Source organism: Schistocerca piceifrons, chromosome 5 (genome assembly GCF_021461385.2).
Source record: "Schistocerca piceifrons isolate TAMUIC-IGC-003096 chromosome 5, iqSchPice1.1, whole genome shotgun sequence".
Lineage (NCBI taxonomy): Eukaryota > Metazoa > Arthropoda > Insecta > Orthoptera > Acrididae > Schistocerca > Schistocerca piceifrons.
This window is the reverse complement of record NC_060142.1, coordinates 192,732,174-192,804,262: the sequence shown is the minus strand read 5'-3', so window position 1 is coordinate 192,804,262 and position 72,089 is coordinate 192,732,174. Positions and strand designations below refer to the sequence as shown.

The 72,089-nt window shown below is 41.4% G+C and overlaps 2 protein-coding genes across 2 annotated transcripts; both read right to left on the bottom strand.

The window, feature by feature from the left end:
* Positions 1-39,442: 39,442 nt before the first annotated feature.
* LOC124798598 (ejaculatory bulb-specific protein 3-like) lies at positions 39,443-43,000 on the bottom strand. The gene is made up of 2 exons (XM_047262066.1): positions 42,749-43,000; positions 39,443-39,802 (listed from the first exon to the last, which is right to left on the bottom strand). The coding sequence occupies exons 1-2, from the start codon at positions 42,939-42,941 to the stop codon at positions 39,606-39,608; spliced, it is 390 nt and encodes a 129-aa protein (XP_047118022.1). The 5' UTR covers positions 42,942-43,000; the 3' UTR covers positions 39,443-39,605.
* A 19,464-nt stretch (positions 43,001-62,464) lies between these two features.
* Positions 62,465-67,355, bottom strand: LOC124798597 (ejaculatory bulb-specific protein 3-like). The gene is made up of 2 exons (XM_047262065.1): positions 67,113-67,355; positions 62,465-62,737 (listed from the first exon to the last, which is right to left on the bottom strand). The coding sequence occupies exons 1-2, from the start codon at positions 67,303-67,305 to the stop codon at positions 62,541-62,543; spliced, it is 390 nt and encodes a 129-aa protein (XP_047118021.1). The 5' UTR covers positions 67,306-67,355; the 3' UTR covers positions 62,465-62,540.
* Positions 67,356-72,089: the final 4,734 nt, after the last annotated feature.

The window sequence follows — 72,089 nt, the reverse complement described above, 5'->3', positions numbered from 1 at the left end:
CTGTTGGTGTCTCGTACACCAAACGCTCCGTCTCACCCAATAAAAAGAAATCCATAGGGTAGCAACGTCCCTAAAACAATACTTATCACACACCAGTTTGAACACCAACTCTGAACGTGACTGACGTCAGAATCCTCAAGGACCCCTAACAGCGAGTCGGTGCACATGGGACGTTTCAACATTTTGATCACACAGAAAAGTGTTTCTTTTTATCTTTAAACAATCTAAAATTTGCGTGTGCGTCGTATTTTACATCATGTGCACTAGCTAATGCAATATAAATCTTTTCTTGTCAGTTTTAACCTGTACTATACGTATGGGTACAGAATCTGTAGGTTCAGAATGGTGAAGATATGTCTTGTTTATATTTCTATAACTTCCATGTTCAAATGACCGTATTGGCTCGATCTTTTCCTTATATCACCACTCACTTTTCTTACATACAGTTTTGAACATCGCTAAGTGGTTAGCGACCGTTTACGAAGTAAAATTAAAGCAATAGTAACCCTCGGTTGCAAAATGGAGTCTTTTGACATAGATTTCGGCATTGCTAAGAGTGCCTTCATCAGAAGTAAAACTCTCAAATTGGCCTATAACATAATTACAAAATTATAGGAAAGAAAAATTTTTAAGTGTAACTACAGACTAGCAGTAAAAAACAAGAAACAGTACTTACATGTCACGTATAAAACTAAATATCAGGGGATAAGGCTATAGTAACAAAAATTTTTTAAAAATTGTTCATAAAAGGCAAGCCACTACGGGCTGCTGACGCCTGTGAAAGTACGGTAGCACAGATTGAAGCGCCCGCGTTAGAAATTGCGGGCAAGTGAACATTACACTAAGAGTAATTTTCCATTTCTTTCTTGGGGCCCATCTCCTAACAGATTCAACGCCTTCTTCGTAATAAATAGAACCGTAATGTCGCCTTTTCAACCAACAAGAGTTTGAAAAACAAAAATATTCATAATTTAATGTCGGCATGTTCCTCTTTGAAAAAAATCTGGTGTCTGTAAGATTTTTTGCGATACTTGCTCTTCTTACTACGTAAGACAAACAAGACTTGCCTTTACATTCAGATACAAAGAGCTTATTTTAAGCAAAGATGGCACTAACACCCAAAATTCGTCTTTTGCCGGCCACGTTCTGATTACAAGTAACGCACCCGGAGCTGTTGAGGATACCAACATTTTGTACACTAAGAATAATGGCCGTGGATTGGATGTTCTTGAAGAGTTAAAAATTTTTAAACATCTTTCTTGTAATGATGGCACCATTCTTAAGGAGGAGCTACAATTAGGTAATAGAAGCTTCTTAAGTGGTAAAAGCCGTTACGTTTATTTCGTGTTCCCTCGTGTAGTTACCGAAGTATCATTTCTAAGTCGGCTCATAATTTTTTTGTTTAATAAATGATTTATATTAACTGCATTTCATGTTATACCATTCTCTTTTGCTCAGCTGCCTTTGAATTTCTAAAATGGCGTTTTCAGCCTTTAAATTGTGTTTATAAGCCCTTATGTAGACAAGTTGCCACCGTGTCTGCTACAGTCAGATAAAATTATTGCCTTTTACATCATGTACAAAATAATGTTCATCGTAACATTCGTCTGTCTACATATTGAATGTTAAGTAGCCTGTTTGTATTAGGCAGTACTAGATGGCACCCCTGGGGCAGTGTTCACCAACCCACAGTTGGTAACGCTGGCGCCTCACTCTGATGCTGCCGTAGCTCGACATGTGTGGGCACCACACTGCGGCTTGCCTTTTATGTATCCTGTTATAAAAATTTTGTGAGTAAAGCTTTATCGCTTGTATTTAGTTTTTCTTTTTTTGTACTACTAGTTAGTACTTACAAAAAATGGTTCAATTGGCTCTAAGCACTATGGGACTTAACATTTGAGGTCATCAGTCCCTAGACTTAGAACTACTTAAACCTAACTAACCTCAGGACATTACACACATCAATGCCCGAGGCAGGATTCGAACCTGCGACCGTAGCAACAGTCCGGTTCCAGACTGAAGCGCCTAGAACCGCTCGGCCACAAAGACCGGCTAGTACTTCCACTTAATTTTTTTTCTTTCCTATAATTTTCTATTTATGTTATAGGCCAATTTGAGAGATTTACTTCTGATTAATGCACTCATAGCAGTGCCAAAATCTAGGTCGAAAGACTCCTTTTTTTTGCGACCGAGGGCTGTTATTTCTTTAATTTTCTCTTACGTATATTATATTTTTCAAGTAAATACTTCAACAATTTTCCCCACTTTGTAAGGTATTTCAGTTAATAATAATTACTGTAACGAGTTTCCCACACGTGAAGATTAGATCCGAGCTTACAAATGAAAGTACAGCGCGTCCTATAACGGACCATTGATGATTTCGACGTCAGAGCTGTATTCTGTCTCGCATTTCACTTCGCTAACACAGAGTACTGCTAACGTTACTATATTCATCTCTTTCTTTACACCAGTAGCTCAATTGTAGATTTCTTAAATGCATTCATGTTTAATTTATTTGTTATAGTACGGACAAACATCTGCTTGTCATAAATCTGAAAAAGTATATAACAGCTGTTGGCAGTCGCCATTATAAGTACAATACTGTCCATTAAAATTGCTACACCAAGAAGAGATGCAGATGATAAACGGGTATTCATTGGACAAATATATTATACTAGAACTGACATGTAATTAAATTTTCACGCAATTTGGGTACATAGATCCTGAGAAATCAATACCCAGAACAACCACCTCTGGCCGTAATAACGGCCTTGATACGCCTCGGCATTGAGTCAAACAGAGCTTGGATGGCGTGTACAAGTAGAGCTGCCCACGCAGCTTCAACACGACACCACAGTTCATCAAGAGTAGTGACTGGCGTATTGTGACGAGCCAGTTGCTCGACCACCATCGAACAGACGTTTTCAATTGGTGAGAGATCTGGAGAATGTGCTGGCCAGGGCAGCAGTCCAACATTTTCTGTATCCAGAAAGACTAGTACAGCACCTACAAGATGTGGTCGTGCATTATCCTGCTGAATTGTAGGGTTTCGCAGGGATCGAATGAAGGGTTGAGCCACGGGTCGTAACACATCTGAAATGTAACGTCCACTGTTCAAAGTGCCGTCAATGCGAACAAGAGGTGACCGAGACGTGTAACCAATGGCACCCCATACCATCACGCCGGATGATACGCCAGTATGGTAATGACAAATACACGCTTCCAATTTGCGTTCAGCGCGATGTCGCCAAACAGAACCTGAATTCATCCGAAAAAATGACGTTTTGTCATTCGTGCACCCAGGTTCGTCGTTGAATACACCATCGCAGGCGCTCCTGTCTGTGATGCAGCGTCAAGGGTAACCGCAGCCATAGTCTCCGAGCTGACAGTCCATGCTGCTGTAAATGTCGTTGAACGGTTCGTGCAGATGTTTGTTGTCTTGCAAACGTTCCCATCTGTTGACTCAGGGATAGAGACGTGGCTGCACGATCCTTTAGAGCCATGCGGATAAGATGCGTGTCTTCTCGGCTGCTAGTGATACGAGGTCGTTGGGATCCAGCACGGCGTTCCGTATTACCCTCCTGAACACACCGATTCCATATTCTGCTAACAGTCATTGGATCTGGACCAACGGGAGTAGCAATGTCGCGATACGATAAACCGCAATCGGGTTAGGCTATAATCCGACCTTAATTAAAGTCGGAAACGTGATGCTACGCATTTCTCCTCCTTACACGAGACATCACAACAACGTTTCGCCAGGAAACGCCGGTCAACTGCTGTTTGTGTATGAGAAATCGCTTGGAAACTTTCCTTATGTCAGCACGTTGTAGGTGTCGCCACTGGCGCCAACCTTGTGTGAATGCTCTGAAAAGCTGATCATTTGCATATCACAGCATCTTCTTCCTGATGGTTAAATTTCGCGTCTGTAGCATGTCATCTTCGTGGTGTAGCAATTTTAATGGTCAGTAGTGTTGTTTACTACTAATTATCGCCGTGCGGTTCTCGGCGCTACAGTCTGGAGCCGAGCGACCGCTACGCTCGCAGGTTCGAATCCTGCCTCGGGCATGGATGTGTGTGATGTCCTTAGGTTAGTTAGGTTTAATTAGTTCTAAGTTCTAGGCGACTGATGACCTCAGAAGTTAAGTCGCATAGTGCTCAGAACAATTTTACTAATTATCTACGGTATCCCTTCATACGACCAGCTGTATATCTTATAGTTCTACAGTGATTAAATCTATTTCCCATTGCGAAAGTAATTTAACTTTCCACATGTAATAATTGAATGTCAAGAAATGACAACAATCTCGTAAATATCTTGGTCGTTGTCTTGCAGGATACAATGTGTCTTCTGTTTTGGACAGGTTTCCTCTGCAAAAAGGTGATTTGCTGAAACAGTGGGTCATTGCCACTAAACGCAAAGGTTTCACGCCTACAAGGGCTAGTTTCTTGTGTGGAGATCACTTCTTGGAAGAAGATTATTTAGTAAGGCCTGGTACTTCGAGAAGGCATGTCAAGCCTGATGCAGTGCCAGCACAGTTTGTGTTTCCGACGCATTTAATGCCCGAGGAAAAGCAACTAAGGCGACAGATTAGAATAACAACTGAACAGCCTACTGTAGAAACTCGTGATTATATTGAACAGGTTAGTCACTTCACATAAATATTGTTTCTGTTTTCAAACAAACATGTTTTCTCATAAGTACTTGCCAAAGTTTGTTCCATGCCTGTACTACTTGTACCCTATTCTTGTTTCAGTTTTCTCAGAGTTGTAAAACATCTAAGGAATGTCGATCTCAAACACAAATAGAAATGATTGACAAGGCCACTGACACATGCAGTTTTTTACCAGATGTTGTGGAGACACTGAGAAGAAAAATCAAGAGCCTACAGGAAAAAATTAGGAGAAGAGAGAAGAAAAACTATTCAATGAAATACATCATAAGTGCTCTGAAAAAGAAGGATCATCGAACAGAGAAGCTGCATGAATTCCTGAATCAACAAACAAGGACTCAGGTGTAATTAGTGTGCAATTTGTTGAATAATAGTGTGACATCCAAGGGAAACAGGTACAAAACAGACATTAAAATGTTTGCAATGACAGTGTATTTTTACTTTCCTAAGGTGTATGAATATTTACAGACATTAAGCCCTCTGCCTCACAAATCACTGATTTCTCGTTGGGCAGGGACTGTGAATTGTGATCCTGGCTTTTTAAGTGATGTGTTCAGGTACTTTGAATTTAACCATCAAGTGAGGACTGAATTTAAAGATTCTAGCCTCATAATAGACAGTATGTCAATTAGAAAACAGGTAATGTGAGACCAGGAAACTAAGAGGTATACAGGTTTTGTAGATTTTTGGAGGAGAAGTTGAACAATCAAAAGAAGTGAAAGATGCTCCAGAGGCATTAGTTTTTATGCTTGTGTCCATAAAAGGTAAAATTAAGTGTCCTGTAGCGTATTTTTTAGTGAATGGCTTTGATGGCAGTGTGCAGGCGAAGTTAATAAACTCTGCTCTGGAGAGGCTAAGCAATTCAGGCATCAGAATTTGGGCAGTCACTTGTGATGGCACAAGGACAAATATAAGTACTCTTCGTTCATTGGTATGCAGTATTAATTTTCATCAAAACGTTTTTTCTTCTCAGTTCCTTCCCCCAGTTTCAAACCACAATGTTTACTCTGTTTTGGATATGTGTCATTTAGTGAAACTTGCTCGAAATGCATTTGCAGAAGTAGGTTTTATAGAGTCTACAAATGGCCGTATTAAGTGGCAGAACTTAAAAGAACTAAATGAGTTGCAAATTGAGGAAGGCATGACATTTGCTAACAAGTTGTCAGGACGACATAATAATTACGTTAATAAAAAGGTGAATGTCAGCTTAGCAGTTCAAACACTCAGTTCTAGTGTTGCAGATACTATAGATTTTTTTGAGAAGAGCTGGCAATCCCAGATTCCATGGTAGTGAGGCAATAGTGGAGTTTTTGAGATTTATAGACAGAATTTTTTGTCTTTAACTCCAGAAATCCTCTAGTTTCAGGATATAATGCCAGCCTGAAACTCAGTAATCAGGCATATTGGCTTGATATTTTTCAACAGACAGAATCTTATATAAGAAGTTTAAAAGTAAATGGTGTTTCTCTTCTGCAGCACCCAAGAAATACTTTTGCCTTTGGTATAATTTTGAACATGCATTCGATTAAAGCCATTGCACTGGAAATAGTGACTAGGAAAAATACTCCTCTGCAATATTTATTGACATATACGTTTTCCCAAGATCATATTGAACTCTTCTTCTCATGTGTGAGATCTAGAGGGGGTTGGAATAACAACCCAAATTCATACCAGTTGAAGTGTGCTACGCGCAAGTTGCTTTTAGGCGCTCACGTTAGCACCGTTGGGGGAAACTGTACAAATTTTAACATGTGTTCAATGGTACCTGTAGGACTGTACGATTTCCGATCACAAAAGTGTCCTCTTGTAGATGATTCTTGTATGTTTGTAGACGAAGTAGAAAAATGGTGCTCACTTTTTGAAGAGGGTACTCTGTTTTCTACATACAAGCAGAACATTTTGTACTACGTTGCAGGGTATGTTGCCCTCACAGTTTCAAAACAAGTTACATGTAACGACTGCCTCTACGTTCTTAGGCCAACCGTTGTTTGTAATGACGCAACATATTCACTTCTTAGTACTGCAGAAAAGAGCTCATTCACAAAATTTGTAAGCCGAGGCAAGCTTATTGAAAAAAGTAATGCTGTATACTCTGTGGTGGAGCACTCAGAAAAATTGTTTCAAATGTTTGTTGTCAATGGTGACATGAGGTAAAAGCATTTAATTAGTAAGATTGTCATGTGTGTTCTTAAAAAATTTGTGAATTATTCATTCCCTAAACTTGACCATGACTTCCAAAATTAATGCGGAATTGAAGATTTGCATGAGACACAGCTTGTACGTAAGATGGCATCCAGGTACATTCATGTGCGGCTGAAAACAATTGGGAAAAGGTTTTCACTTGAGAAAATAGGTCACAATACAACTAATGTAAGACAAAAACTCAGTAAGATTATTTTACTCAGTAATGTGTAGTGTTGCGCCTGTAACATCGCAGCAGTGGTTAAAAATGTATGGAAATAACAAAAATAAATTTCGTGTTTCAATGTGTTTTTGTGTTATCATTTCAATACCATTGCTCATTCTTAATGTTTACAGTATTCATCATTTTACAAATGATAAAAAAGTACATAGACATATGAAGGTGTTCCTTGGAACATTACAATCAGGGTAAATTTTAACTAATCATAGTATCTTTGTACCAGTTGCTATTCTTGTTTCAAATGGCTGGTGATCCACCTGTTTGTATTATTTTGTACCAAATGTAACGTTTTTTTACCTCTGTGATTCATTCAAATGTCTTTCCACCTGCCTAAAAGCTCTTAGGCTTGTGATTTTTCTTTAATTGCTTTGACTGTGAAGTGAGCTTCTGACAGTGATTTAAGTTGAACAAAGTCAGGTTGATACAAATACCTTGATATTTCAAAGTAAATCTGGAAACTGAATCAACACTGTTTTTACTTCTTATTGACACTTGATTTCCTTTTGTTGGGATGTAAATTTATTCAGAACATTAGATATGGGAAAAATACTATTTTTAAGACTAAAGTTACCCAGAATGACTGAGTAATTTTGTACCAGTATTAAAATTGAAATTTTACTCCAAGAGGGCGTCTCTACTACATATTTCCTCATTGCCAAGCACACCTTAGCAATACCTGTGAAATTTTGGTATCTGTTGTGATGTAGACTGTATGAGCAGTACTTTCAAAAAGACGGAAAAAGTGGTGCAAAGTTACCCAGATTGACAGAACTGTTTATATGCGTTAGCTCTGAGTTAAATACGCACTTTAAACTAACTGATTTCATCGCAATTTCCACGTTGGTACATGTGAATTAGTTCAGTAAAAGAAGAGACCAATTTTCGTGTCAGTGTCACACGTAATTTTGATTGTTTCATATGGTGCCTGACAATAATTAGCATATTGTTGTAGATATCAAAATTCACGTTTAAATAAACCCCATTACGTTTTTTGCCACTGATAAGTGCTTGACATACGTGAATAAAACCGTTCCTTACGCCTGGGAAAAATATTGTTTCGCTTTTAGGTACTTTATATTTACGATATTATAGTAGACTTCAGTGTTCATGAGCGTAAAACGAAATTGGTAGTTCGTTCCTTTAATGTTAATCTAGTTAGTTTTATTATAGTCAAGAATGTAGATACTTCCGAAAGAAAACGAGTGCCGCCTTTCTAACTAAAATATACACATACAATTTCTTGCCTAACTGCAATATGGCGCCGCTAACAGACGACGGCACGCTGTGGCAGCCGAAGTTCACCATCCAGTTAGTATAGAGATCACTGCACTTGCCGAATAACTGGCACTACGCGGGGAAGCCGTACCGTAGACTGCATGCAGACAAGCTCCATGCACCCCCCACACAGTGAGGTGATCTACGGCAGACCTCCCACTACTATACAACGATTTTGATTGTTCCAGGAATGCAGCGGCTGCAGCAAACTGGGATACATCGCCATTGCTTGCCACGGTAATGATGCATGATACCCATACTAACAAACCCAACCTTGCATGAACTATCGCAGCTAGTAAGCCACTACTGCTCTTACTACCCATCCCACTGTCGCAGAGGTTTTTTTTCCCACGGCACGAGCCTTGGCACTTTTTTCCCTCTGCTCTTCAAATTTCTACCCTCACTCGCAAGTGGCCCTTATGAAATCAACACTAGATTAGTCTATGCCTTACGATCCATTGACAAGGGCGTGGCTGCAGGGAGAACATTTTGTTCAGTGACGAACTTACATCAACCACTAAATAAACTTGAAAAACTGACTGCAATATTAGAGAAATCTGTATGTGAGATCAAGTGAGGAAAGCATGAAACTGGCGGCTAGGGATGCAGTGGAAGAAAATGATGGATGTTCGGATATTGCAGTTGTACTTGATGGAAGTTTGCAGAAAAGAGGACATACTTCTCTGAATGGAGTAGTGACTGCCACGAGAGTAGACACAGGTAAAGTGTTAGATGTGGAGATAATTTCTAAATATTGCAAATGCTGTAAAGTCAATGAACACAAAATTTCGGAGGAACAAGTGGTAGTATGGAAGTTCATGGAGTACAACAAATATTTCATCGTTCCGTAGAAACGAGGCGTACAGTACACCAAATATTTGGGCGATGGCGACAGTAATGCATACAACAATGTGGTGAACTCTAAGCCATATGGAGATGCCATTATTATCAAAATAGAATGTATAGGCTATGTTCGAAAACGTTTGGGAACAAGGCTGAGAAAACTAACTCTTGATATGAGAGGAAAATATTAGAAGATGGAAAATTGTTGAACGGACAGGGTCGGTTATCTGAAACTGAAATAGAAAACTTGCAGGTACACTATGGGCAGGCAATTAGGAGAAATAAAGAAAATCTGGAGGCAACTAAGAGAGATGTTGGGGCCATATTCCTCCATAGGTCCTCTACTGATGATAAGCCATGTCATGGATTTTGTCCATCAGGAAAAAATTTGTAGTGCAAATACAATAGGGCTCAGGCAACTGGAGAATCTTATTCTCACCAGCATTCTCTTCCTGATGCTGTTATTACAGCAATTAAACCTATTTTCAGAAACTTGGCTCATCCTGAGCTAAGGAAATGGCTGCATGGGCAGACACAGAATATAAATCAATGGTTCAACTGCATTATTTGGAACCGCCTTCCTAAAACTGTATTTGTAGGCATGTATACAACGAAACTAGGAGTTCGTAATGGTGTTATTACATTCAATTGTGGTAATATTGAAAAATGTTGGGTACTGAAAAAACTGGGAATTAATCCTGGTGAAAATATGATCAATGGGCTGCAACATTGCGATAAAATGAGGATAGCCGATGCAGACAGGTCTGCATCTAATATGGCCAAGAAATCAAGACAAACATGCAGGAAGGTGAAAAAGAAGCTGGAAGACCTGCTGGAGACCAAAGAAGGGCCATTATACGCAGCAGGACAGTTTTAATTAATTGTAACAAATTTCAAAAGTTTTTTCTTTAAAGTCAATTTCCCGCAAACTAAAATTTTCAATACATATACCCCATTATATCAGAAACTATCATAGATAAATGAATGAAATTTTCAGAGACTCTGCATAACATAAAACGCCACCTCTGGTACTACATTCACTAATATTACCCCATTAGGAAGATCACAAAAAATATTTTCTGCAGAAAAACTTAACATTTTTTGTTAATAAATATAAAAAAGTATTTCTTAAAAACTATAAAATGGATAAAGTAGATTTTAGTAAAGTTGACTCTATTAGCATCATGTAACATGCTGTAATAATATTGTGGTCCTGTATCAAATTGTTTTTCAGAAATGGGTCAAATACTTTCCTAAATCAACATGGGTTAGATAGGCAGGGTGTGGTCCCCTTAATACAAATCTCATGTTAAAAAAGAAGTTTGCACTATCAGACGTTACGCATACCTTATGCCGACAGAACATTGCTTGTCGAACACACTCGAATACACCGGGAGTCTCTTTCACCGAAGCAGTTGTGCAGAAGATTAGTGCGACGAGATGTTTTTCAGCCTCGACAGGATCCGATACCTGAGAGATGTCATGGCTCCCGACAGAAAGAAATCAAGGCTTGAAAGCGTGAGGGCCAGCGAACCGGTCCACTACGCACAATCCATCGATGCAGGAATGACCTTTTCAATTGCCTACGAACAACCAGTTCAAAACGGGGAGGCCTCCCATCGTGGTGGGACTACATGCTGAGCCTCACATTTGCTGGAACATCTTCAGGCGAGCAGGGAAGAACTCGTTCCAGTACTCACGTGTACAGCACCACCTAGCGGCGTACGACAACGTTTGCGGCCATTGGTTGCTATGCAACTCCCTGTCAATATGATTTGCCCAATATCCGCTGTAAGTTTGTCGCAACATTTATGGCACATCCTATCTTCTGCTAATTGACTTCCCTTACAATTTTTGTCCTGTATTGTTTCTTCTAGTGCGATGTAAGTTACTTCCTGATGTACTAAAATAGTGTTTTGTGTATTTAAATAATCAGAAACCACTTGCATAAAAGAAATTTAATATCTTAATCGGCCACCAAGGCACACAGCATCACATGTCATGTTTTGCTCACAGAGTTTTACCTGTTTGTTTTGTATCTTTCTCTCTATGATACCCATAATTGGTCTGCTGTAATTGCAGTGTTTATTATGCGTCCCTGCTATATAATCAATTCCTCTCTTATATGTAATTAGTTATAGGAACCTGTCAACTTTCATAATTAGAATTTAATTACTTAGCAAGGCACATTTAGCGGAACAATCATTCCACTACAGCCATAATCAGTATGCTGCACTCCACAAGATACAATTAGTATGTTATCCTCAATATTTTGCAGAATATTGGCATAATCATGGAACAAGTAATTGTCACGATTGCTAACCTAATCTCTTGTAAGAATTTAGCTGTTGTAAGCCAGTTTTGTACATATCCATAAAATTCCCATCTCTCACTCACATCCACATCACCTCAATCCACAAAGCTTTCACATCTGGTTTAGCACCATGCCACACGTCTCCATTCCCCAAACTCCCGCTTCAAGATGCCCTCACCCACATACATTCACACGTTATGTTATGCTCACACAGTTTTGCATATATGGTTTAGTTTCTCTCCCTTTTCTCCTCCCTTTCTGCGTATTTTAAACTAATTTCCCCCTCCACTCAATTTCCCCATTTTCCCCAAATTTCCTCAACTACCCCACTCTCATTTTCATTCTGTGTGTCTGAAAATATCCCCCCCTCCCCCCATTTTCCAACTCTCCTCAAATTTCCTCAACTCCCCCACTCACATTTTTCTTATTATTGGTCTGTTAAAACTGCAGTGCCCTAAAACCGGCTTCTGATACATAACTGGATTCCCTGGGTGTAGATAATTAATTATATGAACCTACACTATGTGATCAAAAGTATCTGGACACCCCCAAAAATATACTTTTTCATGCTAGGTCCATTATGCCACCTACTGCCAGGTACTCCATATCAGCGACCTCAGCAGCCATTAGACATCGTGTGAGAACAGAATCGAGTACTCTGCGGAACACATGGACTTTGAACGTGGTCAATGTGTCATACGTTTAGGACTGTGGAAGTCCTAAACTCCGCTGGGTCCACTGTTTTCGATGTGATAGTGAAGTGGAAACGTGGAGGGACAAGTACAGTACAAAAGTGTACAGGCCGACCTCGTCTGTTGACTGACAGAGGCCGCAAACAGTTGAAGAGCGTCGTATTGTGATAGGCAGACATCTATCCAGACCATCACACAGGAATTCCAAACTGCATCAGGATCCAATGCAAGTACTATGACAGTTAGGCTGGAGGTGAGAAAACTTGGATTTCATGGTCTATCGGCTGCTCATAAGCCACGCATCACGCCGGTAAATGCCAAACGACTCCTCGCTTTGTGTAAGGGGACGATTGAACAGTGGAAAAACATTGTGTGGAGTTCGAATGGTTCAAATGGCCCTAAGCACTGTGGGACGTAAAATCTGAGGTCATCAGTCCCCTAGACTTAGAACTACTTAAACCTAACTAACTTAAGGACATCACACACATCCATGCCCGAGGCAGGATTCGTAGCAGCCGCGTGGTTTCGGACTGAAGCGCCTAGAACCGCTTGGTTACAGCGTCCGGCTTGTATGGAGTGACGAATCACTTTACACAATGTGGTGATCCGATGACAGGGTGTGGGTATGATGAATGCCCGGTGAACGTCATCTGCCAGTGTGTGTGGTACCAACAGTAAAATTCGGAGGTGGTGTGCTATGTTGTGGTCGTGTTTTTCATGGAGGACGCTTGCAGCCCTTGTTGTTTTGCTTGGCACTGTCACAGCACAGGCCTACAATGATGTTTTAAGCACCTTCTTGCTTCCCACTGTTGAAGAGCAATTCGGGGATGTGCGATTCCATCTTTCAACACGATCGATCACCTGTTCATAATGTACGGTCTGTAGCGGAGTTGTTACAAGACAATAACATCCCTGTAATGGAGCGGCGTGCACAGAGTCCTGACCTGACTCCTATCGAACACTTTTGGGATGTTTTGGAGCGCTGACTTCGCGTCAGACCTCACCGACTGACATCGACACCTCTCCTCCGTGAAGAATGGGCTGCCATTCCCCAAGAAACCTTCCAGCACCCGACTGAACGTACGCCTGCTAGAATGGAAGCTGCCATCAAGGCTAAGGATGGCCCAACGACATACTGAATTCCAGCATTACCGATGGAGGGCGCCACGAACTTGTAAGTCATTTTCAGCCATTGTATCCGGATACTTTTGATCACATAGTGAATTAATTTTCATAGGTAGAATATTGTCATTTGGTAAGTTACAGTACCCACTACAACTCCTTGTTTGCTGTTATAGTCAGTAAGTTGCAGTCAGTAGGTTGCGATCAGTTCGCTAGTTTTAGTAATTTGCAGAAGTAGCTGTACCCAGATGGTCACTAATTTCTTGTTTGTAACGAGTAAATTTTTAGTAGTGTTTTTTACACTACAGCTCTGCCATACGCTGTTGCATTTAGTTGCTGTTAGTTTGTTGTATACAGTCATATTTCAACAGTTTCTCACAGCTACAACTAGCCACTTTTTACTATTGGTACATTTGTTACATGTAGTTCGTGTTTTAACTTTTTTACACAGAATTTTAGTAAGTTGACTGTCTATAGTTAAGGATTGTTAGGCATCTACTGTTCTATGTAGTGAAGCATCTGAAGTTCTAAGTGTTTAGCCACTTGCATTGCTAGGTAGTTAACCATTTATTACTGCAGATACCAAACCACCTACAACATACAGGTTGATCTATTTTTATTACACGTGGTTAGATCGACGTAAATAATGACCTACAGACATTCTATTCTTAAAGTTGTTGATGCTCTAGGCCATAAGGTCGACTAATGTTTGCCGTTAATAATCAGTTTTAGTCATTCACGGTCAAATAGTCAAACCTATTGCATTTATTTCATACATCTTACGTGAATGTCGCTGGTTATATTTACTTCACGAAACGTATTTAGGACTTTGTACACATTCATGAGTTGGTATTCTACTGTACGAAGTGTATACAACGATGCCAACGTTTCCTTTCTCCTATAGTTACTTTTGAGTCTTCGCTTCCGCTACTGAATAGGAATTGTTTCTCCATTTACTGCCACGCTGGGTAGGACTTACCACAAGTTTTTTTTTTCTTCATTTACTGCTTCTCGCCCCTTCCCTTAGTGTATAGCACTACTTGTCTTCGATATTAACTTATTTTACTTATCATCAAGTTTTTAAGTTACTTCATATGCTGCTTATGTGCACATATACTTTTGTTATGCCTTATGACAACTATACGCAACGGCATTGCCGCAATGGATACACAGGTTCGCGTCAGATTACCGAAGTTAAGCGCTGTCGGGCGTGGCCGGCACTTGGGTGGGTGACCATCCGTGCCGCCATGCGCTGTTGCCATTTTTCGGGGTGCACTCAGCCTCGTGATGCCAACTGAGGAGCTACATGACCGAATAGTAGCGACTCCGGTCAAAGAACACCATCATAAAGAGTGGGAGAATGGTGTGCTGATCACACAACCCTATTATCCGCATCCTCAGTGAGGATGACATGGCGGTTGGATGGTCCCGATGGGCCACTTGCGGCCTGAAGACGGAGAGTGCTATGACAGCTATAGTTGTGTATAGTTTTGTTTTATTATTTTATCATACTTTCATACTCTCGTTGAGACCAACTTCAAGATATGCATGTCATTAGATGAATAGCTCCAGTTTTGACATGATGTCTGCACTTCTTGTTTTGACTTCTGTATACGATTTTCGTACAGGCACTGTCAACTACAAGAAAGTATTAACGAGCTCTTATTGTATTTTTGGTTATTGTATTACTTCCTCTTCTTGTATTTTTAGGACCACACCAATAAGCTGCTGGTATCTTATTGTTGTCACTTGCAAATAATGCTATATAAATATGCACCAGTTTTTATCGATAAATTTTTTTAATTTTTAAAAATTTTTCGTCTTTAATTTTAGTATTCTTATCTAATTTCCACTTATTTGTGGCATATTTTCCTGGACAGCCTTCTGGAAAAGGGCCCTAAGTTCCTGAAACGGGTTCAGAATTAAATTTCTTTTGCGCAACTGGTTGCTGATTATTTCGAGACGTACATCTACAGTTGCTGAAGATGGTAAGTACTAAAAAATATTCTGTCTTTGAGTCTCTTCCTCAAGTTGTTTCCTTTCGTCGACAATTTCTTATGCGTCCACTTTATTTTCAACATTCCTTAAAACCACACCTCAAGCGCCTCGATTCTCTTCATTCGTGGTTTTCGGAAGGTCCGTGATGATCCATTCTCATAACTTTATTTCTCAAATTAAGAACGAAGTTTGATCTTATCAGATTTCTTCTAGCGAAGTATGCTCTATTTGTATTCCAGATGTCGAGGAGACCTTGTCCGCGATAGTCGAACGTACGGGGTGTAGTTGTCTGCAAGTGGTGGCTCACGTTGGTACCAACGACGCCTCTTCTGAGGCCATCCTCATTTCGTAAGGACGGCTGGGGGAGATGGTGAAGGCCGCTGGCCTTGCAAGCGGGGTACATCTACATCTAAACAATCATACTATCTCCCTGCCATTCCACTCCCGAACAGCGCGCGGGAAAAATGAACACCTAAACCTTTACAGCAGAGGTTGCAGTTCGCAGCACTGTTTCCAGGGTCGATCGGGATCCTTTAGTTTGGAACCGAGTGAAGGGTCCCAACCAAAAGCTTCGTTGACTTTGTGACGGTTGTGGCTGCAGATTTCTGCATCTGTGTTATCTAATGTTGAATTATAGGACTCCCCTTGGTAGGTCAGGACCGGAACATACAAAGGTGCCAGCTAGTTTGAGAGTAGAATACTTGTGGAGTGCACATGGGGGTTTTTTAGGTTAGGAGGTAGTTTGAGGTTCTCTGACGAATGCTCGCCAGGCGACTCGCAGGTAACGAAATCATACCGCATTCAGGGTAAAGACACTTCGACTACCAAAATTTTATTGCCTAAGTAAGCAATTTGCCGAAGTATTTTAGGTGAAATCAAGTTGATTGTTGGACGTTTTTACATGCCACCTGAATTCACTTTGACGGTTTTAGAGTCACTGAAAGGAAGTCGACATTCAGTAGTGCGGAAATACCTAGTTCATGCAATATTAGTTGGCAGCGATTTTAATTTACTTTGTATAGAATGGGACGTCTACAGATTCGTTCTGATAGCCCTGCGAAGCTGTTTTGAACACTTTTCCGAAAACTGTCATGTGTAGCTAGTTTGACAGACCACAAACTCTGGAAATATTTCAGATCTTGTAGCTACAAACAGGCCTCATGAAATCGAGGAAGTCAATAGAGAGACAGAGATTAGTGACCATTATGTCATCGTAGTAACTTTAGTTACTAAAGTTAATAAATAAATCGAAAAGGATAGGAGAGTACTTATGCTAAAAATAACAGATAGACAGTTATTAACAGCCCACTCAGACAATGAATCGAAATCATTTAGTTCCAGCACAATGGATGTAGAGGAATTATATGTAAAGTTTAAAGGGATTGTGAATCACACTCAGCAGACGCATGTGTCCAATAAGTGGATTAAGGACGGAGAAAATATCCCGCGGCTTAACCTGCCGCTATTCTCGCGGGTTCAAAAATGGTTCAAATGGCTCTGAGCACTATGGGACTTAACTTCTAAGGTCATCAGTCCCCTAGAACTTAGAACTACTTAAACCTAACTAACCTAAGGACATCACACACATCCATGCCCGAGACAGGATTCGAACCTGCGACCGCAACAGTCACGCGGTTCCAGACTGAAGTGCCTAGAACCGGTCGGCCAGTCCGGCCGGCACTCTCGCGGGTTTTGAGGACACAGATACTCGTGCGGAGTACAAATGTACTCCACCACTTTTTTTGTTAAAAATACGTTTCTTCTCTATTTAATTACTTTATTTATTTTCTACGTCCTTTACGATGCATGAGCAAATTCGTTACTAATACTTCTGAAACGAGGGAAGGAATTACACATTTAATTTTTTTAAAGGCAAAATGAGTTTTTGTCACTCCATCCATTTATTACTCACAACATGCTACATTACACAAGAAGTAATTAAACTATTCAAAATAACTTTAATGAAAAAGCTCATAATATACAAAAAAAGTAATCACAGTAGATATGCACAATAAGAAATCACGTACAATTCTTACAAACAACGCCAGTTGTCGAATGTTCAACGTACACCCATTCGTTACATTTTGCACACACTCTTGGTGTTCATTTATTTCTTGATCTGCCACATATTTTACAACATCCATCGCCCTCTTTTTTTAGTTTAGCTATTTTCGCTGTTTCTTCTGAGTCATCGCCTAACAACATCAGTCCTCGAATTTTTAGTTGTGTGGGTATCAAGGACTGTTTCATGAGTTCATGAACCTGCGGATTCAAAATTTGCTCACTAAATTCGTCAAATAAATCAGCTCGTTTCACTTTGACATAGTTTTTGTTTTCTGAATAAATGCGTAAAGCACCGAGAGCGGCTATATTTAAAACACTGTAAAAAATAGCTGTTGGCCATCTTTTAGTAGTTCTGGCTGTATCATAATTTGATCAAAGTTAATCGAGGACGTCAACTCCAACTTTTGTGCGATTGTAGAATGTAACAATCTCTGGTTTGTTTTTCGAACTGGTGGACTCATCAATCGCTGGATCATTGTGCATACTTGAAAGTAAAATTACTGCTTTCTTTTTCCTTTCGCAGTGGGATACCAGTGTTGCATCATGTCTAAAGTCGAAAACGGAGTGTTTATTTCTCGAGATTCGCTGGGTAAAAATTCCTGAGATATTTCTTTTTTGTAGTGTCTGGTTGTTCCAACATAAACTGCCTTTTTCTCAAGCAGTTCTTGAGGCAGAGGCTAGCTAGTAAACCAATTATCGCCCGTGTTGTTACGTCCTATTCCTAAAATTGGTGTCGCAATCTTCCAAACAAAGATGACATATGTAACGTATGACTGCGCAGCAAGGATATTTGTCTCTGGGCAGGTATGATGATGATGATGATGACGATGATGATGATGATGATGATGTTTCGTTTGTGGGGCTTTCAACTGCGCGGTGATCAGCGCCAATGTAGCCACTGTCACGAATGATGATGATGATGAAATGATGAGGTCAACATAAACACCCAGTCCCCGTGCAGACTGGGCAGGTATGATTGTGGGAGTCCAACAGCAACTCTATGTATTCCACCTCAAAATCTTCTGGCAACGGCTGGATGTTGTTGGTAAAAGGTGTCACATAAACACAAAAATTTTGATTATTTTTTGCGACAATCCTGAAATCCATCTTCATATTCTTGCATCAAATTGAAAAGTGTGGCTCCATATTTCACCCCATCCTTAGGATTATGTTTCAGTTTATCATCGCTTTACACAACCGGAATCTTTTGGAATTTTTTTCCGGTCGTGTAACAAATGTTCACTTCTTAGGCCAGACTGGTACTTGCTCAGAGCTACATGCGGCCCGTGGCATGGGTTGTACACTCCTGATCTAAGCAGAGAGGCTGCACCTTGAAGGGAATATAAGGTCCAACACTGGCATTTGCTGAAACTGTAAATGGCAAACCATAGACAATTACTTTCAACGCTACCGGTGGATCGATTAGAACCATCCCGCATTTCGAACCCAGGGACTGCCAGTCCAGCGCTTCAAGGTGCAGAACTACACCATTCGTTGGAGAATTTGGAAAAAACTGGTTTATGTACATTGTTTTCAAATAAAATAAAATGCATCACAATGAAAGATGGAATTCTGATATTGCACGTTTTGTCTTTAATTGTGCATGTTTCTTCATTTGATTGTATGCACGTTTTAAGATTTAATTGTGTGTCGAATTCATGGCTTCGTTCATTATAGTATTGCAAGAGCGTAAACAGATTTGGGCTTAAAAGAGAGGCAGCTGGATGCAGGACGTATTTGGTTCGGACGGATCCAAACAACCCACTGAAACAATTTTTTTAGAAACAAAAGAACTACAGAATGTTTCGTCTGCTCTCCGCAAACTGTCCGCAGCTCGTGGTCGTGCGGTAGCGTTCTCGCTTCCCGCGCCCGGGTTCCCGGGTTCGATTCGCGGCGGGGTCAGAGATTTTCTCTGCCTCGTGATGACTGGGTGTTGTATGATGTCCTTATGTTAGTTAGGTTTAAGTAGTTCTAAGTTCTAGGGGACTGATGACCATAGATGTTAAGTCCCATAGTGCTCAGAGCCATTTGAACCATTTTCTCCGCAAACTCCTCCCTATCGTCGGAACCTGTATTCGTAATCAAGTACCGCCTGGGTGACCAGATTGGGCAGTATTTTGCCATTTGGGCGAATTATTACAGAATTTTGAGCAATTTTTTTGAAAATACGCAACCAGTGCCGTTTGGGCGAAATTTTTGTAGATCGACGCGATTTTTGAGCGACACAGGCAAATCCAGGTATTCTTTTATCCTCTGATTTTAAATTAATGTTATTTGTAATGACGTTTGCCGGTCCACTCCCTTATAAAATACTGCAACCCCGAAGTTGTACCAGTCTTAAGATAACGACTCCAATGCTAAAAAACTATCATAGAAGGTTAATTAGGCTACTATAGTAGTGCATACATGTTTTTAACGTATCATAACGCTAGTGGACGAACAAAAATAGGGTTTTCTCTTCTTTCTTGTTACAAACTTACCCATAACTAGAAACTATCACAACAGCACGCAGTACAGAAATAATAAACGGCAGCACTTACATTAAATTCAACTGTAAGCAAGATTGAACTGATTAACGAAACAACTGCTGGACTCAAGTATTGCCAACAACGTACAGAAGCTGTCCTTGGCTACAGTAGGGATACGAGATAACCGATAGTGCTATTAATAAATCCATAGTTGAAATCTACCAATGGTCTTGTTGAATATTGATAGCGTGATTCCATTTTTCGTCCTGTGAAAATCTAAATATAGGGGGGATCAAAAATTTTCCGTCCGAAGAGCGTACAGTCCAGAAAGGTATGCCACTCAGGCAAGTCGCCGTGGGCTTTGAGGCAATTATCCCACCGATGCACCCATTTGCAAAGAGGGTGTCCTGCTGCGTGAAGGAGTCGGAAACTGCCTTCTACACATCATCGCGAGACAGGAATCGTCGACTGTGCAAGGTCTTTTTTTTAAGGGACCAAATGCGTGGTAATCGATGGAGAAATACTGGGGAGGGTGTTCGAGCGTCTCCACTTGAGTTGTCATAGCTTCTGCAATATGGGGACGTGTGTTATCAAGAAACAGCAGCCCTCTTTGTCACATCATTTCAAAACAATGGTTTTCGACAGACTTACTGCCACATATACATGCTTTATTATCCGATGGAAGACTACTTGTGTTTTTACTCCGGCAGCTAAAAAAAGAATAACAGTAAGTTCGACCGATTTGGACGCATTGATAATCACGTCGCTATAGTTCACGTTTCCGCATTTACTGCAGTCACGTTGGAAAGTCGCAAACGCCACACTAATCCCTCGTCCATACGACGCACTTACGCGCCCATATGAGTCACGCTACCTTCCACATACGTTGTACCAACGCCCTCAAGCGGAATGTTTTTGAGCGCCCCTTACATCTTACCATGTCTCTACATAGCAACTAGGTCGTGTGTAATTTTATTTGAGTGGTAAGGGCGGGGGCTCGGACCGCCTGGACCACTCGTTTGGCTACGTCCATGGTTAAAGATACGCTTCACGGTAGGACATATACAAGGAGATGGAGACCTATGGGCGAAACAGCCGGCTGGTATTGTCAAATTCATGAACATTTCGAACAAGACTTTTGGTGAAAATATTACTCTGACACTTATTATTCGTGAAAAGTGAATGTATTTTCAGGAAGACGACCTGGAACTCTGTCGGTTCCAGATTTAGCTGACCTTATACGCGAAGATCTGAAGCCCAGCAAGAACCTGTACCTTGATTAAGAACAGCAATAACGGCTATTACAGTGAGTCGTCTCCGAACCAGCCGCGAGTGCAACAACACGGGAACGGCCGATCGCATGGCTTTCGCGATTCGCATGTGCAATCACATTCGAAGTCATTCAGGTTTAATGGAGGCGATCTGACCAACGTCCGCAGAATATGAACAGAAATAATAATAGGAAATAACAACCAGTGTCATCTCGGTTATCAGGGAAACAAAAATGGACGAATTTACAGGAAAAGTAATAATGCAAAGCAGAGCCAGAGAAATGAAACCAGTGTTTACCCGCAGCTTAGTCAGGTACCACCCGGTACACTGACTGGCTGTCCCAATCATTGTCATTCTGTGCATATCACACAAGTCTAGAATGAAGCGCCACCCGTGTTCGTGTCGAAGGTTCAGCAAACTACATTAGACCTCAATATGCCCTCCAGCGTTGGTCGTATCAAAGTGTGGGAGCAATGTAGGCAGTCAATTGAACATGTTGCGCTATGATGAAAGTAATGATATTAGAGAGGAACTGCACAATGATCAGCATACGGATTCGAATGAAATGGAATAAATGATGCAAACAACTTTAAATTCTGCTGTAGGGACAATCCCTACCACAATAATCCTGGATACTAGCACCTCAGTGAATTTCATCAGACAACAATTATTTAACAGAATTAAGGAACTAAACAAAGTACCAATATAGCCTGAATATAATCGTCGGATAACAGGAGATTTTGGTGCAAGATAACAGCCACTCGAATGGCAAACTCAGGTAAAAGTTTTTATAGAAAATGGAGTGACCGTATGGTTGTTCATAATTGTAAAGAATCTTTTAGTTGACTGTTTGATAGATTTAGTATTTTATCCGTCCTCAGCAACTGTAGCTGCATGTAACGAAATAATAAGCAACCTGCTGTTTAAAAGAATTTTAATTTCATTACTGGTTTCGGGTATTTAGTGTCTTCTACAGAATGTTATACCTATCGCACTATTTGGGAGTGTCAACAATAAGATGCATACAGCAAAGTGTCGTGGTCATGACACTATCGAACACGTGACCACGGAATTTTGCTGTATGCCTGTTACTGTTGACACTCGCAAATAGTGCGAGAGATATAACCTTCAGAAGAAAAGCAGAAAGTGACTGAAACAGCAAAAAAATTAAATTTGTTGCATGCAACTGGTTGCTTTTTATTTCGTTGCATGTCTCATAGGTATATGTTATTGTGGAATATGATCGATCCTTCACACTCTCAGCATTGTGATCCTTTATTATCTGTAATGAAACCTAATAGAGGTATACATCTGTTCCTAGGCACACGAGCAATTAATAAAATTATAACTACAGCACGTACTAAACCGAGAATTTAGAGGAGCAGTTAGAAAATTTTCATAGTGTACACCATTTACCTAGCCTCGATCTGAGAGTTTCCTACTGGCAGATCCCATCAACCGTAGTGCTTTGTTTAACCCGCCAGGAACTATTAGTTTTGTGTTTTGCTGTCGGTCTAAATGTGAGCTGTGGTGTATTTATTACAGCGCTGGACGTAATGTTATATTTTGACAAGATTTTACTGCCACATGGAAAGAACACATGTATTTGTTAGGTAACACTATTATGAAATTGATAGTTGCTACTCACCATTTAGCGGAGATGCTGAGTCACAGATAGGCACAACAAAAAGACTCTCAGGAAGTGAGCTTTTGGCCAACAAGACCTTCGTCAGGAACAGACAAAACACACACACTCTCTCTCTCTCTCTCTCTCTCTCTCTCTCTCTCTCTCTCTCTGTCCCTCTCTCACACACACACACACACACTCACTCACACATACGTAACTCACACACATGTGACCACAGTCTCTGGCTGCTGAGACCAGATTGAGTCTGTTGCGTTTGCATGAGTGTGTGTGTGTGTGTTTGTGTGTGTGTGTGTGTGTGTGTGTGTGTGTGTGTTTTGCCTTGTTTGCCGAAAGCTCACTTTTTTGACAGTCTTTCTTTAGTGCCTATTACGACTCAGCATCGCTGTATGGTGAGTTGCAACTACCCTTTTCATAATATTGTTACGTTTCATATTGGATTTTACAGTGACTTGACAGTTTTTTGTGGAAATTTTCAGAGTGACAGTTAAAGTATACAGGTCGAAGTTTGGCAGCGAAACGCCCTGGTAAACCCGCAAAGGCCAAAATGCCAAAAGCTTTACGCAAAACAGTTCTCAAATTAGGCTGAAGGCTCAAACCATTTGACACCTTAAGGGCAAAACAACCTTAATCTAAAAATCGACTGGAAGCCATACAAGTACAAACAACAAGAACAAACAAGAAAAGGCAATACACCCACGTAGCTCAGAAGTTTCTGAGGGTCCTCATGGAATTCAAGCACTAACGCTCGCTAAGGTGAGACAGGCAGTCGGCCCAGCCATTCTCGATCCGACGACAACCCAACTGACAGTCAGTGGACCCACCGACAAAATAACCTCCGCTTCACCCGGCTAGCACCCAGTAGGGAGTTCAATGGAACAACGTAGAAGGTATTGACGCGAACAACCAATTATACATTGAGCTGTAAAACTTCACACCGTGCTGGACAGCGACAACACGGTGAGGAAAATACACTGCCTGAATTTACGTCAACGGCCAGGGCAGGTAATCGGAACATTAACGGCCACAAGGCAGGAGATTCCGCTGGTGCACTTCAATTCAAATAACCAAGTACAGTTAAACTCCACCGGAGGATGGTTAAAATTTGACAATTTGAAAACACAAGTTGTTGCTCGTGGAAATATCCCAACAGCCGACAACGAACTCCAAACGACACAGTGTGAACAGTAGTAACCTGCTGGTAGCTTAAGTGAAAACTCAACTCTCATGTGCAGGATCGGTGAACCACGAACCTCGTAGCAATGACAACAGCACCACACACCGCATAGAGGCCGCGATCGGGCCTGGCCAAACACGCGCCATGGAGATTTCCTCACTGCTCCGCTGCTGCCACACGCGGAAAGAGAGGATAACAGCATAATCGCTATAATCGTGCGAGACTAAACACAGAATAGCAACCAAGGTTTAATCCAACGCATAGCATGAGCCAGCCACGGCTCAGGCAGAGAGAAAACTATGTTTGTAGGTCATATTATTTCGCCATCATATATGGTATCTGATGCCACCTAAACAAGTGCAAACAAGAATTTGCCTACACTGTACACTAACCAACAGTTAAAAAGCATTCATTGGTTTATTTTCTTTCTTTCGTCGATATGTGTACAGTCAATTACCGAACAGCCGCCGGCCGCGGTGGTCTAGCGGTTCTGGCGCTGCAGTCCGGAACCGCGGGACTGCTACGGTCGCAGGTTCGAATCCTGCCTCGGGCATGGTTGTGTGTGATGTCCTTAGGTTAGTTAGGTTTAAGTAGTTCTAAGTTCTAGGGGACTTATGACCTAAGATGTTGAGTCCCATAGTGCTCAGAGCCATTTGAACCATTTTTGAACTGAACAGCCCGTCACCCTTAGGATTACTAAAGAAAAACTCAATCAGATAGTTGTGAAACAGACTCTGATACTTTTAAAGGTGCCCTTATGAATCACGATATCCTACGTCATCCTGACATGAAGTTACATTTTTTGTACTGCCATTGTCTTATCCTTTACAGGAATCATAGCTTGTATGCTTAAGATGCCAGAGAGAAATGGTGAAGCTGAGATTCAAATTATCGGATTTGCAAGTAGCTACCACGCCTGAAGCTGTAGTTGTCATTTTGAATTTTAACTAACGTATTATATTTATGGTAAACATATCAAGAAGTACTGTGTTCACCAGGGACTTGTCCGCCCCCAGTAGCTCAGTGGTCAGCGCGATAGAATGTCAATCCTAAGGGCCCAGGTTCTATTCCTGGCTGGTCGGAGATATTCTCCGCTCAGGGAATGGGTGTTGTGTTGGCCTAATCACCATCATTTCATCCCCATCGACGCGCAAGTCGCCGAAGTGGCGTCAAATCGCAAGACTTGCATCCGGCGAACGGTCTACCCGACGGGAGGCCCTCGTCACACGACATTTATTTACTAAGGGCTTAGGTTTCTATTAAAAAGTAAGTTACTGTACCCAAACTTGCTATATGGACAGCATTTCTTCACGAATATGACCTTGAAATAATACACATACAAAGTAAGGATAATGTAGTCGCTGACGCTTTATCGCGTTTGCGCTGGAGTATCTGAACTTTCTGATATCACTGAACAAACCAAAACGTACAGAAAACTTTTAATGCATTCTGGTACTATTTAGTTTATGTTTAATAATGTGGCAAAATCGCGGGATTCAAGTTAAGAACACTTCTATGAGACAAGCCGTCAGAGATAATTCAGCAACAGTACAAGGTTCGTGATGACGGATTGTTGTACCGACGCAACGTCAATAGTAATAACTGTTGGTATGTATCTCTGGTAAATGCAGAGAATCTCTGGTTTGGCATACTCTTTATGTCTGCGGTCACTATGGTGCTATTAAATACTTTAGGAACTACAATTTATACTGCTGTTTACCAAATATGCATTTATCATTGAAAAGTTTTTAAAAACCTGTCTCGTGTGCTAGAAGGTTAAGCCAACAAACAAATGCTGTAACAGTGAACTACGCTCAATACTACCAACACAATGAATGCGTTTCGTGTCTATCGATACAGCTGGGCCAGCGCCGACTACACGAGGGGGTGTCAGATATTTATAAGCTTTATATTACATTTTCTCTAAATACGTTAAGCTATAATCCTTGACGTCAACAGCAGGATGTTCTTTAACTAAAAGGATTCACAAACAGCACATACCCACAATTGGCAACTCTGTTGCATTCCTTAGACTCAGTGCATCCAACTTTACATGTAGAAAATGGAAACATTTTCTGAAAGACAATCACATTAAGCTCGTTTTGATATGCCGCTTTCAACCGCAAAGCAATCTCATTGAACATATTTTTGGGGAACTTAACCGATATGTAAGAACGTATGCAAATAAACAACACACACGCTGAGGCGAACTCATAGAACCAAATAGAAAGTAACATTCCAATTCACCCCACTTCCTACACACCTGCTGAATTACTGAGCAACAACAAAGAAGCAAATGAATGGCTAAATCTCTTGCTATATCTGAAGAAGTACACACTAATAGCACTGATAGAACACGCCATAATTCGGATGCAAACACCCGATGGAAAGTTGGACGAATCCAAACATACACCCTTAGAGAAACTAAACACCCTTAGAGAAACTAAAATTCCATTCATAATTTTCAGCTCTGCATAAACGCAATAGTAGATGGCAGTTGCTTTACACTGATCCATATAATATCATTAGCATACATAACACTGGCAGTTATCCTTTGGCTTTTCCGAGATCAGAGAAAATTAAACGTTTATCTGCCAACCAGGCTCTGAAGAGATATTTGCGTAGTTAGACAGCAAGTATTGAGGCTAAGAATCATCATAAAAATATTTGTTTTCTACCCGCAGATTATGAAATCTTTTGAAGGATTCAAGTTTCAGTACATGTAACTATATTCAACGAAAAGTCTTTAACGCTGGTACATCGGGTACACTCGATCGAAGTGTTATTCGTATAAAAAACTAAAGATTAATCTGATGTCTAAACATCCTCACTGTGTTTCCATTATTTTGTTTAGCGTGAGAAGATATGCATTAAGTTATGAGATAGCACTCTCATTTTAACGGTTTGTTTGCGTTATCAAATAACTAGCAGTAGCTAGAAACAAGAATTATAGGTGAAAATGATTTAATGTTCCCATGACACTAATGAATAACCAACGTGAACATTTTTAACAAACAATTTATCTTAAAATAACTGAATAATGTGCTCCATGGATAAAGAATACAGGCATGAATTATATTGCGATTTTATGTTGAAGAGTAGTATGAATTTATTTCTACATACTAGTATATAAGTTTTTTCTACGCTGTGTAATGCCGACGAAACTACTATATGCCCACGAATACATGTGACATACACCTTTACGGCGAGCGCCGAAAAGACATTTTTTTATGTAAACATTTTACTTTAAGCAGTATCTTAAATGCATTTGCGTGGTTCTTATCGTAATTCATGCAAGACTAGCTTTATGTAGAATAAGCAACTAGTAATATCCAGTGGACGAAGGTTTTGGTGAAGTTAACTGTATGTACACCGTCCTCTGATGCTCCATGTTCGAGTTTTTCTATGTTTTGACATGGCTCACGTGTGACTTAAACACGTTTTGGTTTTGCTTGTTGTGCCATGTGCAGATGTTTCTTACGTGATATGCCGTATGTCTGAATTCGAAATAGCGTAGCACCGCTATCGTAACAAGTATTCAGAAAACCAGATCGGCCTAGTTGCTATTTACTCGCCTTTACTTGATGTAATGAAATTAAAGTCTTTTGTAAAGGAAAGGGATAGACTCACAAATGCAAACTAAAACTGTTGATGTTCCTAAGTAGAACATGCAGAATCAGTAAATTTGTTTCCTTTTTTAGAGCAGGACAATAACCTGAACCGTTATTGTGACATGTAAAAAACTATGAATGGCTACAAAATGAAAGTACTACGTGGGAAATAAAGTGAAAATTATTGAAAACCATTTTACGAGTCTGTGTGTGTGTGTGTGTGTGTGTGTGTGTGTGTGTTTGTGTTGAACCTAGGCAGGCTCGAGTGTTTAGTGTAACTTGCTTGTGAGTGAGACACTCAAGGAAAGAACTTAATCTTTACTTGCCAGAGCTGTGTCTGGTGAGCAGCTGACTATTTGAGAACTATGGTGTGAGGTGCTGGGTACCAATGGACTTTCCGAAGCGTCATCACCTTTCCTCTCTCCCTTAGGAACACGTTACGCACTCCACAGCTACACTCAACTCATTACTTCGCCGAATATACACTCCCGGCGACAATACATACTATGTGCCCGGACTTGACTTTAGAGCTGACTGCAGATCAAGTAGCGCCGTTGCAGAATCATACAGGAAAAAAATTAACTCCATTATAAATGAACAGAAACGAAATGGCATCAGCTTGACGTCTGTGCGCTGTAAATGAAAAGCAAAAAAATAATATAAAGAAAAGCACTGTGCTGTAAAGGAAAGGAAAAAAGAGCATCAAATCGATCGCTGTACAGTATTAATGAATAGCAAAACAATCATATAAGAAAAAAAGTACTGCGCTATAAATGAACACAAACGAAATTACATCAACTCGGTAGCTCTGCACTATAACTAAATAGCAAAAATGTCGTATGGTAGGAAAAGCACTGCCCTATAAATGAACAGAGAAAAGAGCATAAATTTGGGGGACTGCCAGTCCCTCCCTTCAAATTCAGAGAAAATCACTATATCCATATGTGTGAAAAAACACTCCACTATACTTTCAACTACCCAGATTCAACTAATTTTGAAAACCACTAAACTTTTGTGAACTTCTCTGCTTCAAAAAGGGGACAGAAAAATCACCAACAAATGTACAGTAAAAAGACAACATCAGAAAAAAGAGCATCAAATGAACAACAGAAGAACGTAAAAAAGGCGCACTTAGGTGATACGTTTGTTTTTACGTTTAACATGCGATTGTTTTGCTGTTCATCTTTTTTGTTGTCCATTTGGTGCTCATTTGTTTTTTTTGTGTTCGTTTTTTGCTGTCCATTTGATGCTCATTTTTTTGCTGTTCATTTCTTGTTGTCCATATGATGTTCTTTTCTTGCTGTTCCTTTATTTCTACATTTCTTTGCTAATTTCTTGCTGAGCATTTCTTAAAATGTAGAAAAACTCGTTTCAATTTAATACACTCCTGGAAATGGAAAAAAGAACACATTGACACCGGTGTGTCAGACCCACCATACTTGCTCCGGACACTGCAAGAGGGCTGTACAAGCAATGATCACACGCACGGCACAGCGGACACACCAGGAACCGCGGTGTTGGCCGTCGAATGGCGCTAGCTGCGCAGCATTTGTGCACCGCCGCCGTCAGTGTCAGCCAGTTTGCCGTGGCATACGGAGCTCCATCGCAGTCTTTAACACTGGTAGCATGCCGCGACAGCGTGGACGTGAACCGTATGTGCAGTTGACGGACTTTGAGCGAGGGCGTATAGTGGGCATGCGGGAGGCCGGGTGGACGTACCGCCGAATTGCTCAACACGTGGGGCGTGAGGTCTCCACAGTACATCGATGTTGTCGCCAGTGGTCGGCGGAAGGTGCACGTGCCCGTCGACCTGGGACCGGACCGCAGCGACGCACGGATGCACGCCAAGACCGTAGGATCCTACGCAGTGCCGTAGGGGACCGCACCGCCACTTCCCAGCAAATTAGGGACACTGTTGCTCCTGGGGTATCGGCGAGGACCATTTGCAACCGTCTCCATGAAGCTGGGCTACGGTCCCGCACACCGTTAGGCCGTCTTCTGCTCACGCCCCAACATCGTGCAGCCCGCCTCCAGTGGTGTCGCGACAGGCGTGAATGGAGGGACGAATGGAGACGTGTCGTCTTCAGCGATGAGAGTCACTTCTGCCTTGGTGCCAATGATGGTCGTATGCGCGTTTGGCGCCGTGCAGGTGAGCGCCACAATCAGGACTGCATACGACCGAGGCACACAGGGCCAACACCCGGCATCATGGCATGGGGAGCGACCTCCTACACTGGCCGTACACCACTGGTGATCGTCGAGGGGACACTGAATAGTGCACGGTACATCCAAACCGTCATCGAACCCATCGTTCTACCATTCCTAGACCGGCAAGGGAACTTGCTGTTCCAACAGGACAATGCACGTCCGCATGTATCCCGTGCCACCCAACGTGCTCTAGAAAGTGTAAGTCAACTACCCTGTCCAGCAAGATCTCCGTATCTGTCCCCCATTGATCATGTTTGGGACTGGATGAAGCGTCGTCTCACGCGGTCTGCACGTCCAGCACGAACGCTGGTCCAACTGAGGCGCCAGGTGGAAATGGCATGGCAAGCCGTTCCACAGGACTACATCCAGCATCTCTAAGATCGTCTCCATGGGAGAATAGCAGCCTGCATTGCTGCGAAAGGTGGATATACACTGTACTAGTGCCGACATTGTGCATGCTCTGTTGCCTGTGTCTATGTGCCTGTGGTTCTGTCAGTGTGATCATGTGATGTATCTGACCCCAGGAATGTGTCAATAAAGTTTTCCCTTCCTGGGACAATGAATTCACGGTGTTCTTATTTCAATTTCCAGGAGTGTAGTTTTCAAAAGTAGTTGAAGCTAGGTAGTTGAAAGTATAGCGTAATACTTCGTATTTTTTTTCTATACGAAAGTAAGATGCAGTACGTTCTTACCTATTTGAATATTGTGTTTTTCTGTGAATTTGAGGGAAGTTGCTGGCTGTACTTCGATTTGATGTTCTTTTTCCTGTTCTCTTACAGCGCAGTGCTTTTTTCATATCTGATTTTTTTGCTGTTCGCTAAAGTGCAGATCGATTTCATGCTCATTTTGCCTACTCATTTATAGCACACTGCGTTTTCCCTATATAATTTTTTTCTATTCATTTATTGTGCAAACCTATTGATTTGAAGATCTTTTTCTGCATTCGTTTATAGCGCAACTTTTTCTTTCATGTACGATTTATTGCTGTTCATTTACAGTACAGAGCTATCGATTTGATGCTCTTTTCTATTCATTAACAACGCAGTGCTTTCTTTCCCTTATGATTTTTGTAACTTCATTTATAGTGTAGAGTTAGCAATTTGCTGCTCCATTCTTCTGTTCACTTATACTGGTGTTTTTTCCTATATGGCGCTGCAGTCTGGAACCGCGGGACCGCTACGGTCGCAGGTTCGAATCCTGCCTCGGGCATGGATGTTTGTGATGTCCTTAGGTTAGTTAGGTTTAACTAGTTCTAAGTTCTAGGGGACTAATGACCTCAGCAGTTGAGTCCCATAGTGCTCAGAGCCATTTGAACCATTTTTTTCCTATATGGTTTTCCTCACAATTCATTTATAGTCCACAGCTATCGATTTGACTCCCATTTTTATCTGACTTTTTGCTGCTCAGTTATTGTGCAGAGCTATCGATTTAATGCTCTTTTTCCTATTCATTTACAATGCAATCCTTTTTTTCCTGTATGATTTCCATTTATAGTGTAGAGCTATCTGTTTCACGCTTTTATTGTCCTTGATTTTTTTTTTTTTTTTTTTCCACCGGGACAGCTGCCGGAGCGTTTGCAAGTTGCGCTGCTCTTCTCTTACTACACTCCTGGAAATTGAAATAAGAAGACCGTGAATTCATTGTCCCAGGAAGGGGAAACTTAATTGACACATTCCTGGAGTCACATACATTACATGATCGCACTGACAGAATCACAGGCACATAGACACAGGCAACAGAGCATGCACAATGTCGGCACTAGTACAGTGTATATCCACCTTTCGCAGCAATGCAGGCTGCTATTCTCCCATGGAGACGATCGTAGAGATGCTGGATGTAGTCCTGTGGAACGGCTTGCCATGCCATTTCCACCTGGCGCCTCAGTTGGACCAGCGTTCGTGCTGGACGTGCAGACCGCGTGAGACGACGCTTCATCCAGTCCCAAACATGCTCAATGGGGGACAGATCCGGAGATCTTGGTGGCCAGGGTAGTTGACTTACAACTTCTAGAGCACGTTGGGTGGCACGGGATACATGCGGACGTGCATTGTCCTGTTGGAACAGCAAGTTCCCTTGCCGGTCTAGGAATGGTAGAACGATGGGTTCGATGACGGTTTGGATGTACCGTGCACTATTCAGTGTCCCCTCGACGATCACCAGTGGTGTACGGCCAGTGTAGGAGATCGCTCCCCACACCATGATGCCGGGTGTTGGCCCTGTGTGCCTCGGTCGTATGCAGTCCTGATTGTGGCGCTCACCTGCACGGCGCCAAACACGCATACGACCATCATTGGCACCAAGGCAGAAGCGACTCTCATCGCTGAAGACGACACGTCTCCATTCGTCCCTCCATTCACGCCTGTCGCGACATCACTGGAGGCGGGCTGCACGATGTTGGGGCGTGAGCGGAAGACGGCCTAACGGTGTGCGGGACCGTAGCCCAGCTTCATGGAGACGGTTGCGAATGGTCCTCGCCGATACCCCAGGAGCAACAGTGTCCCTAATTTGCTGGGAAGTGGCGGTGCGGTCCCCTACGGCACTGCGTAGGATCCTACGGTCTTGGCGTGCATCCGTGCGTCGCTGCGGTCCGGTCCCAGGTCGACGGGCACGTGCACCTTCCGCCGACCACTGGCGACAACATCGATGTACTGTGGAGACCTCACGCCCCACGTGTTGAGCAATTCGGCGGTACGTCCACCCGGCCTCCCGCATGCCCACTATACACCCTCGCTCAAAGTCCGTCAACTGCACATACGGTTCACGTTCACGCTGTCGCGGCATGCTACCAGTGTTAAAGACTGCGATGGAGCTCCGTATGCCACGGCAAACTGGCTGACACTGACGGCGGCGGTGCACAAATGCTGCGCAGCTAGCGCCATTCGACGGCCAACACCGCGGTTCCTGGTGTGTCCGCTGTGCCGTGCGTGTGATCATTGCTTGTACAGCCCTCTCGCAGTGTCCGGAGCAAGTATGGTGGGTCTGACACACCGGTGTCAATGTGTTCTTTTTTCCATTTCCAGGAGTGTATGTGTCTTCGGTAACCTAAACGCTAAACGCTATCACTTTTGCCTGGTTTCTGCTTTGTGTCTGACTTCCTACCTTGGAGTGCCCTTCATAGTTCCAAATAGCCTTAAGCGTAACAAAGTACAAGTCATTATATTGTCAGTATATGACAATTTATACCGCAACCCTTTTTTTCTATATGATTTTTTTCGCTCCTAGATCTTATAATTAAATTTTCCCCGAGACATTTAAGTCTCATCTTTATCTAATAATGATAGAAGTAGAAGTAGTAAGCAAAAAGACCCGGGTTCGAGTCCTGCCAGTGGCACAAATTTTAATTCATTTTTTCTGCCTTCATCACTACTGTAGATGTTTTCGCTGTTGGTTTATAGCACAGTGCTGTCGATTTGATGTCCATTTCTTTTCTGTTCATTTATAGCGCAGTGCTGTTTTTTCGTGTCTGCATTTTCCACTGGTTTTTTTTTTTTTTTTTTTTTTTTTTTTTTTTTTTTTTTTTTTTTTTTTTTTGTCTATGTGACAGTATCTAGAACTACGTACCTGAAACTGTAATGAAGTGATTCTCTTACCTATGTGAATAAACTTAATACTCACGATAATGAATTTCTTGTCATACAATTTCTAGTTTAATTAATATTATAGCTCTTATACGTCGTGAGGCGCTGCCACCGGTTTTTTTCTAATATTTACTTTCTTGAAATTTCAGCTACATCCTTAGTTTTAAACACTGAGTCCAAAAAAAGACTGATTTTTCTACCCCCAATTGCGTTCAAGTGTCCAAATTAGTGGTGAATATTAATGTTTACTTACAACTTCATTTTTCTTGTCCTAACTCATTTTTATTTGTTTCAGAATTTGTAGACGAAACGATGTGAAAGTCTCTAACAATACCCTGATTATGACTGACCACGGAAACCACTTGTGCCCATTATGTTATGTTCGTTATTTCAGTCTCGTCGTTATAATAATTTTTTCTCTCTCAAAAAAACTTAGAGAAATTTTTTATTATAAACCAGAAAAGAGAAAAGAAAATGTATTACGATACTCTTTTCTTGTTTCCCTTGTTTTCATACAGTCCATAATTTGCTTTCATACAATGGTGTGGTGTAAACTCACACACACACACACACACACACACACACACACACACACACACACACTGAGAAATTTTTTCCTTAAACTAAGACCTGTCTTTTATATTAGTAGATTTGTTTTAGCAAGGAATGCATACTTTGTTTCTGTTTTTCTTATAGCCTCCTAGTTTCGTCCATCATGCGCTTTTTTCTTCAGGATAGCAGATCTCCTTCACGTCGTCTACTAATTGTCTCCCCATTTTGACGACGTCAACCAGCTGAACACCTGAGAACATAAAAAAAAGCCACTACATGTGTTTGCGCCTGGAAACGAGTGAGCAACAATGTACACATGACTTCGAACGGTAAGCTACTTGTTTGCACGAGTGGCCATAATTTGCGAACCAGCAAGTAAGTGTGACTACCAGAAGAGAACAACGAAATATAAAGAAAATGAGTATGAGGAATGCAGGAGAAATCATTAAAAATACATATCCCAAGTTTCCAGCGATTTATTAAATCCTTGAAATGCAGGTGCTGAAACTGCTGGCATAGAAACAAATGGTGCTGATGCTGTTGGAGGAACTTTCTCCCATACTGCCACGCTCGTCACCAAGTGGCTCTACAATGTCTTTAGTATGTCGGACTCTCTCTAATTGGCTGTTGCCGCATTCACAGTATCAGCTACTGCTACCACAGTTCGTAAAACTGTGTCCAAGGTGGAAAAATAGCACGCAAGGATGTGATTTTCTGATCTCTTATGTTGTAGCATGACACCATCTAGGCAGGTCACTATCATACGCCACTTATCATGGGGGAAACAAATGGATTCCCAGGTGATATGTTCGCCGCGGCCTGTGTACTCGCGACAGTCGGAAGCGGAAGTAATGTGTGTGACAAAATATCGGTCGCACTCTCCGAGTCAATCTGCATATAGCTAGAGTAGCGGGAAACTACACTCCTGGAAATGGAAAAAAGAACACATTGACACCGGTGTGTCAGACCCACCATACTTGCTCCGGACACTGCGAGAGGGCTGTACAAGCAATGATCACACGCACGGCACAGCGGACACACCAGGAACCGCGGTGTTGGCCGTCGAATGGCGCTAGCTGCGCAGCATTTGTGCACCACCGCCGTCAGTGTCAGCCAGTTTGCCGTGGCGTACGGAGCTCCATCGCAGTCTTTAACACTGGTAGCATGCCGCGACAGCGTGGACGTGAACCGTATGTGCAGTTGACGGACTTTGAGCGAGGGCGTATAGTGGGCATGCGGGAGGCCGGGTGGACGTACCGCCGAATTGCTCAACACGTGGGGCGTGAGGTCTCCACAGTACATCGATGTTGTCGCCAGTGGTCGGCGGAAGGTGCACGTGCCCGTCGACCTGGGACCGGACCGCAGCGACGCACGGATGCACGCCAAGACCGTAGGATCCTACGCAGTGCCGTAGGGGACCGCACCGCCACTTCCCAGCAAATTAGGGACACTGTTGCTCCTGGGGTATCGGCGAGGACCATTCGCAACCGTCTCCATGAAGCTGGGCTACGGTCCCGCACACCGTTAGGCCGTCTTCCGCTCACGCCCCAACATCGTGCAGCCCGCCTCCAGTGGTGTCGCGACAGGCGTGAATGGAGGGACGAATGGAGACGTGTCGTCTTCAGCGATGAGAGTCGCTTCTGCCTTGGTGCCAATGATGGTCGTATGCGTGTTTGGCGCCGTGCAGGTGAGCGCCACAATCAGGACTGCATACGACCGAGGCACACAGGGCCAACACCCGGCATCATGGTGTGGGGAGCGATCTCCTACACTGGCCGTACACCACTGGTGATCGTCGAGGGGACACTGAATAGTGCACGGTACATCCAAACCGTCATCGAACCCATCGTTCTACCATTCCTAGACCGGCAAGGGAACTTGCTGTTCCAACAGGACAATGCACGTCCGCATGTATCCCGTGCCACCCAACGTGCTCTAGAAGGTGTAAGTCAACTACCCTGGCCACCAAGATCTTCGGATCTGTCCCCCATTGAGCATGTTTGGGACTGGATGAAGCGTCGTCTCACGCGGTCTGCACGTCCAGCACGAACGCTGGTCCAACTGAGGCGCCAGGTGGAAATGGCATGGCAAGCCGTTCCACAGGACTACATCCAGCATCTCTACGATCGTCTCCATGGGAGAATAGCAGCCTGCATTGCTGCGAAAGGTGGATATACACTGTACTAGTGCCGACATTGTGCATGCTCTGTTGCCTGTGTCTATGTGCCTGTGGTTCTGTCAGTGTGATCATGTGATGTATCTGACCCCAGGAATGTGTCAATTAAGTTTCCCCTTCCTGGGACAATGAATTCACGGTCTTCTTATTTCAATTTCCAGGAGTGTATATTAAACTTCCTCAAGAGCATTTCACGAAAATTAGTTCTTCCCTATAACAACGTTCACAGAGAATGTCCATCAAATTCTCGTGCTGATTGTATCTACCTGTAAAATATAAAGCAGCATGCCTCGCAATTGCTACCCTAGTGCAGGTCCTTCAGGTTTTTAAGTGAAACTGCAGTGCTTCAGTGTTTTATTAAAATACACTCCTGGAAATTGAAATAAGAACACCGTGAATTCATTGTCCCAGGAAAGGGAAACTTTATTGACACATTCCTGGGGTCAGATACATCACATGATCACACTGACAGAACCACAGGCACATAGACACAGGCAACAGAGCATGCACAATGTCGGCACTAGTACAGTGTATATCCACCTTTCGCAGCAATGCAGGCTGCTATTCTCCCATGGAGACGATCGTAGAGATGCTGGATGTAGTCCTGTGGAACGGCTTGCCATGCCATTTCCACCTGGCGCCTCAGTTGGACCAGCGTTCGTGCTGGACGTGCAGACCGCGTGAGACGACGCTTCATCCAGTCCCAAACATGCTCAATGGGGGACAGATCCGGAGATCTTGCTGGCCAGGGTAGTTGACTTACACCTTCTAGAGCACGTTGGGTGGCACGGGATACATGCGGACGTGCATTGTCCTGTTGGAACAGCAAGTTCCCTTCCCGGTCTAGGAATGGTCGAACGATGGGTTCGATGACGGTTTGGATGTACCGTGCACTATTCAGTGTCCCCTCGACGATCACCAGTGGTGTACGGCCAGTGTAGGAGATCGATCCCCACACCATGATGCCGGGTGTTGGCCCTGTGTGCCTCGGTCGTATGCAGTCCTGATTGTGGCGCTCACCTTCACGGCGCCAAACACGCATACGACCATCATTGGCACCAAGGCAGAAGCGACTCTCATCGCTGAAGACGACACGTCTCCATTCGTCCCTCCATTCACGCCTGTCGCGACACCACTGGAGGCGGGCTGCACGATGTTGGGGCGTGAGCGGAAGACGGCCTAACGGTGTGCGGGACCGTAGCCCAGCTTCATGGAGACGGTTGCGAATGGTCCTCGCCGATACCCCAGGAGCAACAGTGTCCCTAATTTGCTGGGAAGTGGCGGTGCGGTCCCCTACGGCACTGCGTACGATCCTACGGTCTTGGCGTGCATCCGTGCGTCGCTGCGGTCCGGTCCCAGGTCGACGGGCACGTGCACCTTCCGCCGACCACTGGCGACAACATCGATGTACTGTGGAGACCTCACGCCCCACGTGTTGAGCAATTCGGCGGTACGTCCACCCGGCCTCCCGCATGCCCACTATACACCCTCGCTCAAAGTCCGTCAACTGCACATACGGTTCACGTCCACGCTGTCGCGGCATGCTACCAGTGTTAAAGACTGCGATGGAGCTCCGTATGCCACGGCAAACTGGCTGACACTGACGGCGGCGGTGCACAAATGCTGCGCAGCTAGCGCCATTCGACGGCCAACACCGCGGTTCCTGGTGTGTCCGCTGTGCCGTGCGTGTGATCATTGCTTGTACAGCCCTCTCGCAGTGTTCGGAGCAAGTATGGTGGGTCTGACACACTGGTGTCAGTGTGTTCTTTTTTCCATTTCCAGGAGTGTAGCTTCAACTTCTTAGTATGTGTTTCTAAAACATACAAATTTTCCGTTTTTTTAACTGTCCATCTAAAATTTTTAATTTAAAATTAAATACCACAGCAAATTTTGTTTTTATTTGTCGCTGCAAATTGTTTCAATTTTCTTGGCTGAAGAACGGAGAAATGTACTGCTGACAGGTCACCCCCAGCCCATAGGGGGCGAAGGGTGTGAAATAACAATAAAGGAAAACAAAGAAAATGCTACAACATTTTTCTTTAATCCTATTTGATGAAGATCCCGAACACTTGATTAATACTCAGCTTCACGAAGTCTCGAAGGCAGAAAGGACACCACCTGCAATCCGGGTTGGCCGAGCGGTTCTAGGCGCTACAGTCTGAAACCGCGCGACCGCTACGGTTGCAGGTTCGAATCCTGCCTCGGGCATGGATGTGTGTGATATCGTTAGGTTAGTTAGGTTTAAGAAGTTCTAAGTTCTATTGGACTGATGACCTCAGAAGTTGAGTCCCATAGTCCTCAGAGCCACCTCGACGTGTCCCAGAGGACGTTTCAAAATAATTTCTTGCCCGCCATACGGAGCACCCTGGTCCCAGTTTCGCAACTGTAACATTGATTTTCAATACAATACCAGCACCATTTGCATTTTAATTTTTTCATTTACACATAGTCTGTAGTTATAGTGTCTGTATATACTACATTAGACTGTCCAAGTTTGCACACTTGTCTGAAGGGAAAGACAGTGTTTGACAGTTCACAGCTATTTTATTACGAAATTGGGTCGCAAATTGCTGAAACAGTTTCACGTCACCTGTACCTTTTATTAACGACACATGAAAATTAGTGCGGGGCTGGGACTCGACCCCGGATTTGCCGCTTACAGAAAGCGGTCGCCGTCATTTTAGTCCACCGAGGCGTGTATCCCAATGATTTGCTCAGTTTCTGTGTTCTTCGCTGTCTCTTAAAGTGGGCTGTGGGAAAACCAGAAAAGGAGAGAATCAAAGCGTTTGGGATGAAAATTGATACATAAACCTGTTATGAGAATGGTGAAACGCAACGGAAAAAGATTAGGGTTTAGCAATCCGTCGACTACAACAGCATTAGAGACTGAGCTCAAGTTCGAAGTGGTGAAGGATATGAAGAGACATCGCCGTGTCCTTTTCAAACGAACAATTTGGGTACTTGTCGTAAGAGATGTAGGGAACCAGCGGGAGACATATCTCAATGGTCGGATGGGAATATGACCCGACATCCTCCCAGATGCGAGTGTTGTATGTCTCTACTCTCGTTAATCGCAAATTGCTGTCGACTGAGGCTTGTTTTGTGATGATTACTGTCAAACGTGTAGGCTGGTTTTCCCCGTGGCGATTGTGATGGTGAAAGTTACAATACACAAATACGAATGTCACTGTTAGGACATTTTTCATCGGCAGAGGCATGCAGAGACAATAATTGCTCTTTTCTTAGGTAAACTAAAATAGTAACAGGTATACCTTATACTCAGCAGTAATGGGCTTAAAGGTGTGACTGAACGTAGTACAGCTAATCAACTTGTAGAGCAATGGCCTGAAAGTTTACCAAACACTGTTTTCGAATTTATTGACCACAGGTACGGTTACAGCAGAAAGGGTTTACAATCATAATGTAGAATTTCGTTTTATTTAACATACAACGATTCACAGAAAGTAAAGAGTAATGAGTGTTCTCTCCTACGGTGTGGGTGAGAGACGTCTTCATCACACGCTGATGCCCTTCTGCCTCCAGCTGTCGCCGTACTTGGCGAGAGCCTCACCGTTGGGGTCGTATTTGGTGAGCAGCTGCTTCATCTCTTCTGGCTTATTCTTCGAGATGAACCCCAGAAATTTGGCGACACCAGCCTTCTGCCCTTCTGAACACTCGCCGCAGTTGGTTTTCACCATCTCGGCAATCAGGCCTGTTACCAATAAACATACATTAAATCATATATAAAACTCTTCCTACTCCATAATTTCGGCAGGATATTGAATGATAACTTTAATCTGATGTCAGTGCAATAACAAAACAGGTAATAGATATTTGATAGTAAAGTTTAACTGTTAGTGCTATTTACAGAAATCCTTTAACAAAATTTGCTGCACTATCTTCGAAACTTTGAAGGTAGTAGAGATGAAATACAGTGAGCGAAAATTTGTTTATAACTTGTACACTCTGCAGTTATAAAAGTTATAAGACATGAAAAAGATGCCGTAGTTGAGAAGTGTTTGAGTGAAATCTGTACCCTATCCCTGATATTATTCTACCTATCCATTGAGCAAACAATACCAAGAAGAAATTTGGAAAAGTAGCTAAAGTTCATGGGGATGAGATAAAAACTCTTAAGTTTGCCGATGACGCAATTCTAGAAGAGGCGAAAACGGACTTGGAGGAGCATTCGTACGAAATAGATACTGCCTTGAAAAGACATTGTAAGATTAACAGCAACAAAAGTAAAACACGGATAATGGAATTCAGTCGAATTAAGCCAGACAAAGCTGAAAGAAATAGATTTGGAAAGGACACAATAAAAGTAGTAGCTGAATTTTGCTATTTGGGCAGCAACTTAACTGGCGATTGCTAGAGTGTGGTATAAAATTTAGACCGGCAGTAGCAAGAAAATTTTTTTGAAGGAGAGGAGTTTGTTAATATGATATAAATCAGAGCTATAAAATCTTTTTCTAGGTTTATATTTATGTAGTTCAGAACTGCATGGGAATGAAACGTGGATGATAAACAACCCATACCAGAAGATGATAGAAGCTTTCGAAATGTGATGTTACAGAAGAATGCTGAAGATTAGATAAACTGATGGAATAACTAATGAGGAAGTACAGAATGGAATGAGAGAAAATACATTTTATAGCACGGTTTCACAAAAGAAGGGAGCGATTGATAAGAGACATCCTGGAGGGAAGTATGGACATAAAAATTCTAGAGGGAGATCTAGCCACAAATACACTAAGCTGGTTCAAATTGATGTAGGCTGAAGTAGTTAAATAGATATGAGGCTTGCACAGAACGTATTAGTGGAAGACCTACAATCAAACCAGTCTTTGTAATGAAGACCACAACAATAACTGCGAACCTTAAATACGGATAAACAAAAGACGCTTTCGACAGCAAATGTAACCTACCGCTTTTAGAGATCGTTGAACGCAACTAATTTATTCTGTGCAAATCCATTTCTGTCGATATTGTTTCTTTGAATTGGAGCCACATCTTGTCTAAATTTACATTGTTCATTTAGAAGGAGCGAAAATTGTCTCTCAGGAAGGCGTCAAGCGAATTGTTGTCTGCTTTTTCGCATAGATACACTTTTCCTTTCTTTTTGGTGGGCTTAGCATTTTGTAAACAAGACTATGGCTTCACGAATCAACTTATTTTCCTCATGATATGTGCAGCTTTTTTAGTCCTTAACTCAGAAGAAAGCACTGAAATAATATTTTTTGCAAAATAACCTCTATATAGTAAAATCAGAGCTAACAAAACATAAATCAATTTTGTACAAATACACTGTACCATGGTGGCATAGTGGTTATCGCATCTGCCTAGCGAGAGGGAGACCCATGTGGAAATCCCGGCCTTGGTATAAATTTTCATTCGTTGTTACAGTCACCGTATATACATCACAGATGTTCGAGAGTTGAAAAGGACTGGGGGAAGCATATTGTTTCAATTGATTCAAACCACTTGTGCCTGGATTTCAGGCTAGAACCCCCTTTTTCGTTCACTGTTGAGGTGCTAATCCAAAACAATTGGAGAGGATCTGAAATGGTGTTCGTGTTTAGGAGGAATACCAAGTGAGCCGAGGCGTGAATGAGAATTTGGATTGAGGAGGGAGGGGTGCTAGGGTAGTCTGTGCAGTTGTGCAAAGCTGCAGCGTCAGGGTGGCGTAATGGTTAACGCCTCTGCCTACTGAGCAGGAGACCGTATTAGAATTCTGGTTTTGGTACAAATTTTCATTCGTACTTCAATCTACATATATAAATTGTATGCTTTAGACCTGAAAAGGTCTCGGGAACCACATTGTTTCATTTGATAATAAACGAATGTGATTGTTAATAATTATATTACATTCAAATTAACGTCTAAGCGAACTACTGCATCTAATGCAAGCTTTAAAATTAATTTTTATGTATTCTTCACACAAACTTGGCGTCCAATAAACGAAACCATCTGATTATTTTGGAAGCCCATTGTGCAACTCTGGTGTTGAGTTTAGGTACCTTAGTAAGCATCAAAAATCCACGTATCAGGGATAAAACCGGAGACAGTCCTTCAGTTTGGTTCCTGCTTCTCTTCACTTCCATTATCTAATGGAAAAACACTATCTTTTATCAAGATCATGTACAGAACACCCCATTAAGCGACTTTGTGAGCCAGTACACGAAAGAAAGACAGGAATTTAGCACCAGCAGTGAACGATGTGATGGTCCAACCAGCTTCCGGAGTAGTGTAAGCAAGCGTTTACACTGTCCACTTTTGTAAGTCAAAATGGGATTAACTTTTTCCTATGTTGACAGGAAATTCTTCACAAATTTCATTGGAATTAAATATTTTACTGCCTTATCAGGAACAGATTAAAGATTTACCAAGCTGTAAAACCTATGGCTATGCATTTGAGAACAGTTTCAATAAATATCAGATAATTTGGATACAACATTACTAGTTCGTTTTACGATTTTTTGTGCAGTTACGGCAGCATTGCAATTTGCAATGTAAGCGTGGGTATGTTGTTGTATCGTACAAGGTCATCAAGGAAACATAATCAGAAGTACTGGAAATGATCACCAAAGAGCTTCTGTTTCAACAGAAAAACATATTTAATGAAAGTGTGTTTGTGGTTTGGAGGAGAGAGACTCACTTTTAACGACTTTGGAGCGGACGTTGCAGTCCTGGTCGGCGTCGCTGAGGAAGCAGTTGACGGCGGCGTCAACCCTGGCCGGATCTGCCAGCACCTCGTCCACGTCGATGTTGTCCAGCTGCGAGAGCAGGCGGTTCTCCGCGGCGACCAGCGCCGGCACGGCGGCGAGGACAACAAAAGTGGAACGGGACATGGTGGGGAGTTGCGTCTGGCTGGATCAGAGAGGCTGTGCAGTGTGCGGAAAGAGTGGACGGCGGCGCTTTTTAAACAGGCACCTGGACCCAGCCTTGGTGCTGAGGCACTGCGAGTTCCATGAAATGTTACTCCGCGCTAGAGTGCTGCGTCACGAGGTCAACAGGTCGTAATTGCCTGTACAAAGTCCAATACGCGAGAATTCCACCGTTCCTCCGGATCTTCCAGAGTTGATATCTTAGAAACTATTGAGGCCAACCGCTCTTATAATTGTGCGTACAAAGTCCGATACGTGACACTTCTGTCGTTCCTCCGGACTCTTGCAAGATGTCGTTTTAGAACTAACATGCAGTTTACTACACTGTAAAATAAAGGGGCATCTTATGAGTATCTTACAATTACTCACTTTTTTACTGCCGTTGTAGACGTATCTCTGTTGTCTAACGTATTAAAACTTTTTTTCAGCAATATTTCTAGTGTATTAAAAATATTGTGACACATCACTTCCTTCCCCTTGCTGCTTCGGTCGGTCAGCGCGTCATCGAGTTTGCCGAGGGAAGGAAGAACGGTAGAATTACATCTAAGCAATCGAAACTGCACTAAGCTTGGTGACTAGCGTCATGAAGGGGGTGGTATATCACAGAAGCGGTAGACGCCAAATTCTTTATCTGCTGCATTTCTTTACCAGGAATGCATTCCAATTTCATCCGCCCTGGCAGTTCCAACCTCAGTTACGTCGTCGTGTGCTGCATATTCATCTTCACTCTCCTGACCGGCATTGATTATTATATTCTCTATAGCTTTTATTATGCCATCTCTGCGCCAATATCCATTTTAAATTCACTGTACTTGTTTGCAAGCTTTCAACCAATCATTCTGGATAATCTTACATAAAGACACTATGGTTATATTTTTTGGGTAGTTAAAGTAATGGAATAAAGTTTTTCTGCAAATTTTCATTTCATCTTATTCCATATTAACTCTGTGGTTTTCAAAACACAGTACCGTAGTATGGTGGGAGCGTCGGAACAACATATACAAAACGGCATCTTCTTAAGGTTTGGCTTATTATAACGCAGAATTTGCAAAAGCTCATTTCTTGTTAAGCATGGTTTAGGGCAGATTTTGTTATGTATAAGTCATTAAGTTACCCTTTTCGCGAGTTGCAGTTGTGGGGGCTTTATTTGTGTGGACTGTATGATACAAATGCGTTATGAAGAACAACGTTGCTACCAACTGGGATATTAGGAATAAATTTCTCTTCTAACCATTTGTGATATACTTCCTCATTCATAACATCTCGATGTGATTTAAAATCACAATTAAATGTGCTCCCTCTAGGAATCCTGTTCCTCGGCCAGCGTGGACAACAAGTACTCTCTGGCCTCCACTGCTAATAATAATTACATCTGGAACTTTCTCATTCTGCAAGCAGTTTTTCATGGTACAAAGATATACATCCACCTTTCATCCGTGAATACCACTTGTGTATTTGGCTCTGAGAACTATGGGACTTAACATCTGAGGTCATCAGTCCCCTAGAACTTACAACTACTTAAACCTAACTAACCTAAGGACATCACACACATCCATGCCCGAGGCAGGATTCGAACCTGCGACCATAGCAGTCTCGCGGTTCCGGACGGAAGCGCCTAGAACCGCACGGCCACCCAGGCCGGCACTTGTGTATTTGGCACCTTTCCATTATTTCTGATTGTCGTCAAGCATTCCGCATTCTTTGCAACAAAGTCGGGATGTTCAGTTAGGATATTTCTGTTATATCCTACGTTGTTTGAAATTAATTCCCATCCCTTCCAAAATTTTTCGAAATGTTTCTATTCCCCCTTGAAACTCTGCTCGGCTCTCTCAAACTTGGGATTTTATTCTTCTGCTCGTAATACTTTAACATAATGCTTTATAGAACTCATTTATAGAAACTACTTTTGTGGAATGCCTTTGTTTTAGGAGTTTTAACTCTTTTTCCTGTTTCTTCGGCTTTCTTAAAGTCTTTAAAATGTATCTACTCTTATTTATGACTTCCAAACAGTTTTTGCCACCCACAAGATTTTTTTCGGAAGAGGCATCACTCACTTAGACCGCCGTTTTTCTTCGTGGCACAATTGTGTAAGTCTGAGTATATACTCTTTTTTACCTGAATGTGCCCACTTCCGTGACATTTTCCTCTGTTTCCATTCCCAGGGGTATTGACGGTTATGATCAAGCCCACTGCGCTATGATCTGTATTTCGCGAGGATGATGATGGTGATGATATTTGGCTTGTGGGGCGCTCAGCTGCACGGTTATCAGCGTCAGTATAAATTCTCTGTCTTTACAGAGGAGTCTCGCCATTTTCACGAATGATGATGGAAGGATGAGGGCAACACAAATACCAAGTCCCCTGACCCGGCCGAGAATCGAACACAGGACCCCGTGATCCAGAACCAGCAACGCTAACCACCAGAACATGAGCTGCGGACATTTCGCGTGGACACGCTGAACCACTTCACAACTGATCTGAAAGTATTCGCAACGCTTTGCGTTTTCCTTCATCACCACTGTACTTGTTTACTATGACGTCATCGCGTCTTTCCGATAACGACCACGGGAGCTAAGTGTAATAGTATCATGATTGGGTAATAAATAGCTTGCCGCGCTGCTGCTGCGGTCGCAGGTTCGAATCCTGCCTCGGGCATGGGTGTGTGTGATGGCCTTAGGTTAGTTAGGTTTAAGTAGTTCTAAGTTCTAGGGGACTGAAGACCACAGCAGTTGAGTCCCATAGTGCTCAGAGCCATTTGAAGCATTTGAACCGATAATAGATTTCTGCCTCATTCCTAACACCCCACAAGCATAGTCACACTAACACCACTGGAACAAATGTTATAGCGAAGAACGGTTTAGTCACATTACGGTGCACCCTTTGCAGTAAACAGGAAGATTATTTTTCTTTGAAGCGCACTAGGTCATTTCAGCATGTATCAACTACACTGGGAAATCGCGTGATTTTGCAATTCATAGACAGTATGATTACCGTTCGAACCCTTGTTTGCACACAATGGCACTAAATTGGCAGTGTTTCTGGAATAAGTAGTAAGCGATGAACGCTAGAGTGCGAATTATTTTCCGTAGCGGAATTCTTGCATAAATGCATTCAATATTCTACTAGGTTTACGCCCACGTCTTTGCCCACATACACCTGTGTCACATATACTGCGCACATAGATGATTCACCGCTGTTTTACACCATAAGACTCCACAGAGGGTGTTAAATTTATCTGTGGTATTCAGTCGTGTCGTCCATATTCTTAGTTCCGAAATTATTTGTTCGTTACAGTGCTCATTCCCTCAGCCTGGTCGACACAAGGAACAGCACAAACAAAGAAAAGTTTCACTTCATACTTTTAAAGTATTCATAGTCGATTAAATACAGGATATAAAAACCGACAGTTCGTTTTAGAACTTTTGTATGTATCATGCCATTACCGATCCCTATGGCAAGTACGATTATCTCACTCCCGCAGTACATTTATACAAAAAATGAGTCATTTATATACCAAATTTGCTTGAAATTGCTCTAGGCGTCCTCGAGTTGTGCTTTTACGTAGCACTCATTTTCAGTCACATGGATGCTAAGGGCATGTTAGTGACACAGGTATTCTTCTTTTTTTATTTCCAGGTTCCAAGAGATATGTGTGTCCAGTTTGGGAGGAATTACTTCAGGCTTTACAGAGATGGCCCGATGTGTCCCCATCTAGCAGACCCTCTTTACTCCCCGACACCTCTCTGCCACAAAAACACACCCACCTTGGAGCGAGGTGTTATCAGGCATGCCTCCAATAAAGCTAGCGACCCCAGAAACAATGTCTACGATACTAACATCTGTCGTTATCGAATATTTTTACATATCATGCCTTCTCAGCCCCACACTGGAGCGTGTATGTAGGAGTGTATCACCAGACACAGTATTTTTACAGAAATAATTGAAATAATGAGTCATATATATACATAGAATTTGATCGAAGGTAGTCCATAGCTTAGTGTGTCCCCACACCTTTCCCCATGAAATGTAGGTTGTTCTTACTCACACAGTGCTTATTTCCAGATGGTAAATTATTTGTGTACCACGTTTACTTGAAATCAGTCCTGTGGTTTAGGAGTAGTTGAGTAACATGCATAAACATACATGTTAATAATACATAGAAGATTATTAGCTCAGAATTCCAGTATTGTCCGGGTACTTCTTTATTCCATTCCCCTATTAGGCCATCTCCTCCTCGCTTTTCTCTGCCAGTCTCCTCCTCCTCTATCCCAACACTCATCTCCTCATCCCACTCTCCCTGTTCATCTACTCTTCCCCCTCTCCTCTCTCTATCAACCACCACCTCACTTCTCTATCTATCCATCCCCACTGTCTCTATCCATTTACTCCTCTCCTTCCTCTCTCTGCCCATTTACTCCTCCACCTTCTCTCTGTCCATCTCCTCCCAACTATCCTGTGCATCTCCTCCTCACCTCTCCCTTTGCCTGTTTCCTCCTCCCCTCTCTCTGTCCATCTCCTCTATCTTCATTCCTCCATCCACCTTCTCCCTCTCCTGTCTGTCTGTACACCTCCTCCGCCCTGCCTTCTCTGTCTATCAATCTTTTATCATACCCAACCCCACGTCAATGAGACGTTGTGTAATATCCCTTTCTTCAAAATTAATCGCACTGCCGATCATTCCAAAGATGGAATAACGCTACGTTGTAACCTTTGAAACAAAATAAATTAATTTCTTTGGCGAAGGATTTTGTTTCCTTCGAACTCACTCACTCACACTATCGTCTTCTGTCTCGTTGTGGAAACATGATGTAACGAGGGGGTACGGAATTTTCTCGTGCTTGTACATTTTATGACACTATATACGTTCAAAGGGAATACTAATATTTACTAACACTTTTATTTTCCTTGTCCAAACTCATTTTTTATTTCTTTCAGGATTTGTAAGACGAGACGACTTGGAAGTCTTGATATGGTGATGCGATTGATCGGCCGCCATTATAGCCACCTATACGCAAATTTTCATGAACTATCAGAGAACCTGCCTTCATTACCTTTTCATGATTTACGAAGTCCAATTACTACATATTGAATGCATTTTTATCAAACCTTTATTACTGATACGTGGTCTAGCATCACTTTATTAATTACTAACCACGGAAATCAGCTACGCCAACCAATTTATTTTCTTTATTCTAAAGGCATATCGTTATAATTAATTAATGTTTCTATCTCAAATAAGCATAGAGAAATCTTTTATTATAAATCAGTGGAGAAAATTTATTATAAATGGCGACACCGAGATAGGACGTGTAAATTCTAATAATTTACTTTACTGTTTCCTGGAATTCGGCCTCACCGGTGTGGGATGAAAGCATTGTTATTCTGAAACTGAATAAAAAGATAATTTACGAGCAAAATTGGACGCAGTAATCTTACGTGAGGAACCCATTGCGGAAGGCGACGCATCAACATCGCCATTTCAGGTACCGGCATTAGGCGTAGCAAGCTTTCTCCTCCAGTGGATATGATAGTAACTGTAGGAACTGGAGGAGAAAGCTTGCTACGCCTAATAGCATTCGTCCACCAGTACTTGGTTAATGTATATTTGCCTTTACGTATGTATGATGATGAGCTGTGTGTCACAATATGACCTGTGTTTGCTTGTATATAATGGCGAATGTGCAAATTCATATTTAATTACGTTAGCTACTATCTTTCTTAGCTTAGTTCTGTAGATACCTCTTCCAGTCTTGGTCGTCTACAAAAAAATTTTAAATTATTTTCTTAAATATGTTTGCTACGACGAAAATAAGAAAAGCGAACAAATTGGCTAAGCGCGATAACAATGATGTTGAAATGAACGCTGAACAAAGTGAACTTGACATCATGGATGTATAAAATTCTCTTATTTCCGATCCCGAATCAGAACTCAGCTCTGAAACGGAGGTAGATATTTTACATGAAAATTTCCGGTGTGAAGATAACCGCAGACCATCAAACACTAAGTTCAGGCTTTGAAACTGCTGAGGACGTTTCACGGGAACTAGACGTTCCAATGGACAATGTTTCCCGTGAATCTGAATTGCAAAGTAATAATCCACTTATTGATTCAATTATGCCACTGATGAAAAAAGTTAAGGAATTGTCAGCTAAACAACAAGAGTTTTTGGCTGAACAAGAAAATTTATGTGAGGAGTTTAAGATTTATTACTAAGAGTTACGTAAGGTCTTAGAAATTTTCAAGCAGGACAGAAAAGACAATTCTATGAATTAGTAACTTCAACTGCTAATTTTAATAACTTTCCACTGCACTACAATCGTTTGAAAAGGGACGTACCACAGTTGAAAACAGCTTATTGTGATAGTCTAGTAGTCATACCAGGTTTGAAAAAAGAACAGAAATAAATACGTGGTGCTGTAAAATAATCCGAAAATAAAGTGAATACTTCTGTCGAAAAGCAGGGGACCAAAGTGGAAAAACGGTTGAAAGATCAATGCAATGGCTAACAGAAAAAAATATGGAGACAAACGATAAACTGAATTCCGAATTCGAACGAGCTGTGAATGAAAGGGTCAATGCCGCCGTATCGAACTGTAACAATTGTGGAACTTGAATAGCTTCAGACAAACTTTCAATAAAGATTTACCGGAATGGCGTGTCCAGATGACTACGCAGATTTCTAGCATGGAACAAGAAATATCTGCAGTCAAAGGTTTAAATCAAAGCACAGCACGGACTGCAAACCAAATTCTCAATGAAAGTACTAATCGCAATGTTTTACCGTAACCGTACTGTAATGTTGTGGTTTCTAGTGGCTTGTTACCGAACAGTTTACCATAGGAAATACCGGCAACCTCTATGTTGCACAGTGTCTTTCTTGAAGACAGCATTCTCAAACACAGGTAATTCAGGCCTTATATCACAGAAAAGAAAAGTCTACAACTGATTGTATTCATTAAGTCCTTCAAAGGGCTGTTAGCGTCATCCAGGTCGGGAATGATCCAGTCTCACACAAAGATGTGCTGAAAATTGTGAAGGCAAAAATGTGGTGTCACCGCCAGACACCACACTTGCTAGGTGGTAGCCTTTAAATCGGCCGCGGTCCGTTAGTATACGTCGGACCCGCATGTTGCCACTATCAGTGATTGCAGACCGAGCGCCGCCACACGGCAGGTCTAGTCTAGAGAGACTTCCTAGCACTCGCCCCAGTTGTACAGCCGATGGTTCACTGTCTACATACGCTCTCATTTATAGAGACGACAGTTTAGCATAGCGCCTTCAGCTACGTCATTTGCTACGACCTAGCAAGGCGCCATATTCAGTTACTATAATTACTTCAAGATTGTATTCTGAACAGATAATATTGTGAATCATGTACCGTCAAGAGCGACGTTCATCATTAACGGATTAAACTTAATTGCAAAATAATTACGTCCGCTTTCTGAATTCTCACTTGTCATGTTCCAGACCTCACGTCAGTATAGTTCTTCCCTCCTCACGCCAGCCTGGGTGAGCTAAAACGCGTGCATTTCGGCCTCCACTCGTAACACGGTGTTGGCTCTTCTGCCAACATAACAAAAATACCATTAGATATTCGTGAGAAGTTAACACATTTACACTAAGACGACACAGAACACTTTATGTCGTTCCTAGATTCAAGTCAACTATACACGAAGATGTGAAGACCATTAAGAACAACAATAACGGCTATAACAATGCGTCGCTGCCGAGCCAGCCGCGCACATACCATGGAAAGCAGAGCCTGAGAAATGAAATTAGTATTTACACACAGCATAGTCAGGTAGTAGCCGGACTGCCTGATAACCACAGATCCTATCAAGGACATCGTGTGCTTGTCATAGAAGTGACGAAAGAACCGCTACACGCTGTTCATGTTGAAGGTTCGACAAACTGAATTCGACGTCATTAAGCCCTCCGATGTTGATCCTATCACAGGATGGGGGCAATGTTGGCGGTCACGTGGAAATGCTCCGCTGTAATGGGATGATATTAAACAACAACTATACAATGATCAGCATACAGATCAGAGTCAAATGCAAGTAATGATGCAAGAATATATAAACGCTACCGTAGGAACAATCCTTACTACGATTATCCTGGATACTGATGCCTTTGTAAATGTCATGTCATAAAAATTACTTAGTATGATTTTGGAAGTCAACAAAGTACCAACATATCTGGTGCAAGGTCGCAGCCTAGCAAATGACAATGCCCGTTCCCAATTGCGAAGAATTTTATAATTGACTGTTTGGTAGGTATTGAGTTTTTAAGGAACAAGGACGCAACGATAGACGTGCATCGAGAGTGAATATGTTCAGGTCAAGTTAACGTGATAAATACCGGCATGGAATGACATTAAAGATTTTTAAAGGCTAAGTGTGCACCTCTTGACGATAATCGACTTGGTGCAGTAAGAACCGTACGGACAACGCTAGTGGCGTTGATGATGTACTTAAATCACCCCAACTTTATGACCAAAAACGATAACAATTGAATGAATTACTAATGACACATTTACATGTATTCGATGAAAGCCGTGGATTGATAAACACTTATGTCTGTCATGTGGACGTAGCGCAATATAATAATTTCTGTAGAAGGTCATCCCCATCCCCTGGGCGAAACTTGCGGCTGTAGGACATGACACTGGAGGACATTATCATGGAATATTATTGAGCCTTCACACTCTCAGTATTGTAGTCCTTTATTACATGTAAAGAAGCCTAATGGAGATGTACGTCTGGTCCTAGATGCACTCGCAGTTATTAAAATTATAATAATAGTATGTACATAACCTGAGAATTTGGAGGAGTACTTACAAAAGTTTCCGAGCCGTCTAAGGCGCTGCAGTCATGGACTGTGCGGCTGATCCCGGCGGAGGTTCGAGTCCTCCCTCGGGCATGGGTGTGTGTGTTTGTCCTTAGGATAATTTAGGTTAAGTAGTGTGTAAGCTTAGGGACTGATGACCTTAGCAGTTAAGTCCCATAAGATTTCTCACACATTTGAACATTTTTACAAAAGTTTCTCGGTGTACACAACTTATCTAGACTCCATTTGACATCTTCCTACTGGCAGATCCCATCCAATAGCAGAGTCCAGGTAATACACAGCTTTTGTTTATGCTGGCAAGAGCTACTTGTTTTGTGTTTTACAGCTTTCGGTCTAAATGTGAGCTGTGGTGCATTTATTACAGGGTTAGACACTGTGCTCAGATCTGATATGGTAGACAATATAACGTTACATGTCGATAATATTTTAAATGCTGCTCCCAAATGGAAACAACACCTGGATTTATTAGACAGAATTTTCTGCAAATTTTCACAGAGTGGAGTGACAGCTAATCTACAGAAGTCGATATTTGGCAGAGAGAAAATAAAGTTTCTAGATCTTGTTATTTCCCCATCAGGTATAGTACCTGATCCTGAAAAAATTAGTAAAGAAGAACACAGGTTGGTGTTGGCCAGATAGATCTCAAACAGACTTTGATGCTATTAAAGACGCATTTGTGAATTCCGATATCCTACGTCACCCTGAGATGAGATTAGATGTTTGTATTGCCACTGATGCATCCTTTACAGAGATCAGATCTTGTCTGTTTCAGATACCAGAGAGAAATGGTAAAGCCGAGGTTAACATAATCAGTATTTGGAAGTAAGACCTCGTCTTCATGTGAAAGGGGACATTCGGCTACCGAACTTGAAGATCTAGTTTTCATTTGGGCTTTTGAGAAATGCATTTAATCATGCATTTATCGTAAATATATCAAGGTGTACGGCGATCACCAGACACTTAGCTTCTAACATTTCAGCTCTTGCATCGTAGAATTGGTAGATGGACAGCATTTATTCAGAATATGACTTTCAGACAATCCATACACAAAGTAAGAATAATGTTGTCGCTACGCTTTGTCGCATCTAACAGGAGTAACTGAACTTTTTGATATCACTACACAAATCACAGACTACCGAATACTCTCGCTGAATGACATTCGCTACGGGCAGTGCTATTTAGACACGTATCATGACATAGCAACAGTGCATGTTTCAGTTCCTAGGTCGTATAACGTAAACACTTCTATCAGACAACCTATCTAAGACAATTCAGCAACATTACGAGACTCACAATTACGTATTGTTTTACCGAAACAACGTCAACAGTAATGACTGGTGTGTATGTATCTCTAGTACGTATAGAGAATCTTTAAGTCGGCTTACTCACTATGTTTGGGGTCACAGCAGTATCACTAAATGCTTGAGGAAACTGAATTTATACAGCTATTTTCCAAACATGTACATGTACACTAAACTGTTTCAAAACTCTGCCTCATGTGCCAGAAGGGTAAGCAAACAAACAAAAGCTTTAACACTGAACTGTACGCAATACCACATAACCAATGCGTTTAGTATATGTAGATACTATGCATAAACGCAATGGTAAGTGTCAGTTGTTTTACATCAGTTCATTCAAAAACATTAGCATATCCATCAGAATTTCTAAAATCATTGGGGGAAGTGGCAACAAAACGACTATTCACGTTGGTGTGTAGAATTTATGAGTCTGGCGATATACCATCTGACTTTCGGAAAAGCATCATCCACACAATTCCGAAGATGGCAAGAGCTGACAAGTGCGAGAATTATCGCACAATCAGCTTAACAGCTCATGCATCGAAGCTGCTTACAAGAATAATATACAGAAGAATGGAAAAGAAAATTGAGAATGCGCTAGGTGACGATCAGTTTGGCTTTAGGAAAAGTAAAGGGACGAGAGAGGCAATTCTGACGTTACGGCTAATAATGGAAGCAAGGCTAAAGAAAAATCAAGACACTTTCATAGGATTTGTCCACCTGGAAAAACCGTTCGACAATATAAAATGGTGCAAGCTGTTCGAGATTCTGAAAAAAGTAGGGGTAAGCTATAGGGAGAGACGGGTCATATATAATATGTACAACAACCAAGAGGAAATAATAAGAGTGGACGATCAAGAACGAAGTGCTCGTATTAAGAAGGGTGTAAGACAAGGCTGTAGCCTTTCGCCCCTACTCTTCAATCTGTACATCGAGGAAGCAATGATGGAAATAAAAGAAAGGTTCAGGAGTGGAATTAAAATACGAAGTAAAAGGATATCAATGATACGATTCGCTGATGACATTGCTATCCTGAGTCAGAGTGAAGAAGAATTAAATGATCTGCTGAACGGAATGAACAGTCTAATGAGTACACAGTATGGTCTGAGATTAAATCGGAGAAATACGAAGGTAATGAGAAGTAGTAGAAATGAGAACAGCGAGAAACTTAACATCAGGATTGATGGTCACGAAGTCAATGAAGTTAAGGAATTCTGCTACCTAGGCAGTAAAATAACCAATGACGGACGGAGCAAGGAGGACATCAAAAGCAGACTCGCTATGGCAAAAAAGGCATTTCTGGCCAAGATAAGTCTACTAATATCAAATACCGGCCTTAATTTGAGGAAGAAATTTCTGAGGATGTACGTCTGGAGTACAGCATTGTATGGTAGTGAAACATGGACTGTGGGAAAACCGGAACAGAAGAGAATCGAAGCATTTGAGATGTGGTGCTATAGACGAATGTTGAAAATTAGGTGGACTGATAACGTAAGGAATGAGGAGGTTCTACGCAGAATCGGAGAGGAAAGGAATATGTGGAAAACACTGATAAGGAGAAGGGACAGGATGATAGGACGTCTGCTAAGACATGAGGGAATGACTTCCATGGTAATAGAGGGAGCTGTAGAGGGCAAAATCTGTAGAGGAAGACAGAGATTGGAATATGTCAAGCAAATAATAATTGAGGACGGAGGTTGCAAGTGCTACACTGAGATGAAGAGGTTAGCACAGGAAAGGAATTCGTGGCCGGCCGCATCAAACCAGTCAGTAGATTGATGACCAAAAAAAAAAAAACACTGGCAATTATCTCTTGGCTTTCCAAGACCAGAGAAAATCAGAGGTTTATATGCCCTTCATGAATACATGTTTACATAGCAACCAAGTTTTCAAGCTGAGAATCATCCTGAAATATATATGTTTACTGCCGGTATATTATGAAATGTTTTGTCAGACTCAAGTTTTTCTACATGTAACTACATTCCATGAAAAGCTATTAATGTTGGTACACTGAGGATACTCGATTGAAGTATTACTTGTATGGAAAAACTAAAGAGTAATCCGATGTCCAAACATACATTCTATTTTTCCATTATTTTCTTTAGCATGAAAAGACATACACTAAGATAGCAGCCTCAATTTAATAGTTTATTTGAATTATCAAAAAATTACCAGTGACTAGAAGTGGGATTTTTACGTTAAAATTATTTATTGTTTCCATGATATAACCAATGTACACTTTGAAAAAATAGTTTATTTGAATAGACTCGACTACTTGGCTCCATGATAATGTAAAAGAGGCATGAACTATACTGTTTTTAGTAGCTACTACTGTTTTACGTTGAACACTAACATGAATTTAATTGTACATACCAGTTTTTAAGTTTGTTCTCTGCACCATAGCGCCGACTAAACTGCTGTTTGCTCATGACTACATATTACATGTATCTTTTATGGTGAGCGCCGAAGAGATTTTCTTTATGTGAACATTTTACATTGTACCAGTATTTTAAATGCTTGTATTTTTTTCTTATGGTAATTGATACATCGAAGCTTCAAAGCATATTTAAGGTATTATTTTGATAAAGACAATATTATGAAAATTATAATTGTTACTTACCACCAGTTAAATTTAGACAAGAAGAGAATAGAAGTTTTTGAAATGTGGTGCTATAGAAGAATGCTGAAGATTAGATGGGTAGATCACGTAACTAATGAGGAGGTACTGAAAAGAACTGGGGAGAAGAGGCATTTGTGGCACAACTTGACTAGAAAGGATCGGTTGGTAGAACATGTTCTGAGGCATCAAGGGATCGCCAGTTTAGTATTGGAGGGCAGCGTGGAGGGTAAAAATCGTACATGGAAACCGAGATATGAATACAGTAAGCAGATTCAGAAGGATGAAGGGTGCAGTAGTTATTTGGAGATGAAGAAGCTTGCACAGGATAGGGTAGCATGGAGAGCTGAATCAAACCAGTCTCTGGACTGAAGACCACAACAACAAACCACATGCCGAAAGCTTAACTGCTGATAGACTTTTTATTGTGCCTATCTGCGACTCAGCATCTCTGCCATATGGTGAGTAGCATTTATCCTTTTATAGTACTATCATTATTCCAGCCTGCGTGTTCCATTGCAATATATTGACAGCCTTACGTAGAATAAGAAACTAGTAGTATCTAGTAGATGAGAGTTTCGGTGAAGTTAATTGTACGTACACAGTCCAGTGATGGTCTGACTTGCTCGCGTATGACCTAAACACATTTTCGGTTTTTCTTGCTCTGCCGTGTGCAATATTTCCTACGTGATATTATAGGGTATCTCTGAAATGCAAACGAAAACATTTAATGTTTCCAAGTAGAACATGCAGAATAAGCAAATTTGTTTCTTGCCGAGATCAAAAGAGACGAAACTCTGAACTATTATTATGCCATGAACAAATTATGAGAAGCTACAGACTGAATGCAAGATACGGGAACTAAAGTGAAAAACTATGGGAAACCATTTTGCGAGTGTGTGTACCTGCCGTAATGTGTTCGTGAAAGTAAAGACAGTGGGGAGTATTTGGTGTACGTTGCTACCTGTGAACTAAGTATTTCTCGGACACTCAAAGAAAGAACAAACGTTTTGCTTACCTGAACAGTATACAGTGAGCAGTTGACTGTATCTGGACTACGATGTTATGTGAGATGCTGAATGGAAGTGGACCCTTCGTAGTGGCATCAACTTGCATTTCTCAGTAGGGAACACAAACTACACTCATCCTAGAGAAGGGTCAACTCAAGCTACCAGACAGTGTTAACACGGGTTGAGGGGATTCCAAGTCAACCCGAGTTACATTGTTAATAACTCGAGCTGTGTTCACATGGTATGATTCGGCCACCGCTATCGATGACGGTAACACGTGAGGTTGGAGTTTATCCCCGTGGCGCCTACCTAACCCGCACAGCTCGGGTTTGTTAACTGAACTGAATCGCAAACAGTATAAAACAAATAAACATTAAAAAGGTCATGTCTCTTGGCACAAAACTTAACTGATTTCGAAAATAAACACAAAAACCATTTTAACATTAAATCTCTAAACTTTGTGTTGAACATAACAATTCTTTATTTTTGTGTCTACAGTTTTTCTTTCAGCACACCTTCGTGCGTTGTGCTGAGGTATCCTTGAATCTATTTTGTAACCCATGATTTCTTAACCTGCTGAACGCCTGAAACTACCACCATGACATCCCGGCCATCCTACAATTCGGACTTCATGCTTGGTTCCTACTTCCCGAGTCGGTGCTACTCGTCACCCTGAGTCATCACTCGTCATAAGTGATCTCTATGCTGACGACGGTTCTACATCTAGGCACATAATATCTTCGATGTAGAACCAGTGAAAAATCTAAAACTACAGCCCTTATTCTTTAGATTAACCCTTACTTGTTACCAATGAAATCGCTACGCATTGACAACGACATATAAAAACGAAAAAGGCAACGCAACTCTAAAGTGAGCAAAAGACAATAACCATATAAATAAAATAAAAACTAATATTTGATGTCTCTAACCTTACAATCATGTGAAATGAAACTGTATAAAATGGCTTGTGAAATAGACTAGTGAATTGTTAGTGTAAATATGTGTTAGTTGGAATCTAGTATGTGTATTACAGACAGCCAACTGCAACCATCTACCAACATGTTGAATGCTGTCGCCAAGCTAGGCTATGAGCTATGTCATTCAATAAGGTTCTGTAATACCCCTTATTTCAAAATCGATGATTCATTAGGTGGAATAACGCTACGTTGTGGCCTTGAGACAAATGAAGTAAATTTCTTTATCGTGCAATTTTGTCTCTTTCGCAGTCACTCACTCTGTCTCGATGTGGACACATTATGTAGTAACGAAGTGCGATATTCTCATGCTTGTTCATATTTTTACAATATGACATATTATGACGATATGACAATATGACATTAAAACGGAATACTAATGTTTACTAACATTTTTAAATTCCTTGATCTAATTCATTTTTTATTTGTTTCAGAATTTGTAACACGAGACGACGCGGAAGTGTTGATACGGTGATGAAATTGACTGGCCGCCATTGTAGCCGCCTTTATGCAAATTTGCGTGATCAAGCAAAGAACATGCTTTCATTATCGTTTCATGATAATGATTTGCTAAACGCATTTTTATGCACGCCACCATTGGCAATTCGGACATTTATTTCTTATGCACGGTCTTGCATCACGCTACTAATCACCGACCAAGGAAACCGGCTACGCTGAGCATTTTATTTTCTTTATTTTAATGTCTCGCCGTTACAATAAATTTTTCTTTATCAAAAAGCTTTGAGGAATCTTTTATCATAAATCAGAGGTGAAGGTTTGTTATAGTTTGTGGTATTTCTTTCCACACTGTAAGTAACATGTGCAACAAGTATGATTGCAAACGATTGAGGCCCTTAGGAGCAGATACCTAGTATTTGTGTACGTGACATATATTGGTCGCATCTGTGCCAGATTCTCTGCTATTTTAGACCACGCGACTGCAGAAAAGATATTAAATTTATCAGTTGTTTTCAACTGTGTGTCTTGATCTTATATCCAGAAACAATCTGACAAAATTATAGGCTTGCTGCAGTGCTAATTCTTGCGACCTATTAGAAATACTGAACAACACAAACAAGTGATGAAGTACTTTTGACTCTTTTAAAAGTATTTCAAATAAACTACATACGGGAAATAAACACCTGAGTGCGCTTCTGTTTCGGTTTCCATTGACCTGGGGCCTGTAATTTCAATTTTCAGACAGGTATGTGACTGCTGTCGGTGTAGGATTCCATCTCACTACTATCCTAAAGATACATTCTTATACGTTCTCGAAATGTTACCATGCCATAGAATGTAATTAAAATAATTTCCCTTCACTGATACTAATATTAAAAAATATGGTCAGTAATAACAACTCACAAAAGAAATTTTGCAAATTTGAATGTGCAACGTCACAAAAAATCTGACAATGAGTGGTCATCTTAGCTTCGAGCCATGCAAAATCAACAGTACTGCGAATGTAATTAATACATTTAAAATTTTCAAACATTATAAATAACAAATAAATAAAGGTCATTAACCATCTACTGTAAGAGTCATCTCACATAACCAAATGAAGTCGAACAATAATGCCCTTACCTCTGTTGTAGCGTTGCAAGTTTTGATAAACGAATTTTTTTCATAATTTGATATCTTCTTTAGAGTTTTTGCTTTTTCTTTGCAGAATTTTTAAAAATAATGCTCTTCATTTACTTCTCCTTCTGACATTGTAAATTTCTCCGTCGTGTTTTATGTATCTGATCATAGAAACGAAAGCCAGATGTTAAAATTTCAATTGTTTGTAATATGTGTCCTGGAAGAAAGGCGTACCTTCTCGCCCGCATTTTATAGTAACCTTAGAATTGATTTTTAAAGTATTCGAGTGCAAAGGATAAAATTAATACAAAACTGCCGTGCCTACAAGTCGTCGTATCGAGTAGGCACACTTCAAAATTGATGGGACTGAAAATTAAACAAATATATGAGATGTTCCCAACACAAGTTCTTATTCGAATCACCAAATATGTAACATTGGTTCCTGTCATTGCTTAGTGCATTTGAATACGTATGTTATTGTAATTCTTATGCAAAGAAATGCTGATTGAAATATAATCGGATTTCGTTTTGTATCAAAGCAGGCTCTTTGTGACAAATATGAAAATACTTAATGGTAGTGTGCAACTGCTGAACAATCGATTCAATCAATAAACAAACCGGCCCAAACTTTTTAATCAAACGATAACTTTAAATGTGTCGAATAATTACCATTCATTTAATAAAGTAAATGATCTGTAATACATTTCGTTAAGCACAATTGAACTGAGAAACTGTTATTATTGACATAAAGTTCCCGGCGCTGCACTTACATCCACACAGTCCAGCGCCTAAAGAAAAAAGGTAGACTCTTCCAGAAAAGAAGCAAGCGATGTGCGTTCCAAAAGGCATATTTTAAAAAAAAAAAATATGATATACATTAGTAGCTTCTATGGCTGTAATCCTGTAGAACAATTCCTTACTACACAGTGGCTTGTTTGTACAGATTTTTCTCTTTATACACGGTCTTATACCAATTTATCAGGTCAACGAAAAAAAATTATTTAAATCCTTTTTTTACTTTGGTATTTGATCTTTATACATTTTTATGAGCTCAATCCTAATCTAGCTTTAGTTTTCTTGTATCACCCATAGTTTTCGAGCAACATGCTTTTTACTATATAGTATAAAAATCCTATGCTATACGATAAACGGGGAAATTAATAAAACGCTTTGTTACAACACAAGCATGGTTTGAATTTACAGTAAGCTACTTAAAACAATGATATGTGTCAATAGAGGTTTCACTTGTCAGCTGGAATTGGTTTGTATTTTCTTTCTCTTTTTTCACTGAAGCATCTTGTGTAGCCTTTTCTACGATGAGTCGCTTGCTGAACTTCTCGGTGAAGTGACCAACAGTAGTCCCCCATCATGTTGGTGTTCCAGCGGCCTTGTTAGCGTTTTTCCATCACTTGAATGTCTTGTTGAAACCGCTCTCCTTCCTCCCCACTAACATCTCTTATATTGTCCGGGAAGTAATCATGGTGACTGTTCAAAAAGCGAAATTCCAGGCTCACTAAACATCCTGAAATTTTAAACTTCTTTAACATTGTAGCTATAATAGAAACATATTCTGGGACTTTTTCATGTCCTAAGAATTTTGCAACGTCTTGTTTGAATGATACCCATGCTTCTTACTCATTTAAGGATATTGTGGATTCAAAGTTAACATCAAACATCAATTTTCTAATGTCAGGTCCGACAAAGACGCCTTCTTTTAGTTTAGCTTCTGAAAGGTGTGGAAACTTTTGACATAGATACTTAGAACATGGTCCATCTTTAAACAAAGCCTTTACGAACTGTTTCATTAGTCCTAGCGTTATATGTGGAGGTGGTAGGAGTATGTTTTTAGGATCTACAAGATTTTTGCGTAGAATGGTCTTCTCACCAGGTTTTAAGGACTCGATCACAGGCCAGAATCAATAAACAGCCTCCAGTCTTCCTTTTTGTATTCAATACCGAACTCTTTCATCAGACTGCGAACGTCTGAGCATTACACTAAATCAACTTCTCGTTGAAAAAACTTGGAACATTGCTGCTCTCTCTTTCTATACTTGTATATCCTGGTTCCAACTGCCATTAAGTTCTTTTCTTTTAATCTAGAGCCAAGCAATTCTGCTTTTTCTTTCGTTAAGCCCAGATCCCTAACCAAATCATTAAGCTCGGTCCGAGTAAACAATTTGGGCTCTAGATTTTCTGTATTACAATAGAATTCATCATCATCCGTTTCATATAAATCAGATTGTACATCAGAAAATACTTCTGTTGGAATAGAATTTAAATCATCCGTTGGTTCAGGAACTGGCAAATCTTCACCATGCCCTACTGGTCGGATGGCGGATGGAGGGTTAGGGTAGCTTATTACCTTCTTGTTTTTCGAATTATGACCAGTAATATCAACACTGCAAAAGTAGCAGTCTTCATAATGATTTCTTGGCTCCCTCCATATCATAGGAACAGCAAATCTAAAGGCTTTTTTCTCCTTTTTGGACCATTTTCTCAGATCTTCAACACACACGTAACATACCTTATGAGGCGCCCAAGATTTATCTTCATCATTAAGCTTCGATTGAAAGTGTGATAGATAAACCTGTTTCACAAAGTCTGTAATGTTTCGTTGGTGTTTTTTAATCACAGATTTACCACAAATATAACAAAAACTGTCAGCAAAGTTTTTACAACCACGATTAGACACTGTACTAAGCACATGTACAGGAAATCTGAAACCCAACGATCTACGTCAAATTCAAAGGAAACATGCCTGGGCCTTTGGTTTCTCCCAGGGCCTACCCCAGGGTGTTTCTTTCAAACTCCGTCTCACATACTCTTCATTTAGAACGAACAACCACTATCAGCACAAAAATTTCGCAGTATGTAGACGATGTACGTACGTGTTTTATTCAACTGAAAAGTCATATCTCCACGCCCAAACGGAATTACCAGCTACTATGGAAGAAATCGATAATTGCTGTCAAACCACTGGGCTGTAGAGTTCTGATGAGAAATCGGTAATGGTACGGGGGGATGGGGGGGGGATGGGGGGGGGGGGGAAACGCGGCTTGGCGTTTGTTGCATGGCATGCTATCGGAGGTTTATGAAACATCATTTTTACCTATGGTGTTCTGTAAATTTATGCAGTAGAGGTAAAATATATGACAAATGTAGCCAAAATGTATGTTTTCATTTTATTTTACTTATGAACATACAGACAGTGTAATATAAGTGAGTCTTTTCATCTTCAGATGGTAATGCCCTTCTGCCTCCAGCTGTCACCATACTTGGCGAGAGCCTCGCCGTTGGGGTCGTATTTGGCGAGCAGCTTCTTCATCTCTTCTGGCTTGTTTTTCGAGATGAACGCCAGGAACTTGGCGACGCCAGCCTTCTGCCCGTCCGAACATTCACCGCAGTTGGTCTTCACCATCTCCGATATAAGACCTGCCACCAAAGTCAATATTTTAAGATAAAGTATCGCAAATGATCAGGATAAATTTCAAACTTATTTTTGTTATTTGAATATGCATATACTTCAGGTATTTCATCTCATCTAAAGTCTATAGTGGCTCAATAATGTGAATCCATAAATCAGTTATTATTTTCCTAACCTTAATTACGTATCTTCGCAGCATCGGCATATTAAATATTGGATTTGACATTGTTAGTGCTACAGACTGGCTGTATGCCTTTTCTACCACCAATCACCCCCCCCCCCCTCTCTTCCCACTCTCTCGGCACGAATTTGTGTACCCCAACTATCTGCATCTAGTGTGATCCCTTGTGAAAGGGTGGGAACGTTTTCTAACTGTCTGCGAATCGTCTCATTGAGATGGGACGAGCCCAGTATTCACCTACCTGCATATGGGAAACTACCTATAATCCTCATCCACGCTGGCCGACACTCCGGCACCCTGTCGAGAGTATGCCGGACGGATAGGATCCGGAGCTGGCGCGTCACCTCCTATCCCAGAAGTGGTGTGACAGAGCGGGATGGCGTAGTGGTTAGTACACTGGACTCGCATTCGGGAGGACGACAGTTAAAATCCGCATTCAGCCATCGTGATTTAGGTCTTCCGTGATTTCCCTAAATCGCTTCAGGCAAATGCCGGGATGTTTCCTTTGAGATGGCACGGCCGACTCCCTCCCCCTCCCTTCCCTAATCAGATGAGACCGATGACCTCACTGTTAGGCCCCCTCCCCCGAACTAACCAACCAACCCGATGAGCTAACGCGCGCAGCTATCAGGGCAGCTTTGCTTACATAAATCAATATGTAGTTGACACTTAAAATGATGTTTCTAGATACATGGCTACTCTTAAAGTTCATTAAATATTTTTATTTTTTAACCAAATCGTGTCTTCATTTCAATATACCAAAATTTTGGTCGAGAGCCCACGACTTTCTGATTTATATTTATATGAGGTGACATTAACACTCGCCTGTGGTAGCATGTCAAAGACAGGTAAATGAATTCGTTGGTGAACTGAATTTTTGGCGGTTCTAGCTATAATTTCCCTCCTCCTGTTATATGTGTGTGCTGACGGCTAAACATAAACTTTGCAAAGATGTTTCGTTATATGTTATAACGTCGAAAAATGATTCTATTCCAAGTCTTTTTGATTGTATATATTAATTTATCTTGTTCCTTACAAACAATAATCAACTTTCGTGATAGTGACGTCATAGGCATCTTACTCACTGACGATTATAACGCATTTGTTGCTTGCCGTAAAATTCCGTGAAAGCTAGACTGTCCCTGACATAGTATTGAATAATCTGAAGTTTTAATCGGGTATGTAACAGAACTGGATTCGAAAAATCTGTATTTCCAAATATGTTTTTTCTTAGCCTACAGAGTATATATGTGTATATATTCTATGTCGAAAAGTCAGGATTTTAAATGCCCTTAAAAATTAAAATGCTAACTCTGCACTTGCAGGCACACCCACATTATTAGACATTTGAGAAATGGTTATGGCGGCTGTTGTTCTTTCAGAGCTGTAATAGATAATATACTACACAATACTCGCATAGAAAAGCTGGAATATGTTGGTCACAAACAAAAGAAGCTTGGTGCTAAGTTTCGCCGCTTGTTAGGGAGGACAGGTGAAGCGCTTGTAGGGTGGAAAACCACTAGAAGGAAAAGAAAGGCTTAGACTTAAACACATCTTTTCTCTCTAGTTGTTTTATGAGAGAGCTATTAGAAAAAATACAAACAATTAATAGGCTGCTGAGTGGGTAATTTCTCTTCACATACTATCCAGCCAGCGGCCAACCAAACACCAACGCTTAATCTGTGCCCGAAACATGACTGGTGTGAGTACCATATAAGAAATGAAACATATTCACATAAACACTCACTACCAGAACTTGTTGTAAATGTAATTAATCCTATATTAAAGTTTCTTGCAAGGCCTCATATACTGAGGAAGTGTGTTCACTGGAAAATACGAATAAAGAATAAATACGAAAGAATAGGAATAAAGGTCTAAATAATTTAATTCGGATTACTTGTTCCAAGAGCACATTGTGAAGCTATTGATAGAAAAGTTTTATGATGCAGTTTTACAATACACTGAGAGAAATGCTGACAGGATTGAAGTTCTGACGAGAGTTGGTGTAAATGCAGATGTGTACGCAGTTAAATCAATTAAGACCACCGATCAGAGTAGGCTCCAGACAGTTGACAGAATCTACATTTAGGGGCCAGACAGATTAAGAAAGGTGGAGGATAGAAACCTAGAAGATGGAGAATATCAGTATGGAGGATTTTATAATACAGATAAGCCTGTTAAATAATGAAATACATGAAATGAATTTTTAAACCGAATTTTGTCAGTGTTACTTGTTTTGCATCATTATGAAAGAATCTATAATTGATAGCTAAGAAGTTTTCAGGAGCTGTTCAAAACATTTAGTTGTATCATTGGAATTAAAAAATACAACATCCTTAAATTAAATTCTGATTTATACATTGAATGTCAGCAAAAATAGTTAATTTTGGTAGTGCAAAATTCAAAACTTTGTAAGTAATTATAAACATAAATCACTGATTGCAGTTTAGTTATCTTACAGCCTCCTTACGAACCTACCATAAAATTTTCAAGTTCTTTGCTTAGTTAGAATTTTATTTCTGGCTTCTTATAGATCGGAAATAAAAAATATTTAACATTAATTTGAGTGGCGAAGTGCTTATCCTGGGTCTTTTCCTACATTTTTTATTAAAATACAGCTATTTCCCTTTGAACATGCAAAAGTTCAGACCTCTACCTTACCAACCATGGCGGTAAACATTTCTGCTTGGGACCGATGACCTCAGCAGCTTGGTTCCATAAGAACTTACCACCACAACCACCAATTCTGCTTTTAAATTAACTTTTATGTGTTCTGCTACATCTCCTTTCAGGTTCGTAATTCGTCCTACGATTTCGTGTCCATCTCTTCAGTTGAATTCGCTCTATCATCCTTCGACTATGCGAAAAGCCTAAGGGTCATTCTGATTTGTCTAGATTCCTGAATCGACTGTTTTTATTGACAGGGTTGTTGCTTGAGAGAAACACGGCCAGGTAACTATTAGAAGGAAAACAGAAACGTACTACCAGAAAGAACGATATGGTTATCAGTAGTCTTCAACTCAACGAAGAGAAAGATACTATAGGTCTGAAAAGCGGATACATTTTTTTATGATGCTGACAGAAGTTAATAACAAATTACACTGAGATACACTGTGTTACTGTTTTATCATGACTGTAGAAATATTTACAAGGTCTTAACGGTTACAAGCTTCAGACTGAAATACATACCAAATGCGTCTGAGAGTAAAAAGACAAATGAACAATAGAAATATTTTTGTGACGGCTCCCTAACTCAAGGTCCTCGGTGGTACTTTTGGGGCAGCCACCACAAATTGTATAAAGCGTGGGTGCTGACCAGGATGTTGCTATGTCTGTTGGCCGAAAAATAATTAATGACAAGAATTTCGCCAGCTAGAATGAAGAGATATCTTTATTTCTGACAAAACGTGCACTAGCAATACAAGTCCAAGTAACATCCAAGAGTAATCCGTGTACTGAGCCTAGTCGAATACAATAGCAAATATAACACTGCAATGGCTCCGCTATAAACTCCACGAAAGGGTAGCAATAGACAATCGACAATAGACTGTCCGTCTAGGGGCCAGCGCTCCTCCTTTTATGCAAGAGGCAGAGGGCGCTGCGGACCCGAGCTCAGCCATGGCGCGACCTCTTCCGTCAGCGGTAACGCCCTGAGACGCCGATGGCCGTGACAGGAACTGTGGCCAGCGATGTCACGGTCAGGGCGCGCGTGCGCGAGTTGGTTGGTTGCTTGTTTGGGTCCGTAGATACAACAAATATGGTGATTTATGGATACCAAAGGTAGTGTTTCTAACGTATGAATTCATTGTCTCACGGGGATGTGAATTATTAAACACTTCTCGAGATTCCAGTCGCATCAGGTGGTTAAAATCGGACGAGATTTCGACCCAGCTGTCCTCGGCCATTCTCAAGTGGTAAATGTCATTTGCCACTTCACGATGGACACGGAGAGATCGGTCGAAATCTCTTCGGATTTTAACCACCCGATGCGTCTGGAAGCCCGATGATATTTTATTAATAACCTTTCTAATTAGTTATAGTAATTTCATGGTTTTCTATGTAAAAATCTGAAAGTTGTGGTTTTATGCTGTGTTACAGAAGGCTGCCAAACGACGTGAATGGAAGTACTAGAAAAAGACCACCAAAAACTATCTGTTAAAAAAGCAAGCAAAATAACGTGGTATGTTTGTAGTGAGACTCACTCTTGACGACTTTGGAGCGGACGTTGCAGTCCTGGTCTGTGTCGCTGAGGAAGCATCTGACGGCGGCGTCCACCCTGGCCGGGTCTGCCAGCACCTCGTCAACGTTGATGTTGTCCAGCTGCGAGAGCAGGCGGTTCTCCGCCGCGGCCAGCGCCAGCACGGCGGTTAGGACAAAGAACGTGGAGCGGACCATGGTGGGAAGATGCGTCTGGCTGGATCGGAGAGGCTGCCCAGTATGCGAAAAGCGTGGACGGCGGCGCTTTTTAAACAGGCACCTACACCCAGTCATGATATGCAGGGAACGTGAGTTCCGAGAACTGAAAGACTATGCCAGAGAGCTACGTGACAAGGCCAACAGGTCGCTTTGCGCGTGCGATGACCGACATGCGGGAATTTCGTCGTTCATATCAACTTTCTAGAAACGTGAGGAGTCTTAGAAACAGTGAAGGTGTTTGCTATACCAAAAAAAAAAAAAGGTCGTAGTACCTTACACGAGGCAAGGTAAACACCTGCGTTCTGGCCGCTAGACGGACCAGTCGCCGGCGACCCATTGCTGTGTCATTCTCTGCCACTGACGTCATTGTATGTGGATGGAAGGCATGCGGTCGGCTCTGCCGGTCGTTGTCGAGGTTTTTTTTTCGATCGAATAACTTCCCAGCTGTCCGAAAGAGGTTGAGTGCTCCCCATACCAGCCCTCCCATCAAGGAAAAAATCCCTGTCAGAATCGGGAATCGAACCCGGTTTCTCCACTTGTCAGTCAGTAGAGCTGACCACTCAGCTACATAGTCGAATACCTTACACTTCCGAGATACAAAAGGCTATTGTCACAAGAACCAAAGAAGGCCATAAATTTTCTGTAATTATTCAAATTTAACGTTGACTCTAGAATATACGCAGATGAACCTCAGTTTACTGATCTTTAGTTAGATTAATATCTGTAATTACTTTCTAAATGAGCGTAATATTTACTATAGCAACGAATTTCTGGAGCTTACGTTACGTTTGATACATTAAATGTGAGTCATACGCTACCCAGCCTCCTTACCTAACATCCTAATGCACGCTTATTTGTTTGCTGTTGAGCCAAAGATGGGTGATTCGAGTTTGGTGGCACAACTAATTTCATCACAATTATTGGTCAGTGAGGGAGGAAAGGCTGCTGTACGTCGTTCGTGATACATTTAAGATGGGCCAAAATTATTGGATTCATTCGAAATCATTCCGTTTTGTATATCACAAAGAGAGCATGTTCTGCAGTTGATAGTAAGCCATTCGTCAAGGAGAGTCATTAATTTTGGGAACTTGTTTGACGCTATTGCTGTGAAACAGACTATGTGTCGGTTCCGGATTTTACTCTTTTCATTTCTTTGAGTCCATACTAATTCAAGAGAAACGCGAAACGCCACACTAGATTGCGCTAGTGTTGACCACGGTCATCCACACTGCAGAAATACAAGTTTAAGACCTCATAACAGGTCGCACAAAGGCAAAAGCACACCAACCGCCCGCTTTAGAACATTTCCTGTGACTCGCATTGCCTAAGTTAAGGATTGCTTTGACGCGTAGGAGTCTGGTTGGCTGGCTGCAGGGGTAGGTCTCAGATTACAAATATGAAGCATCATATACGCCTGAAACTAAGATTGGCTTTCTCTTCTGACAACGTCTTACTTGCGTGAAAATAAACTTGTAGTATGGTTCATATTACACGCTGAACTTCACGTCAACCCTGGATTGACCATATACTTCGATTTTCGCTATAACTTGATAGCTGATTCACTTCTCAGGGGTGAAAAAGGCAATTATTTGCAAGGCTACCATGTAGTAAGCGAACCAGTCTTGAAGTTTTACGCCTTTCTGCACTGCCATGTTGCTTGGAACGGGACTTATTCAGCCTTGTTCGTTTTTATATTTAATTTCACGTGACACAATTAAGTAGTTGATAAGTTTGTGAACTGTCCGTATAGTCTCTGTCCCTAGGAAAACATGAAGAAGTCTACTTCAACACACTATTGGATATTATATGTATGTGATGGGGCCCTTTGTTTACCTGAAGAAAATGACAACAGCCATTACGAGCAGACTGGAAAATTGAAAAGCTAATGACTCCAGTGCCTGCTCCTGTGATTCTGAGGAGATATACTGTAATGTTGCTATAAGGTACTTTCAGAAGAAATTCATTTATAGACAAGAGTTGAACGGATATATAAATGTTACCTACAACCATGAATGTATTTGGTGTATAATTCAATTGACAGGGCTGCAAGTGCAAGCTAGCCACCCGAATGAATAGTACGGGGTTCGCTAATCTTTGAGAAAAGGCGAAAATGGACACCTGATTTAAGCTTCGTCCACGATATCTGTGATGGCGACTTTTGCTTCAGACTTGTCGCTTAGCCTTTCAACGGAGACTCTGATCACATTAACGTACGCTATGGCTACGCATTGCTGGGGCGTCATTGATGTATGCAGAAGTGTACTCATCGGTTTTGCTGAGCTGTAACATCATATCCCACATACCGCCTGCCACCCAGTAATAAGATACACTAGCGTGCCTGAACTAAGGTCTATCTACTGATTTCCCATATTTGTCTCATAACAGCAAATAACTGACATGCTGACTAATCAGATCCTGAGGTGAGAAATATCATGATCAATAAGTTTATTTAACCTATTACACTACTGGCCATTAAAATTGCTACACCAAGAAAAAATGCAGATGATAAACGGTTATTCATTGGACAAATATATTATACTAGAACTTACATGTGATTACATTTTCACGTAATTTCGGTGCATAGATCCTGAGAAATCAGTACCCAGAACAACCACCTCTGGCCGTAATAACGGCCTTGATACGCCTCGGCATTGAGTCAAACAGAGCTTGGATGGCGTGTACATGTACAGCTGCCCATGTAGTTTCAACACGATACCACAGTTCATCAACAGTAGTGACTGGCGTATTGTGACGAGCCAGTTGCTCGGCTACCATTGACCAGACGTTTTCAATTGGTGAGAGATCTGGAGAATGTGCTTGCCAGGGCAGCAGTCGAACATTTTCTGTATCCAGAAATGCCTGTACAGGACCTGCAACATGTGGTCGTGCATTATCCTGCTGAAATGTAGGGTTTCGCAGGGATCGAATGAAGGGTAGAGCCACTGGTCGTAAGGCATCTGAAAAGTAACGTCCACTGTTCAAAGTGCCGTCAATGAGAACAAGAGGTGACCGAGACGTGTAACCAATGACACCCCATACCATCACGCCGGGTGATACGCCAGTATGGCGATGACGAATACACGCTTCCAATGTGCGTTCACGCGAAGACGCCAAACACGGATGCGACCATCATGATGCTGTAAACAGAACCTGGATTCATCGGAAAAAATGACGTTTTGCCATTCGTGCACCCAGGTTTGTGGTTGAGTACACCATTACAGGCGCTCCTGTCTGTGGTGCAGCGTCAATGGTCTCCGAGCTGATAGGCCATGCTGCTACAAACGTCGTCGAACTGTTCGTGTAGATGGTTATTGTCTTGCAAACCAACGCGAGCAGCAATGTCGCAATACGATAAACCACAAGCGCGATAGGCTACAATCCGACCTTTATCAAAGTCGGAAACGTGATGGTACGCATTTCTCTTCCTTACGCGAGGCATCACAACAACGTTTCACCAGGCAACGCCAGTCAACTGCTGTTTGAGTATGAGAAATCGGTGGAAACTTTCCTCATGTCAGCACGTTGCAGGTGTCGCCACCGGCGCCAACCCAGTGTGAATGCTCTGAAAAGCTTTTTATTTGCAAATCACACCATCTTCTTCCTGTCGGTTAAATTTCGCGTCTGTAGCACGTCATCTTCACGGTGTAGCAATTTAACGGCCAGTAGTGTACTTAGCTATACTACACTACAGAAGTGCCTGAAATTGTGGTAAATTCATTATTATTCGAACTAAATTATTTTTTAAGTCATCAGTCTTGGTAGTGGTTTGATATTGCACTCCATCTTGTGCAATTTTTTTCATCTCTGTCTATTGCTCTTAAAGTATGCTATAAAAAATTTCGCCTTTTCCAGTCTCAGATCGCTTCAACTAACGTTTCTACCTTATTGTCCTACTGGCCCTTAAGCACATATTAAAGCAACTGTAGAGCATCTACATTCCATCTAAGAAACTTGTAAGAATATAATATGTTACATTACTTTATTAGTATATGATTTGAACATCCCTTATTTGCTTAACGATCCACAGAATAGATACAATCAATTATGATCACTCACGTTGCTGTTAGCTACCTGTTATTTGACAGGCTTCTACACACTGCTCAAACTGATTATGAGGCTTCTTGGTTTATAAATTTTCCTTACAAAATGGTATTGAGTTTCAACAAAGATTATTTCAATGTTTTATACTCTCGTTTATAAGTGCAGTCATTATGGAACACAGGTGTGGGTGATTTTGTACAGTGAAACGATGGAATCACAGGAGATGTGAGCTGAGGGAAATGAAAAATGTTATGCCATGTACATCCGACAAAAAACTGATGCTCCAGTATTCCCACGGCTGTTGGATATGTTGATTAACATTTCATCCCAATGCGGGCTTATTTTCAGTATTGTGTGTGAAAAAATGCAGTCCTACAGATGAAGAATAGCTGAGTACTTATGGATACTGGGTGTGTCTAACGTTAATACAATCTTTCAGGTGGAGATCGCGTACGGCACGCAAAGTGGAAGTGCACTTGCAGCTTATCACCATATTTCAGAAAAGGTCAAATCATTTGCGTAATGGACACGTGAGCGTCATCCCGACGGATCATACAAACAGCTTTAGTCCAATGACTGCAGAACGAGTAGTGACGAGATATGGTTAGGACAACAACGTGGCACGAGTCATTGCCAAAATACTACTCAACGAGAAGACCGTAAAACTGTGAATCTAGCCTTGACGAATAACTAAAATTTGGAAGACTGTTAAAAGTAGAGTA

What these genes read in the sequence shown, in the direction of transcription:
- LOC124798598 (XM_047262066.1), bottom strand. Translation starts at nt 42,941, where the DNA reads ATGTCCCGTTCCACTTTTGTTGTCCTCGCCGCCGTGCCGGCGCTGGTC. An exon ending in CCGCTCCAAAGTCGTTAAAA is followed by an intron (nt 39,803 to 42,748) that starts GTGAGTCTCTCT and finishes TATTGGTAACAG; the next exon opens with GCCTGATTGCCGAGATGGTG.
- LOC124798597 (XM_047262065.1), bottom strand. Translation starts at nt 67,305, where the DNA reads ATGGTCCGCTCCACGTTCTTTGTCCTAACCGCCGTGCTGGCGCTGGCC. An exon ending in CCGCTCCAAAGTCGTCAAGA is followed by an intron (nt 62,738 to 67,112) that starts GTGAGTCTCACT and finishes CTTTGGTGGCAG; the next exon opens with GTCTTATATCGGAGATGGTG.